This window comes from Corapipo altera, unplaced genomic scaffold (assembly GCF_003945725.1).
Source record: "Corapipo altera isolate COAL_440 unplaced genomic scaffold, ASM394572v1 64, whole genome shotgun sequence".
In the NCBI taxonomy this organism is placed as follows: domain Eukaryota; kingdom Metazoa; phylum Chordata; class Aves; order Passeriformes; family Pipridae; genus Corapipo; species Corapipo altera.
Genome location: NW_020884893.1, coordinates 4,211,870 through 4,283,958, shown reverse-complemented (window position 1 = coordinate 4,283,958; position 72,089 = coordinate 4,211,870). Strand labels below are relative to the sequence as shown.

The window sequence follows — 72,089 nt, the reverse complement described above, 5'->3', positions numbered from 1 at the left end:
CCCTTGGCTTTTGGAACATAAGCCAAGGCAGATAAACACACAACCATATGCTGAAGTGTGCCAAGAGCTCCTAAAGCAGGAGGGGAATTCTGCCATGGGATCTTTCTTCTCTAAATGACCTTCCTCAGAAATGCTGCAAAGGAGGAATGAAATGCTTACACTCCCCAGCAGCCCCAGCCTGGTGCTATCCTTGCTGTTTTCTGACACTTTGCATAGAGACAAGGGGAAAAAAAGCCAAGTAGGTTTCAATTTTTCCGGAAAGGAGAAGATTTTAAGACCATTTCGGCAGGCAAAGTGCTTTAGTTGCTCAGGAAAAGAAGAAAGCAGGATATTTTAAACCTCACACTTATATCCCCCTGCTACAGTAAGGAATATAAATATCTTCTTCTCAAAGGTTTTGGCAGAAGATATTGTTTTACTCCACTTAAATTTGTTTTTAAAAAATGAGCTCGATGTAAAGATGTTGAGTTTACCCTGGTGGAAAATGAAGTCTGCTTTTTATCCACATAAAAAGTCCAGCCACTCTGAAATAAGAGCTGACAAATCTCCCTTCGAGTCCTGTGCTCTGCTGTTCACTGCCTTTTGCTGCACCCACCATTACTATCCAAACTGGATTTTTTCTATTCCTCCCATTTTCTCAGACAGGTGCCTGATTTTTTAAATATGCTTATCCCCCCCCACTTCTTATAAAAAGCAAATTTTATACTTGAAAGAAAAACAAAAACCTGCAGAAGGCCTTTAACTGTATAGAAATAATTTATTCTGCAATCCTGAACTGGTTTCCCAAGAAAAAGTGTTCTGCTTTTACCTTATGGAATGTTCATATTGTGGACAAATCAAAAAGCAAATATTTAGTGCAAATAAGCCACCAGCCACATTTATTGAGCTGTGACCTGTGTAACTTGTGGAAGGACTTTATGGCTGGAAAACTGCAGCACAAAACATTGGTCTGATCAGGAGAGAGGTCTCAGGCCAGGGATTCACACCAGGATCTCTGGACACTCATTTCTTCAGTGTCATGGGATTCCTCATCCACAAAGTGTCCTGGTTTATGCTTGATATCTGGAATACTTGTGGGCTCCTGGATATCAATGCCTCTGCTGCTGTTTTTTTGAGGCATACCAGAGTTTTTCCTGTATTAAAAGTTAGTGCTCAGCAATTCCAAGGCAGTGCTTTGCAGGGTAAGGGTTTGTGGAGCCAGAAAATCAGGAGCTGTTCTGATCTGGAGGGATGTTCTGGACTAAATACTTCTCAAGTGCTTGCCTCCAACTGCAAGGAGTTGGCTTCAGTGACCCAGATGGCTTTTTCCACTTGATATTTTAATGTTAAATACCCAGAGCTTGAGCCCTCTGTTAATATCCTAAATTAAAATCCATATTAGCAAATCTTCCCACTGCTGGAGGATAAAATGGTCCCAAGCCTGGCTGTGGCTCCTCCACTACACTGTGGTTGAACTCAGGCTCCTCATTCCTGGGAGTTCAACTTCATACAGGACACGTGGCAAATCATATTTGAAATTGTTAATGGGGTTTTATGTTTGAGTTAAAAACTTAGAGCTTCTCCATCTATAAGTCATTTAGAGATCTTTCCTGCATCCACTATAAAACAAACAGCAGCAGAGAATGGCTGAGATGCAGTAGGACTTGAGAAAAACCTTTAAATGGTAAAAGGCAGAGAAGAGGGCATGGAAGGCATTTTCTGGAGCAAGTTCTCATCTCCAGCTCACACACAAGCACAGACAGGGCAATAATATTTAATACCATGGCTCAGACCTCAGTAATATGTCCAACAGCAATTCCTAAAAGAAGAAATGGCTTTTTTTGCATCAACAATAAAGCCAGCTCTCCTGGGCAATGGGAAATCAAATGTTTTCGTTTGTCTAAAATATGAGCTGTGAAAATAAACAGCAGTGCTACACAGAAAATGTCATTCCAATAAAAACCTGCACTTTCCTTCTGATGGGATATTAAACTTAGCACTGTCACTGTCTGATATCCCTTCCCTGCTCACATCACCCTACAGACACCACTTAGTTATATAGATTTTGTTCTATTATTCCTCACATGCAATATTAATCCATTCTTGGTTAGTAATTAATTACTGTTACATATTTCCACTGCTCCACAGTCTCCTCAGGGGAAAGACTCTACTACATATTTAAGGAGCAGATTAATGTGTACTTATGTAGATGGACCCTCTGGAATAATTTATACTTTGTGAGGATAATTTCTCAGTCAACCACATCTGAGTGGCTTTTTTTTCAGTGCAAAAATAACAATGTACACAGAGTTGGACATACTGATACTGAGAAATAAAACAGAAAAAACGTGGTATCCTTTGGGAGCTCCAGGAACAATCCTGCTTTCAGTAGTGAAGGTATTCAGTAATAAAATAGGGATGAATAAGATCCATTATTTCAATCTACTTTCCAAAAGGTAGAACAGCTTGTTTGCCTGCTTTAAGTAATATCATTCCCAAGTGTTTTCAGAGTGAGGGAGCCTGGAGATAAGGGACCTTCCTTTGCTCTCTCATTGCTGTAATCCTGAAGATATAATTACTTCAGACTTCTGGCCTGATTCAAAGCACTCTGAAATTAGTGCAAGCCTTTCCTCTGGCTTCAGATTAGGCTGCAAAAACAGCCTGAATCTCTGCAGTGTCTGCCTAAGGAGTGGAACTAATACAGTTTAAGGGTGCATAATTCCTATTCATGTCAGAAAGTAGAGAATTTCTATGAAGATCAACATCTCCTGATTGTCTGGCTAATCATTCCCACTTCAGAGGAAAGCAAAATAAATATTAATTTTTTTTTCTAGGAATGGATAAATTCAAATGTGACAGTTGAAGTGATAGAAGTTAATGGAGAAAGCAGCATTTCAGCTGTGAGGAATGATAAATAACCACTGAGGTCACACAGAGGCAGCAGAAGCAAACAGAGCTGCTGTACAGTATATTCAACCTCTAGGGAAGGCAGCTGAGCATTCCTCCCTTTCCTTAATTCCACAGCCTGTTTATTAATGTACCATGTAGATTCTTCTCATAGTTGCTCTTCAAACACTGAACCCAGAAAGGCACAGCACCCATTTCATTTTCCTGTTAATAGTTACCAAATCTTTGGCACTCCAAGAACTAGATAGTTTACCAAATATTCAGAATTAGCAAGTGCTTGCCCATAAAATTACCATCATTAAAAGGACAAGAGCATCTTTAATGTATATGATGGACACCAAAGATTGATCTTTCCACCTCTGTAAGTGCCAGATTTACACAAAATTTTAAACACCTTGCATAATTATTGGAATCAAATGCATTAATAGGTCCTGATGAGCAGATGGAGCTTTGGAATTTGCCAAAGCATTGATTTCATGTTCTATTCTCTAACTCTCAAAGTATTAATGCAGGATAAACCCATTTGAAAACACCTTCACATCGAGTGGCACCAGCAGTGTCAGCTTGTTCCTAAGGCTTCATGAGTTGGGATCCAAAGGTTAAGCCACAGGTTTTCTTCTATATTTTAATTACCAGTTGACAAACACCCTGCTCAAGTTCTGGCCTCTATTTCCTAAGATAATGTTGGTCATAATTTTCATAAGAATCGTCCTTCATTGATTCTTAATTTAAAAAATACTTTTTTTCCACCCTTCCAAATTAAAGAACATAAAACCCCAAGTCCTTTGGAGGATTGGTTGGTTTGGAGCTTTAATTTTTGCCTTCCTTATTTAAAAACTGAAACATTAACAAGTTGCTCAGTGAAACAAAAGGGGTTTTGTTTTCTTTCAAACATTTCACAAATAGTATTTTTCTGAAGACAACAGTTATTACTCTGTATTCACACAGGGAGGCAGTTTGCTGAAAAAGCTACTTCCATTTCTGCCTATACATTTGATGATTTAAAAAATCATTTACAGGCTAAACTCATGAGCAATTTACAGCTATTTATTTTCATAATCACCTTTAGTGCAAACAGCTCTTCTTCTTTCACTGTTTTAACCATCTCCTGTATATTTAGAAAGCAGTTATGCTCTTCTCAGCCCTCCTTTTGCCAAGGACATCTAACACCTGGTAACTCCAGAATTCCACCTCCATTTTCCTAGAAATTATAGGAGAATATTGTAACCCCTTTCTGCTTTTAGAATAAAAATACAAATCATTGCAGACTGGATAAAATATTTCAACATAACTTTGGTTGTGCAATCCAGAGTAGAACCTTACCTCAAAGAATTAGAAAATAGAGATGAGTGGAAACTGTATCAGAGATAAATCAGCTGTGCTATTCAATAAAGCATTTATTCACTTCACCAGTTATGTCAGGAAAGTTCAAAGTCTCCTTACCAGGAAAGGGGGGAATATTCTGGGCAAAGCATCCAACAACCAGAAATATCAGCCAGAAGTTTGAGGAATGAGTCAGGCTTTCCCAAAAGCCACCGAGAGATACAGTCAGCTCAGAGCTCTCCCAGGTAAGATTTGCATCTCATCCCCACTTTAAGGTCATGCTGCTGCTGGATGGTTCAGGCTTAATATGATCTACAAGCCAGGAAAATCACTCTTGGCCCTAAAGCTATAAATTCTACATTATAGAGGAGAAATTTGGTGCTGCTCATCTGTTCTTCTAGGAGTTGTCATTGTCTGTCAGCTACTCTCCTCCATACCATAAAATAAGTTAACTAGGATCTCCAGCAATCCCGAAAGAATAGTTTTTCTGTAGTTTTTCCAAAGGGAATTATGTATTTTGCTCAGCAATACCCCAGTTCTGGAACCTGGACTGCTAGGACAGATTAACTCTCCATATTTAGTGAATAAAAGTTTCAAAAAGCAAGTCTCTGCCTTCACTTCTTATATTGTGAAATATTCCAGCTCCAACATTGCCTTTCATTACAGCACTTCTATCCACTTTTAATATTTATTTCTAAGGCATGTACAAAGATACATTATTTTCATTCTGCCTATTAAGGAGTTTAAACATGATTGAAATAAAGCCACTGCACTTTGAAGATTTAAGGCTCCTAGAACCAAGTGTTTTGAAGTCTATTCAGCTCTTCTATTCAGGCTCTTAAATAGAATATGGAGAAAAAGGTCTCTATAGAAACAGGCAGCTCCCTTGGACTTATTGCTGGTCACTTTGCTTCACCCTTGACCCTTGAGATGAAAATATGTATGAAAAGTTATTTCTTCATTACTTTTGCATCTCACAGCCATGTATTAATAAAAATATAAGAGAGGCAGGTTTGCTTTTTACCCTCACATTGTTAAATGGAAGTCAGTCAGTAATTCAAAATAGGGCAGGTTGTCTGTGCCCTTAACCCTCTGCTGTGTCTGTAGGAGCAAGGCATGGTGACACCCAGCAACACAGAGGGCTAATCTAAATGTTAACAAGTCCCCATTAAAGAATGATGATCATTTTCAAAGTACAAACCATCCCTGACATGCTACCAGACATGACAGGAGACAAGATATTTTATTCATTTCAGGGCTTCATTATCAATTCCTCTTCAAAGCAGCAACTGGTGGAGCTCTGGGCACAGAACAACTGACTGGTGTGGGAATTAACTCAGCAAGTTAAAACTGGAGGTGTGTACAGCACATAAAACAACATGTATGTGCTTCTGATTATTAAACATGAGGAAAATTCTGTGTTCAGAAAGCCATTATACTGGAGTTCACTCTGTTTTGCAGCTGCCAACCTCGTACTCAGAAGGCTGAAGTGATTAAAAGGAAAGATGACATTTGCATAATCGAACCCTGCACAATTGGACACCTCATTAAGCAACTTCCAGCCTTGGAGTGGCCAGGAAAGCCACAGGTGTGGGAAGTACAAGACTTGAGCTTCATTAGGAGAGCAGCTTCTGGCAAAGGAACATTTTGGCCACCTCTGCAACATTAACATCTTCTTGATAAATTCTAGATCAAGAGTTACTCTGATGCACATTTGCAGCCACCCAAGATTTCTTGGTTGTTGTTCAGCCTCCTCCTTCTTCATGCCAAAAGAGGAGCTTCCCTTTTTCTCATGTCACTATAAACAGCCTACACCTATTTTTTTTTACCCCAGCTGTCTTTTATAGGAGTACTGTAAACAAAACTTTTCATCTGGAATCAATCCTAACATTCACAAATAATATTAGGAAAATTGTTCCGAAAGTGTTGAAACTTGAACTTTTGAAGAAAAAAAAAAGGAAGAAAACAGCTATACTTTTGTTCCACTGTTTCAAATGTATTAATAACCCCATTGCTTTAAACTTATCTGGTGATCTGGGGTCAAATCCCTATTGAGCTGCCCATGTATGATTTGATTTCTAGTAAAGAAGCTGCTATGGAGGGAAAAAGGATGTTGTACTTCTGTGAGTAGTTGCACAATTATAGGGCTTTTCTCCTTTTAAAGACCAGATTTGTTAACCAACTATTAATATGCTCCTTAATAACACAGAGACACTTCACAGAAAACTGGGAAGGCAGGAGCAATGAATATGACAATTCCCTAAAGGCAAACACCAGTTTCCTCAGAAACTGAAAGCTGCAGGAAATGGACCTAAACTGCAACAGGAAAATAAATGACAGGAGCCATCCCCTGAATATTCCCGGGAGGCCGTTTGGTCAGATGAATGGTTGCTACAGCACCAACTTCCCTGATATGAGTTCACTCCCAAAGACCCAAAATAGCTTCTTTTCTAAGTTAAAAAAATACAGGCAGATAAATTTTATATCAGCAGCACCACTGGAGACAGACCATTTCCAATCACACAATTGCCACCAATCTCTCTGTGAGAACTTTGCTTTTCGGTAGGAATTGACCCCAGCAGCAGGTTCTGGCTCACCTCCCAAAAATCACTGCTGGCTTATTCTTTAACTACAATAGTTAAAAATTTCAGATCCCTCAGAAAGGATTCCCTGCTGTGGTTAAAGCTATCAATGATATCGCAGCAAGAAACAGGGTAAGTTCAACAAAGGGCCACAAGGATGATGAAGGGACTGGAGCATTCCACATGTGAGAAAAGGCTGATGGAGCTGGGACTGCTTAACCTAGAGAAGAGAAGACTCAGGGGGATCCTATTAACGGGCAGAAATATCTGAAGGGAAGGTGCAAAGAGGAGAAACAGGCTGCTTTCAGTGGTGACCAGGGACAGGACTAGAGGCAATGAACACAAACTCAAACTGAGGAGGTTCCACCTGAACAAATATAATTTATTATGAAGGTGTCTGAGCACTGGGATAGGGGGTCCAGGATCTCCTTCCTTAGAAATAGTCAAAACCCACCGGGACACCATCCTGGGACACTGGAATTAGGTGGCTCTGCTTGAACAGAGGTTGGGACAAGACAACTGAGCTCCAGAGGTGCCTTCCAACCTCAGCCATTTTGTGAGGCAGACACCAGTTGAAATAAAGCTCTACCAGTCAAAACTTAACTCTACCAGTTGTCTGAAATCCCCTGGGACAACTACTCCCTTCTAGATTGCATCTGTAAGGAGCAATTATACTACAGAGTCATTAAGCTTGGAGAAGACTCATGTTCTCAGGGACAGGAAATTCCCAGTCAGCAAGAAGTGGAGTGTGAGAGAACATCTACAGACCTTCACATTCAAGCTGGTTGAAGTGGAGACAAAAAGCCAGTAACATCCCTATATTTCGGACTCATGTCTTGGGCTAAGTCTCCTGTGTAATACTGACATCTCCACTTGCCTTTGCTCCAAAGCCTCCTTCCTTTCCTAGAATAAACAACTCCTTATCAGAATAGGAAAACAGTGATGGGGTATTGGGCTAGTAAACTGAATTTTGATAGTCTGAGGATGACAAAAATGGCTTTGAGTAAGGTATTCCAGGCAGTGCAAAACCAGCCCTGGTGCAGTGCTAAATTGTGTCTTCCTGGCTATTTTCCAGGGCTAGCAGAAGATAAGATATTGGGCTCCTTCTCTGATCAGGTGTCTCATGTATGAGGAATTAGCTTGCTATATTAACATTTAATTACATTAAAACCCCAAAACTTAATGAAATGACTACATCTCATCACTATCTTTACAGAGCTAATTGAATCACAAAGTGAGTCATTTTCTCTTGGTTGCAGCAAAAAAGTTTAATAAAAAAGGGCAAACATTTTCAGCTTTATGGTGAAACATTGTAATCACCTGCCCTTTCCATGGTGCACATTTAGAGGAGAGCAGAAGTTGCACTGAAGTGGCAGCAATGGCTTCAGTGTGGAACTGGTTAAGAAGGACCAGATTACCCCAGGTTTAACAACTCAGGTACAGAGTTGTCCAAAACCCCTTTATGCTATTTGTAAAATTATGGAATCATTTACAGTGGGCTGGTTCACACAACATTTTGTCCAGGTGGGTAGAGGGATAATATCTGAAATTACTGTAACTTGAATGAGTTCAAGTGTCTCTGAATACTGAACACCTTCTGTCACCTCAAAAAAACAGATTAAGTCCATCAGAATCCATCAACACTTTGTCTTAATAATGTCCTAATAAACATCTGGAAAGTCCCCCTCAGCCTGCACTTCTCACTGCCTCCATGGAGCCCTGAATCAATACCTGTCACAGGAACCTTAACTGATGCCAATTCCTGCACCTTGAGTAGCACTTAGAGAGCAGATGTGATCAAAGGAAACTATTAGAGCAGCCACTGCTATTACGTGGTAGGTATTACAGCTCACACATTGCTTCAGTTTAACATTTTTGTGGCAAAGACATCAATAAATGAAATTAAATCCTTTAATTTCTATCACTGCCTTTCATGCCCATTCCTGATCACATTTTCCCAGTGTCACATCCTGCCATCTTCAGCAGCTTTGGCTCTCTCTCTTCTCATTTCCACAGCTTCAACCTGACATTCAGTTCATTTTCTTAATTTAGTCAAATTAAAATCCAACAGGACCACGCTGTCTCCTTCCAGCCATGTTCAACGTGACCAGACATCAGGTCCTGGCACTATCCTATTTGATAATGGGTTCTTTAGGAGGTCTGAAATCAAATGGAATACCCCAAGGAACATTTAGGAAATTCTAGCAAGCAGCCTGAGGATCACATTCTCCTTCCCTTTCCAATTTCTGGGGAGGATCAGACAAATCAGAAACACCTCACACAGGTAACTTTGCTTGTGCACCCCAACAGTTCTGTCAAACACAAGCAGGTAGGATTTGTATTTATGGCAACAAAACTCAATTGTGGAAAAATCAACACCCAGATCTGCATGTGCCACCTGTCTGTTGTGCAGACCATAACCAACTTGGGCTACATTCTCACTTATACATGGGTCAGGTCAAGCTGGTGCCACCCTGCTGAGTGAGAACACAGCTTGGGCTGTGCTCATTAGTCTCACTTTCACAAATGTCAGAGTCAAATTGGTTTTATTTAAATGAGAAACATGTGTCCACTCCACAGGCTCCATTTCTACTTCAAAGAACTCTTCATGAATGAGGCAGTGCCTTCATTTTTATCCACATACACTCCTTTTCCAGGGAACTGCTGGAGTTATCAAACTTGCCAGCCAGACTGCATCGTGGAGTTGTCATGGTAAATATTTTGCCTTTTAATAAACACTCAGCTATATTCTCTCTAATGCCTCAAAGCACACAGGCAATGTGAAAGTGTGATTTTCCAGTCTCTTGCCAAATTTCATGCTAAGATTCCCAAGAACTAATTTTTTAAGCAGGGCTAACCCATTATACCTCCCATAACAAACTGACTGCACTAATAAATAACATGCAGGCTGAGTAAGAAATGTGTTGGGTTTGCTATACAAACATTTTCATGAACTTGAAGACAGCTTTGCCAGAGTAACTTCTTTATGCACAGACACTTTTGCCCATGTAATGTCATTTACCATCAAAATCTAAAGGCATATATGACAAATGGAGTGTGTGTTTGTCCTCTCAGTGGATGGGAGCCTAATCAATCACTCAGATTTCACTGCAGATGAATTTTCCCTCTATGACACAAGTTCCTTCAAACTCTGGGGGGTTTTATTTCCCATACAATTGCCACATACATAATCTAAAATTCATAGCTTCTCCTTTTTACTTGGTTTTGACAATAATTTTCTTTAGTGCTACCCAACCACCCTAAACAAGAAGAATTAAGGAGGGTTCTCAGCATCTGTGTTCTGCTGCTGTCCCTAAAATAAGTCACTACTAAGATGTGTGGGAATGTTGTGTGCTTTCCTCACATTTATAGTAACATTAGTAGGACTCATAAAAATCTATTGTTTCCTCTTTGGTGCTTGATTTTTTAAACTTTTTTGCTATTTCTAATGCCTCTTTGCTGTCATGTAGCCACAAAGGACTTTTGAAACAGAGCAGTACACATTTTGCTCAGGGTTCATCAGCTCTCCATCTCAGCTTAACTTGGATACATCCATCTCCCAGCCTCTGCCTCCATAAAATTTCCCTGAAAAGCCTTAAAGTGCTATTTTTCTCACATTATTGTCTCACTCCCAAACCTGATGGGGACCTTGAAGCATAGAAAGAGCTGGAAATTAGAAAAAAGAGTCTTCACACGCTTAAGAAATAAAAACCTCTCAGGTTTACTTCATTTGAAGGCTGCAGGGTGGGTCTTTCTGTATTTCAGGCAACGTACACTATGAGGGGATTCAAGTTATGTTACTCTGGATTATTCAATTTATAACAATGAAGCATTTCAAGTACTCTAAGATTATTCTGTTACTGGGTGTATTTATACAGGCTGAGGTAACAGAAATGTCTGAGAGATGGGTAGAAGTTGGAGGAGAGGCTCAAATTTGTTTGATATTCTCTTCTAACGAAAAGCAAGAAGGAAGAACAATGTTTACTAAAAGCCTTTCTGAGCCACCAAAGGGAGTAGAGAGCACATATAAGCTTTTTAAACTGCAATGCACATACCTGAAGTTGGTACATCTCTGTAATGAACACTGAGAATCCAGTGCTGGGAAGACCCTAATTTCCAAGGAACTGTTCAAAATAACCCTCCCTAGCTCTTTTGAAGGCACCATCTCTCATATCACCATTTAGTCATTAACAAAAAGCATTTCTATCAACAATATCCCTTGGAAGAGTAAAACACCAAGGACATTTCAGGCTGTCACTGCCCTTGATCTGGGGAAACATTGCCCTCACTGAGATTTTAGTCTGACTCACCTAAAGTGGTTCAAATTGCACCCAATTGATTTCCTGGAGAGCAGCACATATTGGGCAATTAGGAAACTCAGGTGCATTGCAGGAAAGTGTCACAGTCAGAGTGGTCTGGGACCAAAAATTTACTCTCTTCTGCACTGGTGAGGGAAGAGCTACTTATTTGAAGTTAGTATTTCTCATTTAAAACTAACTGGCACCAGGACTAGAAGAACTGGATGTGAGCTGGATCCAAACAAGGAGCAACATATATGCAGTTTGCCTCTTGCTTTTCTCCTTCCTCAGGGAGGCCACAGGAAACTTGCACTTCTTTATTCAAACTACTGTGCTTTATCCAAACAACTCTTGCTTTTCCTTTCCCTGCCAACACAGCAGTTCATAGCCCCAGATGAGCCTCCCCCAGCTGTGGTTTATCCCTGTCTCCTGCTCATCCCAGCTCCACAGGACATGCCCAGCAGCTCCCTGAGGCCACACAAGGCTGCTGAGGATCTCTCCAAGCTCCTCAAACCCTTCCCATCGTGGTGTGCCCAGGCCATTTCTGCACAGAGCCTGTGTTTGGTCCTAACTCAGTGCCAGGGCAGAGCCTGCCCAGCTGTGCTGGTGCTGGTGACCAGGTTACCATCCCAAATCTCTGCACAGTAAGACTGCTCTTTATCCCCAGTGCAAAGAAGGACTATAATTTATACCTCCATAAACCAGCCCTGAGTTCCAGGCTTGCTCATAAACCCAGGTAGTGATGGTAGGTAAGTTTTTGGGCAAAATGCAGGGAAGAAATGATTTAAAAACCTACAGCAAAGATAAATCCTAATGCCTGATAGCTATAGGATGTGTGCCCAACCACTATTTCTATCTGTCAGCTGCAAATAAGTCCTTTCCTATTATTCAATATTCAGAAGCAAACCAAGATGGCTTTTGTAAAGCCATAATAATTTTTACCTATCGAGATATTTGTTTATGCTTGGAGTTTGGTCAGTTTGTTGTTGGGTTATTTAGGGTTGGAGAGGAGCTAGAGGAAGGTGAATGGTATGAAAGGTGACCTGCCTCTGGGAAAACACAATTTCAGTTTTTAGGGGAAACTATTGAAAAGGAAATACAGAAGATTCCTTTGAACTGCAGCAGACAGTAATGAAATCAAAACCTCAGAACAAGCGAATTAATAAGTAAGTCAGATTGCAGAATCCTGCACAGAAACAACAAACTGGAGTTTATTGTTTTGTTTCCAGACCAAGATCTACAGGAAATAAGTATATGGGGCCCGGGGCATTTACAGATAATGAACCTCCAGACTGAGGAAGGTACCCCCCAGGTATTTTGGGAATCATCTCACTGACAGAACAGAAATAACATATAAAAAAGCAAGGAAGAAATATTATCTGTAGAGACACAGATCAAGACTCAAACTGACTGTAAGTGGTGGCATCTTCCCACTCAGAGCACAGATTAAAACATTTGGAGTTTACTGAGGAACAGATTTCAGCTGATTTAGCCCTGACCTGGCTCTGAAGTTTTGTTCATAGAGAGCTACTGGTGAACTCACAATCTTGCAGACCTACCTGCCTATAAAAGTGGTACTGGTTCCTCCACCACAGGCCAGGTACCTGCCTTTCCATGTGCAACGAAACATCCTGATCCCTCAACCAGCTATTTGATCCTCCCAGGCACAGTTACCGGGTTCATAGAAGGGATTTCTTATTCTTCTGCAAATGGCATTTTCTTTACTGCAGAGAACCCATCTCTGCTGCCTGAAGGTAGTTCCTGGGTGCAGGAATGAGCCCCGGTCCCTGAGAGCAGCACAGAGTCCCTGCCACACAACCCACATCCCTCTGGTGGGGTTATTTCTCAGTGTAACTCATATTCCTGAGTCTAATATCCAGTTACAAAAGCAAAACTGAAAGAAAAACTTTGCCTGACCCCAACAAAATATCTTCCCATGATACATAATTACTCTTTCTTCGTTTTGGCACTTAGCATCCCATTAATTTTGAATTGAGCAAGAGAAAAAATAATATACCCTATATGTTTGTAATATGCATCTTCCAAGGAATAGAAAATGTACCATAATTCACCCCAACCGATCGCTAATAAAAAAAACTATGCTTTAACATTATCTGTATTAAATCCAAGAATGAAAAGCAACATCTTCAACTGCAATGAGCTTAAAGTCATTTCCCAAGAACAAACACCAGGTTCTTCATTATGAATTATTTTTCAGTCCTTTGTATAGCACTCCCAAGCTGATTATAGCACTGCATCACATATGTTGCCTTTGCATTGGAACAGGAGTTTTAGGTCCTCAAGTTCAGTAAATTGAGATCTCTGTTGACTCCAGCACACGGAGTCTTTTTGCTGAATCTTTACACTGCATCAATCTTGGGTGTTTTGATAAAAACCTCAGCTCCTCTTTATCAACTTACAATTATTTAATCAAGAAAGGCTCTTGAAATGCATTATCACACTTGGAAAAATAATACCAAGGCTGAAAGCAAGCGGAAAAGCAACAGATGGGTAACAGTTCCAGCAGGACAATTAAATTTCCGAACAACGAGCCATCAAGAGCACATCAGACTCCCCGCAGGTTTCTTTTTAAGCTTAGCAATGATGTGTTAAGTGTGCCTCCAATTTGTGAGGAATTCCACAGCGAACACGTTCCAGTGAGCCCTCGGTCACTGCAGCAAAGCTCAGAAGAGGAACAGCCCTGCTGTGCCAGAGATGCCCATGGATGCTCTAGGGGGGCAGGGAGCTTCCTCCCCCCAGGGATTTTTTGGGTGAGCAGCACCCAAACAGCAGGACTGTATCTCTATGTTAGAGGCACCAGCCTGTACAAATGGAACAGAGGGGAGAGGAAACTGGTTTCCTGTGCTGAACTATCACAGCCCATTGGAATTGTCAAGGGATAATCCCTTTTTTGGGCTGTATTCATCTTTGGGGGAGGATACTGCCCTCCCTTTGATTGTATCATCTCTCTGTATTGTAATCCAGCTGAAAAATAGTTAAGAAAGATCTGAACAACCAATACAACCTATTAATTTTTCATTTTTGTCCCCCTTCGGGATATGTTTGTGGAACTCTTGAATTCTTTCTATGCATGAAGCAGAGTATTCCCAGGATTTAATGTGCTGGCACAAAATACAGCATATCTGCTGCTCCAGGTTTATTTTCCCCTTAAATACTTCACAACCTCCTTTCTCCTCACAGACTCAGACACCTGGTATCAACCAGCACCACTGTTCCTGCCCTCCCAAACCATGAGGGGCTTCAAACCCACCTGCAGATCCCCCCACACGCCTGAGTGCTGGTCCTGGGTTCTCTGCAGGAGCTGGGAACACCCTGGGGCTGGAAATGGAGCTGGTTTTCTTTCCTAGGACTGTTCTCACATCCCATACAACTGTTTCTGTGTGTGTGTGTGACTACACGAGTGATTTCTAGTAGGGAAACATTACAAGAAGCAAACCCAGTAAAAAACAACTTGAGCTTTACATTGGAGTCAAACCATCAAATCTGAGTTGTAGCCAAGTTGTTGGGGGAATCTTTTTTAATAAACAGCAATATTGGAATGTTTAATTCGTTATTGTTTCTATCAAATTTGCTATATTATTCATTATTAGCACACTACATTCCTTGAACTAAAGGGTTTTAATTCTTACTGTGTCCTGGGAGTCTGCTTAGTCTCAAGCTCAAGGAGAAGACTGGCAAGCCCTTGGTTTGACACAGAGAAATAGAGAGTTTGTCCTTAAATATCATCTCCTTAAGGCAAGGTGCAGCATGCAGCACCATTAACAGCTGTTGAAGATTCTCTGTCCCGTTTCCCCAGAAATTTCCATCTTTTCTATGCTAAGTCTTTTTCTAGTGGCTCAGAGGATAAATGAATTTAGCATGGTAGCACCTTCATCTTCCTGGTGCACGGGATAATCTCCAGGATCTCTTACAGGGCAGAGCACAGCAATGAGCTCAGAATGAAAAATCTTCTGTTCAGACCTTGGCCTTCCTGCAGACTTCTGGTGCAAAGTCAGATAAATTCAGAAATATTTCCATATCTGAGCTAAAGTTTAATTAATTCAACTCTACTTTTTTTTTTTTTTTAAATAGAGTTTACCTCCATCCAGGAGCAGCACAAGTGGAACAGCTCTGCAGAGGATGATGGGGTGGGAGCCCAAAGGGACAACACAGGAGCATCTTCACCAGCACAGTGGGACCTACAGGTTCAGCAGAGACACAAAGTGAGGAGCAGATCCAGGAGCAACCTGGAAGGGCTTCAGCAAATAGGATCCAGAGCAGACAAGGCTGAGCAAAGAGCTGCCCACAACAGGCAAAACAACCTTGTGCATAGACCAGGGTGTGCCCTAAATATGGCTCTGGGGCCAGTGGGGGGGGGGGGGGGGGGGGGGGCTGGGCTGTCTGTGGAAGTTTTGACCTTTAATTTGAGAAAAAAAAGAAAACAAATTTTGAAAGAAAGCTCTTTTTTTATTTTTTTTTTTTTTTTATGATGAAGTGGAGCATTTCAATATCCTCAAGTATTTACTCTCTTTATTGTCTTTCAAATAATTTCTTTTTCATACTGGATAGTTCTCTTAAAAATATATCCATTTCCACAAAATGTCCTGACAACACTCATTTTACAAGGCTGTAGAAAGCTTTCCTTTTAGAAAAAGAAAACAGTCACTCCATTAATCAAAATAACTCATTTCTTAGTCCCATCTCTCTGCCACTGCTAAGAGATGCCATAAATACCCAGCACATTTCTTAGGACAGCCAGGACAGTTTTGTTACCTGGCAAGTCTCCAGAAGTCATCCTCCCCAACCCACCTCACTAAGACCACCAGGTTTTTTTCATTAGGGTTGAACAGGAGCAGGAGGCACTTCCTGGGAGCAACAGTTTCAAAATGTCATGGGAAGCTGAAGCTGGACTTGTTAGAAACAAATCACGAGTTCTCAAGACGCTTCACCAAACCAGGTGTGCACCAGGAGGACAAGTGACCATCCTCCCCAGACCTTTCCCACACAGAAAGGAGCAGGATACCCTGAAACCAAGGCTGCAAATTCGGAGGAAGAAAGACTAAAATCCTCCTCATGGGAATGACAAAGATCCCTTTAATGAACAGGCTCTGCCTGGGCTCCATCCCTGCCGCAGCCCTCGGGGTCACACGTGGTTCTTGTGCAAGGATGGAAGAGTCAGCACCTTCCCTGAGATGATACAGTAAATTTAACCATCTGCTACCTTTTGTAGCAAGGCCGAGGTTTCACTCAGAGTTCTCCAGGTGCCAGGAAGGAGGGAAGCAGGATGTTGCTACCTGAACATGGCACCTGCACCATAATGGGGATTTAAATTTGGAAGGACTCATTCTGCAACCAGTATACATCAATATTGGGGGAAACATCATTTGAGAAGTGTTGGTATCACATCCTGACTTATTTACTCCCTGTGGGAAGGCTTCTACTGACATTTATAATGCATATGTACAACACACATCTATATTTGTTGTGTTCCAGCCATCTACCTGTAATCAGGCTCCAGCCCCAGCACTGCCACCAGCAAGGCCAGTTCTTTGCATCGTCCTTCCATTTTACATTTAAACCCTCAGTTTCACAGTTTTTAACAGTTGTCTCACATTAGTTACAAATCATCTGCTTTTATTTTTCTGTTCCAGCATGTTGGGGATTTTTAATTTTCATTTCCCATTTACAGTCAAAACCTTAACATCAATTTTAAACACAGCTCCATCCTGCTACCAGGAATAATTGAAGTAGCTGATGATTTCAGGTACTCAGCAATTTACTGACTCAAGAGCACAGTATCTCAGCACACCTTCTGCTTGGATCTCATGGTTTCACTGCAGAGCACAGAGAGTTGGGAGTGTTTGATCCAGCCAGCATATGTGTTATTAAATTACTGGCATTCTGCAGATTTCCATGGGGTAGCCATTGCTTATATTGCTTATCATTCCTTTGGCTAAATTGCTTCATTCCATGTTTGCCCATGTACAAAAACAAAGTGCATCCTATGTTTGCAGCAGAGCCCAGTGGCATTTAATTCAAATACGTTCCATTTCCTGTGTGGTATTTACAAACTCTTATTCCATTTCTTTCCTCTGAGTCCCCCTCAGCTCCCTCAGTCATTCCTCCCAGGACTTACAAATCTCTTTATTTAAAATAATGAACAAAAATGGAAACCCCAGATAGCTGCAGTTTCATTTGGGAAAGAAAATACAGTGAATTCCTGTCTGCCCTGAATCAGGTGGGGATGATTAAAGACTCCCATCAGGAATGGCACAAATACTTATAGAACCAGAGCTGGTTTATATGGTTTATATACAGCCCTGCCTGGGCTGAAAGCTCAGAATTTCCTTTGGGTGCCTCCCTGATGGAATGAATCCTATCTGCAATCTATACTGTGAGGGGAGGAAATGGATATTTAAGTTATCAGTGTGTTGCTGTGGACTTTTATACTTCCTAAAATAATAGAAGGAGCTCCATGTTCTTGTTTCAGCAGCTTTCAGTGCCTGTGCCAGGGCAATAAAGCCAATTCTCTGTAATTTAGACCCTGCCACCACCACCTGCATTACAGTGTTGGTCTGTCTGCGGAAGTTTTGATCTTTGAGACAAAAATAAATTTAAAAAAATGGGAAAAAAGCCCCTTTTTATGATGAAGTGGAGTATTTCAATATCACCAAACATTCAATGTCTTTATAATCTTTAAAATAATTTGGGGCTTTTTTCTATACATTTTCACACTTGATAGTTCCAGAGTTCTCACAGGACCAGGAAATTAGGAGTGGGCCTGGGCAAGTCTGGGTGTTTATCTGTGACAGACCTGTACAAGGTCACCACTGAGCAGGAGGCCTCTGGCAGAAAATCCCATCGCCAGGAGGCTGCACTGAGTTTTTAAATGATTAATCTCTGCAAAATGTAGGAGTGCTGGGGAAGGGGGATAAAATACACCCATTAAATCGCAGCCTTTCAAAATATGATGTCACAAGAAGTCACATCCTATTACAGGAATCGGAAGATAAATGATTGCTGTGGGCTGCTGGAAGAAGCCAGGACGATATAAAGCTTTCCACCCTGGGTGTAAATTGTAAAAGATGACTTCTTGTGTTGCCTTGCTTCTGCCAGAGAAAAAAATTCTTTGCTAACAAGGAGAAATAACAAGCAGAAGACAAATATCACAAAGATAGAGATAGCAACTAAGGCTTTCCACCAGAGAACATCAGTCATTTCCAAGAGCAAGAGTGTTTGGAGTTGGTTCTGTGCCACACAGTCTGTGGGGCTTTGCTTTAATCCAAGTGAATCATCCAAAGCTGGGGTAAAGGTTTATATTTCAGGGTCTGATTTCAAACACAACAGAGATAAGAAACTGTTGTTTAAGAAAGGGAAAATTTTGGCTCTGAGATAAAATTAATGAAGGCTCCTGTTCACAGTGTTCAGTGTTGCTCAAGCAGTTCCAGGAAGGGGAGGACAAGGCCAAGGTTTCACTCAAGGTTCTCCAGGTGCCAGGAAGGAGGGAAGCAGGATATTGCTGCCTGAGCATGGCACCTGCACCAGCAGCTTGGGAAATGGATGTTTTTTGACCTTGTGAACTTCTGCACACCTCAGTATAAAAGATGTGTCGGGTAGAACCGATGTATTGTGACAGAGCTCTTTTCCTTCTTCCACATCCCACTAAAAGATGCACTGCAGAAATTACACATTTCTGTCATGTCTGTGCTGCTCCTGCTTTCCATGATTTATCCTGCTCAGAGAAGAGTGGCAGCTGTAATTCTGCCCTCCTGGCAGCCACTGACAAGGACAATGGAAGCACTCTGGGCTCTAAAGAAAATAGTTATTTAATTAAGGCAACAGAAAAACATCCTTACTTGCAGCAGCCAGATGGGTTCCAGCATCGTATTTCTCTTCATTCCTTAAATCATCCTCTGGAGAGGTTGTGAGGAAGGTTGAACACAAGTTTTATACACCACATAAATAGCAGGGAGCAGCTTCCCAGGGGTCTGTGTCCTGCAGGTGAATTATTGACAGGAGCTTCCCAGAACCTACCTTTGCCTACATGGGTCTCTTGGGTGTCCAGCAAAATGTAATTCATGTCTCAGTCCTTCCCTCTGCAGAAAACCTCTGCTCCTCTTGAAGTTTGTGGAAGCTGATCTCTGAATCCATGGCCATGGTGTGAACTCAAGTGCAGATCACAGTCAGTATGTTTGAACAGAGCTGTCCTGGAAAATCTTTTATTTTGATATAAAAAGAGTGCTGAGATCTGTTTAAACTCTGTCTTCCAAGCTGGGAGTCAATCACATGAGTCTTTAGAAGCTGGTTCCCAGAGCCTTTGCTGCATAATCCAATGTGAGGCTTTGCTGGAGGCATTTATTAATGGCTTTCAAATGAACTTTCAGCAAACAGCACCTTGGGAGCACCCCTTTAGCCTGGACTTCAGAAACATTTTGAAATTAAATATAAGGAATCAGACAGCCAGAAAAATAGACCATATTAATACTAATAAAACACCTAATATACAACAGACTGCAAGGCCATCAAAATTCCAGTCACAGCTGGGAGAGCAGAATGCAAACTTTGAAGACAACAAGGGAGAAAAAGCAACTAAGAGCAATTTTGAAGAGAATCTGATGTGACTGTAGGAGCATCAGCTGGTTCTGCCTTGGTTGTTTTTAACTCTACTCTGTTGTGACCCCCTGAACAGCAGAAATAGAATATCATGAAAGACAAGGCATATAAATCAGCAATCAACTCTGCCTTCTTCATCACTACCAGCCAAATGAAATGAAGATCTGGAGTGCTCCCCTGAGCTACTTCTACATCACTTAAACTGCGTTTTAATCTGCTGTATTTATAATGTAAGAACTTCAATAGGTTCTTAGAAATTCAGTGTAATTTGTAAAACAAAGTCATTATGAAAACAGCACTCTCCAAAGAGTTAAGGTCCCAGCTTACTACAGTGACAAAAGTGTCTGATTCCATGGAATTCTGAATCTCTGAGTCAGTACCAACACATCAAATACTTTTTGCTTCACTTGGTGGGCACCAACACATTGCTTTGTGCTCTAAAATTTCTTTTAATATATGCATCTATCACTGTGTTCTGTAGAAAATATATAGAAAAACTGGAAAGGCTGATGAAAATTACAGTATTTCAGGTGGGAATACCTGTCCTGATGCCTTTGTGTATTGTTTATCTCATTATTCACTTCAGATACCTCCGTGGCTGTTCATTACTGATTGATCACCAACAGACAGCTATAAACAGCATTTCAGCAGGACCCTGCCAGGTACCAATAAGACCCAGTTCAGTTGGTGCCAGTAGACCAAGTGGTGGGGAAGTGGTGGATTTCAGTGTCAAAAATCATAATTCTTTAGTAAAACCGATTTCAACCCTTGAAAACATCGACTGAATTAGGACATAACACCTGGATCTATGTAAACTCATCCATGTAAACTAATTTTTTAGGTACCAGTTCTAAGGAACAGGCCCATGTTGACAGGTGTATTGTACTTACTAACAGGTCAGTGGGATAGATAAACATGAGACTGAAGAGAAAATCTGTTCTCACAGGCTGGTTCAACCTGTGCACCTGGTTCTGCTGCAAATGAGGACACACTTCAAAAGAGACCACTGAGCAAACAAAGAAATAAAACGAAAGCAATCAGAGTGTATCAAACCTTCCCAGATAATTAAACTCTAATTAAGCATTCTGTTCTCACTTTGAACCATAGATCACACAATTTAAGCAATTTTCCTCCAGGATTTGACAGTCATGTGTGGCAAAGGAAAAGCAACTTCCAATCGATTTTGTTTCACTCTGTAAGTAAACTGATTAATACATGTGATAAACAAATGCTAGAAATAACAGATCTTTCACAAACAAAGATAAATGGAATTCTTATTTTATATGTGCTGCTCCAGGTGGACCCTGGCCTTGGATTGATCCTTTCTGGCTCGCTGCAAAAGGTCAGCAAAGGTCTGCCACATGAACATTTTTCTTGCAAATATTTGCTACCTTTCTGGAGTAGAGAAAAGGATAGACTGTGCTGGAGACCCACCACGGATTCCAGGAGGGAAAATTACTCAAGGCCTCTCAAGGTTTGGTTTGATACTGGAGATGCCTTTGGTGAAACTCCAAATGCCTCAAGAAGAAAGGGAAGAAAACAGTAAGAATGTGCAGTTAGCCTGGGTCAAGACAGGTCACCTAATATATTTCTCATAAAGCATCTGTGCCTGGGTCCTGCACCAAACCACCCTTCCTTCCCAAACCTGGGAATGTCTTGGAGGGACCACCCATGAGTGTGAACCACCCTCTGATGGGTGACTTCGGATCAAACAGAGGTTTTGTCTCGAGAATTTCCATGGACAGTCTGTATCCAAAGAGGAATCAGGTACTCCAGTGGCTTTCCAACCCCACATCAGTGACCTGGTTCTCTCTTGGGAAGGATCAGGCTCTGCTGGGATCCTTTCCACTTGTGGTGGGAGCTGCAGGGTCTGGACAGGAGAGCGGACAAGCGATAAGGGAGCCTGGACAGTCACTGCAGCTCCTCTCACAGGGCAGGGCTGGGTCACATCCTCCTTTTTGGGGGCTGCCATGGCTCCAAGGTGTGGTGGCACCTGGAGAGACCACAGATTTGTTTTTCCAATCCATTTCTTCATTTGGCTTAAGGAAGGACATGATTTTGCCGGGGCTTTCCATGGACATCCCTCCATCAGAGCCACTCTTGCCCCTCCTTGCTGTCTGTATCCAGGGGCATTCCAGTGTCCCAATACATGGAGTTGCTGTAAGTCTACACCCACTACAATTAAAAGGCCCATGAAAGTCTGGCCTGGTCTTCATTTTGAGACAAATACATGAAGAAAAGGGTAGGTTACTCATGAGTAACCCTGGGGACTTCAGAGCAGAGCTCCTGAGCAGCTTCAGCTGTGACAGGTCCCTCCAACACCTTATCTTTCACAGCTGGCAGAGGAGCTATAAATCTAATTTTGCCACCTTTTTCCTTCCTACACTGCAGAACAGCATTTATGTATTTCATTTATGAATGTAGGTACACTTTCATTTTACTGAATGTGCCAAAACCAGATATCACACCTCATTAATGCTGTCTGGCTTTCAGCTGAGTCATTCCACCTTATGGAGAAATAAGTATTTATGCAACTATTTACTTCAGTTTTATGGACAGTATATTCCAAAAGGGTGCACTGCCTTCAGCACTACAGGTTTTCTATATAATTTGTCCTCTCATTATGTAAAATAATCTTGATTCAGTCAAAAAGATACAATAAATTATATTAGCAAGTGAATTTCTCTTAGTCATTTTTTAACAGCTTTTACCCAGTGGTCTCAAAGTACAGACAATATCTGATTAGAAGCTATAATTTGATAAAGGTATGATTTCATATACTACACAAAGAGTGTGTCCACCTCTGTGCTGGAGATACCACACTTGGGAAGTTCACAGCAGAATATAAAAGTATAGGACAGAAGGTTAGGGAAAGTCAGCCTGGAAATCTGAGAGACAAAATTCAGGCAGTTGCCAGGGTTTAACTGTGGCTGGGGTGTAATTCCACACATAAGAAAAAAAACAAACTAAGAGCATCTTAACGAGCACAGGTAATTAGAGTCTCGTTTTTATGTGTCCTTTAAAAGATAATTTGTCCAGTAGGACCAGAGGTCTTCTCCACACTGTTTTATGTGGTCTTTATCCCATTGTTTCTGAAAATGGCAGCACTGTTACTACACGACTATCCTGGGAACTCCTGCCTGCAAATGTGCCATTCTCATTGATAGGATGTGGAAAATCAAGTGTCACAGGATCCCAGAATGGTTTGGGTTGGAAAGGACCTTAAAGATCATCTTATTCCAACCCCTGCCATGGGCAGGGACACCTTCCACTAGCCCAGGCTGCCCCACCCAACCTGGCCTTGGACACTTTCAGGGATGGGGCAGCCACAGCTTCTCTGGGCAAACAGTGCTGTAGGAAACCCAGCTTGGACTGGAAACAGAGCCTGAGCCAAACAATGGGCCCATGTAGACATTGCCAGTTCCCTCACCTGAGCATATAAAACCCTTTTTTTTGCCAGAGATAACTTTTGGAATAACCCACAAGTTTTCCCTGTTCCCAGTGATACAAAAGCGAGGGAAGGCACCACAACACAGATAAAAACCAGTGTGAGATATTTTGAGGTTATCAGGTCTAACCCCAGTTTCAGAGGGTCGGGAGCACCGAGCAGATACAGGTAAAGGAGCAGCTGCTATTCCCATCCCCAGGCCAAGGCTGGCATTCCCATTCCCAGGCCAAGGCTGGCATCCCGTGGCAGGGACTGGCATCGCGCCGCTCCAGCGGCTCCGGGAGCCAAACACACTCCCAGCTATTCATGTTAATCCTTTCTATATTTTCCCACCTTCTGTGGCTAGAAAGCCAGGAATTCATTTCATCATAGAGACTATAACTTTTTTTTTTTTTTTTTGGATGGCTTGGAGCAAATCAACACCTCACTGCTTTTATCTCTCAGGTTTCCAGAGCGTTTAAAAAAGGGATGGCTGGGAAAACACTCCTAAACAAACCCAACCAGGCTGATTGTCTCAGCACCTAATTCCATGGGTTTGGCTTGTCAGGAGGTAGAACAATCCATAGGCTAAATACTACAGAGAAAGCCCCTAAATAAAGTTTTTCCTGGCAAGTTTATTTGCTGGCATTTGTAAATCCATGGAGGAAGTGTCAAGCAACGAATACAGCCCAGCCTGGGTTCTAATTAGAGCCTTCTATTTGAAAACAGCCTTTCTTTAAACACTACGGGACCACTGGTAGTGATGGAATATTCCCTAAAAATAAGAAAATGGTTCATTAGCCTTCATGGAAAGAGAAGATCAATCTGCCCTTGTGAAAGTTAATGAATACACAGAAATATCACATCCTGACCCCTGATCCCAATGCCTGAGGCAACAGGATTATTATGCACTCACTGGAATTGCTCAGCAACAGGACTCAGATACAACTCTGATTGAATTAATTCTATCTGTGTGATTACTTAAATTAATGGCATTCTGGCTGCAAGTCACAAATTTCAAGAGATGTTCATCTGCTTAAATATTAATGATGCTTTTCTGCTGTAAGGTGTGAGAAGGGAAAGGAAAACTAAACACTAACAATTTTAGGAATAAGCATGAACAGCACTACAAACATGAAAAATAAAAACTGTTTCACTCAGACAAATGCTGAAACAACCCACCCAAATCACTGCCCTCCCTCAAGGAGGCAAAAACTGTGTTGTTGTTAGATCTCAGTCCAGCGAAAAATGGAAGATCTCCTTTATTAAAGAAAAAAAGATTTAAAAAAGTTTTGAACTGTGATGAAAATACCTTGAGGTCTTGACTGACTTTTGGCAAGTCCTTGTACGATTCCATGGGAATATAAAATGGCAACAGAGAGGATGTGCCCTCTGCTATTCCTCGCAGCAGCACCATAATTTACAGCAGTTCCATCCCCCTCAGTGCTATTTTAGATAACGACATTTACATTCTGTTACCTGTAATAAAAACAACTACGAAAAAGAAACGTAATTTGAAGTTTTGATATTAGATTTTTTTTTTCCCCATAACGCACTTGATTGCAAAATTAGCCTTCTGGGATCATTATCCAGAGTTCTGCTGGACCCTCTCCCCACTGTGCTATTACCACTTTGCTGGTTCATTCCTGCTCAAAAGACAGAATAACTTTTCTTAGCCTGGATTTGAAAGTGGGGTAAGCAGCTCCACACTTTCTATCTGATCCTTTCTTCTCTTTACCCCTAAAACATATCCTTCCATCTCCACTATTATGAGCTGCAGGTTGGCCACTGGTCTTTTGTGGGATGAAAGGGAGCAGGGGTCTGGCATTTCTGTTGGATCTTGTGCCTGAGGAGCAGCACAGTGCTACCAAGAGCTGTGTGAATGGGAGAGGTTACCCAGAGCTCGTTGGGATGACTCTGCACAACACTTCCGTACCTTTGAAAAAGTTATCTGGGAAGCTCTGTGGATGTTCAAGGAAGAACAAGATTGAAGGATATAAAAGGCCGTACTGGAATTAGGTGGAGCAAATGAAACCAAGCTGCAAAATTGTTATTGTCCTTTTCACACACAGCACAAGCTCAAAAAACCCTTTGTGAAGGTCTGTTAACGTGGAGGGGCTGCCTGCAGGGCAGACACCGAGGAAAATTAGCCCTCAAGGATTTGTCACACACTGATCCTTGAATCCCTGGTAACCCTGAAGCCCCCAGCCCTACAAATGGGTTTGCAGCACACTTTCTGAAGTGCATCTCTTCAGACAGAGCACAGTTCAGTTACCTGAGGGATTTCCACTCAGTCCAGCATCTCTCTTCACTGGTGTATCAGGTACCACAGTGAATCAACTGGCACAAACAGCATCATCATCACTTATCCACAATCTGCTGTGCAGTCTGAACACTCTGGCTCCAAACAGGGGAAGCCCTTTCCTTTGCCCTAAATCCATTTACTACAGGAGTAGCAAACTCTCCAAACTCTCTCACTTCCTTCAGCCACTGACCTTCCTAACTGAGCCAGCAATGACACAAAGAGAAATTAAATCTATTAGTATCAAAAATTAAAACAAAGCAGCTTCTTGATATCGTGTCATACACAAAGTAATTCAAAGCAAAGTTACTTTTAGGCTGTTTTTCCATCTTTCACCGACAGTTTCACTCGAAAGAATAATATCAGAGCTAGCTGATTTAATGACCCTTCATTTAAAGGACAAGGTTGGAGTGGTTTTTTTTGTCCTCTTTGTAATTGAACTGTTCAAGCACAGATAGTCCTGCTATATCAATCACTGCATGACTGAAAGGTGAATAAAAGCATTTACTGAACTGTCATATCCATGATAAAACAGCAGATGCTGCCAGCTCCAAAGGGAACATATTAGCAGAAGTAAGCCTGAAAGATAAAGGCCTATTAGTCACAACATGTCTTTCAATCACTTATTTATGTTAGCAGTTCAGCTTGGAAATAAAGTGAACATAGTGCTTATTTATAATAAATTAAGCTTAACTCTTCACTATGGTGTTCCTTAAACAATAATGGCACATTGATTTTTTTCCTTCAGAAACACATTTACCTTCACCACACTCAGGGTTTGCTTCCCTGAGAGCCTCCCTCACCTCTAGTAGAAACCCAACATCTTACCTTTCTTCCAGTGTTTTACTCCACAATTGATAATATGTTTATTAAACTGGTAGATCCTAAGCCTAAAGCCAGATCTTGCTGGAGTGACTGGTTACTTCAGGACGCTGTAACAAACAGAAAGGCTGAATTGGCTTGGAAACATCTGCTTCTTCCCTATTCCTGGAGAGGAATTCTGTTTAGTAGAGGAAGGTAAAGACATGAGAGAGCACACAGGGCACTTCAGGAGCTGGAGTATCCCATGGTGTCAGCTGTGACCAGGCACAGCTCCGAGCACACCCTGACTCCAGCCAAGACCTCGCCAGCCTAAAGCAGAGCAGAATTATATCAGCCTTGAAAGCCAAACCCTTTTACCTTCCCTTATGACACTTAGTTGTTTAGCAGCAAGACAGCCTTGCTGCGTCATGTTCCACTTGCAAACTGCTACAGCCCCTACATCCCTTCCAAAGAGCTGCTCTCTTGTTCCCCTTCCCATCAGGTATTTGGGTAGTCAGTTAAGCCTTGCTTAGAACCACTTGTCGCTATTGAATTTCTTTGAATTTACCCAGTTAATTCTGTATTCTAATCTTGCGGTCCTGTGTCTTTCCTTCCTATGTTATAGATCTGCAGTTTTAATAAGCACACTGCCCACTGCTCCATCCCACATTAACCCCAGCTGGGAGCAGACACTGGTTACCCTAATCCAGCAGGAACACTGACATCACCTCTGAGCACAGCTCACTGTGGAAGAAGAGTTTGGAAATCTACTTTCAGTCATCATGTGGGTCACGATCAACACCACGTCCTCCCAGTCTGCTCTAAAACTTCATATTCCTATTAAAAACCAAGATATTTGTTATTTTCACTCCAAGACCATTACCTCTGTCCTCTGAGAAAATTAGCCTGTGCCAACTCATTCTCCATAAACATGAACAAATGAGGCTCATTCTCTACAAACCTACTCTAGCCACTGCGTTCTTTTACTTCTCTTCTGGGATATCTGCTGAAAAATGAGCTGCTGACATACATGCCTGGATAAATGCAATTACCATTAGGTTTTTCGGTATCCAATATTTTAACAATTAAAAATATGCAGAGCCCATACTCCCCCTTAGTTCTTAAGCTTGTTAGGTGAGCAGGAATGAGGGGGTTAGAGATGATCAGTCTGATCTAACCTGATCAGTCCTTCTTACCCAGAGCTTGTTAACGAGCTGATTTACCTACACCTCACTCATTCACTAGCATTTAGGATAATCACAATTTTCTGTCCACAGCTGTTCTCCAATTCTGACCATTTGGCACAGCAACAGCAGTCAAATGTGCTATTTATGAAAGTCTGTTTGCTGTTAAATTGAGATGAAGCTACAAAAGCAGTGTCTAACGTGGATGCTGTCACAAAACAGAAAAAATCATCTTTCTGCCACAAAACGTTTTCAGCATTGTGAGATTCCTGATGAATCTCCTCTGCTTCCCCAGAACTCCCAACAAGTGGTTGTATGGCTTTGGATATCAAGGAAACCACTGTCCTTCCTTCTAGTGCCCTAATGCCTCCACAAGAGCTGTTTGTGATACTGCCAGTGATGACAAAAAGCACTGCACCACAAATTCAGTGGGACTTTTTTATTTTAAACGTTTACAGAGATGGAAATAAATACAGGAAAGAGAAGATAGAGAGGGTACTTTTAAAAGAAATCAATCAAGTCTTCATCAGGCTTCAAACAGAAAAAATTGTATCCGAGAGCTACTTAAAACTGGCCACCATTCCAAAGGGCAAGGATTAGGTTAACAATAATGTAAATAACTAAAGATAAGCATTGCCACAAACAAGGGTGACACAGCAGTGAACACACAGCTGTAAGAGACAAAATGGGACCACACTACCACAGGAGAGTCTCATATATTTACAACATACCTATCATACAAAATCATTTGGAAGTATTTAGGGAGTGGTTTCTTCTCTGTCCAACTGTAAGATATAAAAGATACACCAGAGGGTTTGTTGGGTTTGTTCCTCTCCCCAGTAATAGTTTCCGCTTTTGTCAAAGTTTAGAAAATCCTTGGTATTGCAAGAACCTTTCATCCATCCTGGACTTCTCCATGTTTCCATCCTTATCATCATCATCACTGTCATCCACCGGGGTAGTTGGTCAGGAGACAAGAGTTTGTGAAGTTCTTTACAGTCTTTTATCGATGGTCTGACCTGTAGGTTGGAAAAGTGTCCGTGCGATGAAGCTTCACTGGGCTGGAAACATCTTCACCAAGTCAGATGTGAAAAAACAGAAGAACCCTCAGTAAGACACAGGCACCTCAGTCAGTGTTTTGCACAGGACTATGTGAACTTCACAGAATTTTAATTAAACCTATGCCTGCTTCATCTGCTGCTCCATCTCAGAAACATCTGCACTCAGATTTTCTTTACCATTTCCTTCAGAACAGAAATTTGTTCAAAGCAAATTAAGTTTTTTAAAGCTCCGAATTTGCATTTTAAATGAAAAATGCACTTTAGCTCCCAATATTAGCAGCAGATCTTTCCTGTACCTTAGAAAAGAGGACAAGAACCAATTCAGAAATCACTATCCCAGGTTGCTCAGAGCCCCATCCAACCTGGCCTTGGACACTTCCAGGGATGGGGCGGCCACAGCTTCTCTGGGCAACCTGTGCCAGGGCCTCCCCACCCTCACAGGGAACAATTGCCTCCCAATATCCCATCTAACCCTTCTCTCTGCCAGTGTGAAGCCATTCCCCCTTGTCCTGTCACTCCAGGTCTCCATCTTTCTTGTAGCTCCTTCAGGCACTCGAAGGCCACAATCAGGTCACCCCAGAGCCAGGCTGAACAATCCCAATTCCCTCAGCCTTTCCCCATGGCAGAGCTGCTCCATCCCTCTGATCAACTTGGTGGCCCAGAATTTGGGAACCTGATCTAATTAGATATCACCGAAGAAGGAGCCCTGACTGCTGAGTAACATGAGGCCTTTAGTGTCTCTCCTAATTCCAACATTAGCTGCCTGACTTATTCCACAAAGACTTTGACCCCCTTCTCATGACAACAGACTCTCCTAAGGATCCTTTTCTCCCAGTTTAGCAAGCAAAGCTATTTTTCTAAATATAAACCCAGTGGTTTGTGCCCATGCAGTCTATTTGTCTTCTGTCAACTCTGAATTACTGTTTTAATAAAGGGCTCCACAGTAAGGCACAGCAAGCCCAGTGCACTGCCTGTGTCACAGGGCTGGAGCAGCCCTGTCCCCCTGTGCTACAGGCTGCCACCAGCAGCTCATCTTCCCATGCCCTAATTTATTGAACAAATCTGAACAGCCACGTAAATGCTGCTTTTTTATTCATCCCTCCTCTGGTTAACTGAGGCTTTCCACGTGCTGCCTGCCCCCTCTAGTGTTGGAAAAAAGGAACAAGGAAAAATATCGCCTTTTAGGGGTTTTTTGTTTGTTTGTTGTTTTGGTTTTGGGGGGGGTTTTTTAGTTTTTTTTCCTGAAAGCCAAAGTACCAGACTAGAATATGGCTACATGTGTCAGGGCTGTAATTTTTAATCACAGATGGTGACATTCCATGTCGTGGATGTGTTAAACTCCACTGGATTTATTTAAAAAAATATAGTAAGTATCTATCACTCATTATTCCTTGAGAAATTCCTGGAATATGAGAGAAGGGGAAAAAAGAAACTGAAAAAAGGACACGACTCTAAATGTTTTCCAAACCAGGAGGTTCAAAACTGTGATTTCGGAATGCTTGATGCTGGTAAATGTTGTCTCCATGTTAGTACCAGAAAGCCCTGCCAGCTCCTGAGGTTTTCTGCTAAGCACAGGTCAACCTGTGGGGATTTTTGCAACAGGAATGGTCCTGGGTGCAGCACACACCAGCCCTGAAAGTCAGGGATGACAGAGAAATAACTCATATCTGATGGCCAAGCTGGGCTTCACTTTCTAATGGCCCAGTGGTGAAGAGAAACTGCTTCAGTTCATCAATCCACCATGAGAAGTTGTGGCTGCCCCATCCCTGGAAGTGTCCAAGGCCAGGATGGATGGGGCTTGGAGCAACCTGGGCTAGCGGAAGGTGTCCCTGCCCATGGCAGGGGGTGGAATGAGATTATCTTTAAGGTCCCATCCAATCCAGGCCATTTCATGATCCTAAGACTGTTATCATCCAAATGTTTAATCCAGCTCAGCCTCTATTCCATCCATTATAGAAGCAAGTTCTGGTAGGTTCTGGCTCCCTCTACTCAACACTCCAGGCTGCTGCATTCTATTAAGTGTTTAGCCTGTTTTCTGCTGGCTTTTCCAACACCCTGATCCTGACCCACAACTCACTGATACCAACTGCTGCACCAAAACAAACTCAGCCAATCCATGGAGCTGACAGTGGAAGAGTGTGTTTGAAATACAAATGGGGTTTTCGTTGGAGTTTTTAATTCTGAAAACACACAGAACCACACAATGCTGACTTTGGTCTGAGCACCAGCAGCTCCTATTCCAGGTGCCTCTGGGGAAATCAGCACAAAGCATCAGTTACACACATGAGGTGCTGTGGTTTCCACTCTCAGGAGACTGAAGTTCAGATTCTAAACACTCTCTGAAACACCTGGAGGGCAGAGATGCTTCCCTGACAGCCTTCCTGCCTGCAGGAGCAGTGGGGTCCCTCCCACCCCATCCAGGCACTCAGGAACCACTAGATGTCCCTTGGTGACAGCAGAGGGACCACTGGGAGCATCCCTCCCTCTCTGCAGACCCAGGAGGTGCTCAGGCATGAGGGGACTGAACTGTGCTGCCCCTTAGACTGGCAGCAAGGAGGGGATTTGGAGAAGACACCTGCCCACCCCTGGGCCACACTGCAGTGCACAGTGGCAGCACTGCAGCTGCTCAAAAAACAGTTTTCTAGAATTACTTAACATGGCCATTTCCTTTTAGTTTCCCTATTCCAGCTGTTTTTGAGAATATGGTTGTTTTGCTTGAATGTTAGCAAGTACACAAAATGAACAATGAAGGCTGCCATCACTCTTAGCATGAGGCAGCCACCCAAAGGGGAGGGGAGCCAAATGGGTTTAAGTCTGACAAAAAATCAGGTGCATCTAAGGGTTTGGTAGCAGAAAGGATTAGACACATTTGGTAACTGGCCATCCTGTAGAAATGGTCAGAAAACTTGTCAAATGAAGGATCCCACTCCAATGGGAAGTAAGAAGAGGAGAACCTCCTGATGACAACCCCTGTGCCAAATTATCCATCCCAACAAGGTTCTCTGAGTTCTCTGTATATGTAAAACTCTCACATCAGCCTGGCTGTTGGTATTTCTCTGTTTGAGAGGAAAATGGGAGCACTTGCAGGGGGACAAGGTAGGGGACACAATGTGACTTCCCACAGCACTGAGCCTCGTGCCTCAGCTCAGAGCAGCATCACAGAGCCCCTGAGCACAACCCCTTCGGTTTATACCCCCCTGTCTGCCCTGTCCTGTCCTGCCCAGGATTCAGCAGAGCCTTCCTGACCTCAAGCTGAGGCAATGTGCCTTCTCTCCCTCAGCCCGACGGCAGCGGCTCAGCCTGGATGTCACCCTGCAGTGGGATGGACAGACAGGGCAGTGCCCCAGCAGTGCCAGGAGCTGTGCCCTGACCCCCCCTTACCTTGCAGGCCGTAGAGCTGCCCCGTGCTGTGCTGCCGGGTGATGTGGTGCCAGTAGGCGCTGCGGGGCAGGGGCACCATGGCACTGAGGGACACGGCGCGCTCGCTCAGCTTCAGCTGCAGCTGCAAAGGGACACGAAGGACATGGTCTGAAACAGCAGCACCTCTGCCTGCAAGAAGTTCTAACAAAACAACCAGCACAGCCTCTCACTCCTGCCCTCCTTCTGCCCCCTGTACAGCAGCAAGGACTAACTGGTTAGTCTCCACAGCAGAAAGGACTAACTAGTTAGTCTCCACAGCAGCAAGGACTAACTGGTTAGTCTCTAACACACCATGGGTTAGGAGGCCACGCTGCTGTTTCACACCACAGCTCACCTTGGTGCTCCCCTGGTCCTGGGCAAGCCCTGCTTCCCCCGAGGGGAGTCCTAACCCAAGCAGCTGAAAGAGAAACTGGGGATCAGCAGAAGGCAGGGCAGTGCTGGTGTGTTCCCCCTTTGGCAGCACAGCCAGCAGAGGGTCTTCCCAGCTACACAAGCAAATTCCCAAAGCTAAATACAGCCCCAGTACACTCAAAACCTGATTGGATATGTCCCATGTGTGAGGACAGGTTGTTCTCGTTCGTTTTGAGGTATTTTCTATTCATCTCCCCTCTCCTACAGCTGAGGACCTTGCCAGCTGGATGGCACAGGAGTCCAACAGGAGATAGATAACTGCATCCTTCCCCAAGATTCCTCAAATGAACAGCACATCCAAGTGTGCTCAGGAAAGCACATGGGCTGCAGTGCATTGCTGGGAGCCCCATCCCACACATCCCCCTGCATACAGGGCCTTCAGCTACATTTTCTTATGTAATCACAGCCCCTTGTTATTTATACTGGATTTAACACAAAAATATATGAGAACTGACTACCTCCAGGCATTCTTACATGAATTCAATAAGATATATGTGCAAGCTGATAAAAATATTTGGATTTTATCATAAGCTTCAGAATAAGCCTGGGATAAGCTCAGTTAAAGCCTGGTGCAAATAAAGCCAAGGTTGTGGGTTCAATCCCTGTGTGAGCCATTCACGTAAGAGTTGGACTTGATGATCCTTGTGGGCCCCTTCCAACTCAGAAAATCTGTGAACTCTCTGAAAATACAGGTAAAGTTCTCCTCTCAAAGCTCAGGGAAACACCATTCAAACATACCAAGGCTCAACTAGACTTTTCTAATTTATGAAGACAGTTTTTTACAAAAGAGTAAGTTTCACATCTTAGTTTCACAAAACCAGAGGTGACAGAACCTTTTACAAGAAAATTAGTACATTTTGGAACAAAAGCAAACAGGCAAAGCAAGCACAGAAAAGGGGTGAGGGCTGGGTATATCCAAAGAGACCAATTTCCAAGTTATTCAGAGGTGCCTTCTACCTTCAACCTCCTCTCTGTGCAGTGGACATCTGTGATGTGAAGGTAAAACTAAACCAAATCAAGCCCAGCTCTAGTCCTGCTCTGAAAACACCCACCTCCACATCAGCTGGATGTGAGTCACTGCACCAGGACCCACCTACACCATGTTCATCACAGCTCCTTTGCAGTGTCGCCACACACACACCTTGGCACCATGGAAACAACCAACCAGGGATCTTGTACAGGGAATACCAATCAGGGATGATGGCATTTCTCAGCTCCAGGTATCTCTTGTGGAGGTTTCATTTACTGGTGAGTTGGACAGCAAGCTAAGGCAGTTCAAGCAATAGTTCAGCTGTCAGCAGGAGTATAAAAATCAACAGGCTGGCTTGGGAGACAAAAAATCATAGACACAGCCAGAGAAAGACTAAATAATGACACAGAAAAGGGCCTGAACTCAATCAGCAGGGGAAGAAGTTAAAAAGTCCAGAGCTGAAGATAAGAATTAGTGTGTTCCGTGCTGAATACACAGTGTCTCATCAAACCGCCTCGGCCTGCGAGCACCGGCGGCTTTAATGGTGATTGATTCCATTCCCACAATTAACCTACTGCATCTCTGTGGCAACACAACGAGGAGGGATAAGTTGCTAACGCCCTGGCTCTGTGCCACAGGAGCACCCAGAGCTGGGAGCAGGTCCCACAGCCAGCATTGACATGCTGGAGCACGTCTGGGCACAGGCAGGAGCCAGGCGGGACGTGCGGCTCCACACATCATTAACACAGCTAATAAACTGATAACCAGAGGGCACCAAATCTCCACCCTCACCCATTTCTGCTCAGAGGAGGAGGAGAACGAAGCTGAGCAAGGGATCAGGATCCCCAGAGAGACTCAAACACAGCACCCTGCACATAAAACAGGCAGCAAGTGATGCTCGGTCACGCTTAAACCCACATGGCAAAGATGGGAGGAGCTGTGAGGGACAACCAAAAGCCACCCCACAGCTCTGGATGTTGCAACAGACCCATGGAGGAAGGGGATGGAGCAGCTCTCAGCCACTGTCAGGAGCAGCTGGGGAGCTGCTGCCCCACCTCTTGACTTCTTGTCACCTGGATGGTGACACCAGCTCTGGACCAAACACAGGGTGTTGGGTCTCAGAAGTCCTGGGGCTTGCAGAGGAAAGATTAAGTATTTTCTTTCTTGGATCCCACCTTAACAAATGAGTAAAATTGCATTATAAATTACAAAAATTAAGAAAAAGTACTGGAAAAAAAACCAAACCAACAACCACAAAATCAGAAAAAAAACCCAAACAAACAAAAAACCCCAAAAGTAAACAAAATAAAAAAAAGTAATAAAAAGCCCCTGCACACCAGTGTTCTCTCAGGTTAGCTGTAAACATGGCTCCAAAAGGAAAGAAAAGAAAGATGATTTAAGATTTGTTATGTTTGGTTGGTTTCCTCAGGCTGGACAACCTAATTTTCAAAGGTTTTGCAGGACAACTAGCACTTGAGGCAAACCTTCCTCTTGAAACCTCCCCCTCAGAGAAGATTGCACTCGCTGTGGTTTTGGGGGGGATTTTCTTCCCAGCAAATCAATCAAAATCAATTTGAACAATAATTGTTTAAGAAACATTTTCAACTTCATTATAGGAAAACTACAGACTGGTCAAGTAATAGAAACAACTTCAGGCATTAAGGGGCATCAACAGATTGCTGCTGTTTTGGCTACTCTCTCTGTCTTGCACTAATGGTAAATATTCTAGAAGTTAACTCTGAGTTAATTCTGAATCTCTGTGGAAGTGGCCAGAGCTAACAGAGGCTCCAGCCTGGACAGGGACACATCAGGTGGAACAAGTGCAAAGTGCCCACTTCAAGAGAGAAGAAGAGTCAGGGAAGGCTGCAGGAAACTGGCTGATAATCCATTTCCATGAAGCACTGAGCTTTAGCTGCCAAGACTGGGAGCTTCACAGTTATTATTTCTTAGTGAGGTGTCAGGTTGTAATGTCTTTTTTAAAGCAACCTGAAGAGAGAGCAGTGAAGTCACAGCACTTGCTCCCATCAGTTTTCATGGTAACCAAATCGTCACAAAAATATAACCCGAAGAAGTATTTTCTTTCCATTGTCTGGCAAGGCAAAAGTGAAAGGAAAGAAACACTTGGATGGGATGGGTTACCAAATGACCAGAATGGCTTCATGCATCACTAAGCAAAGCCAGCTCGTTCTTGCCTTTAAAAGAGAAAAGGGAGAGAGCTGTGGATACATCCAGAAGGAAAACAAGTGACCCCCAGCTGTGGAAGTGTCCCAGGCTGGTGAGCACGTGCTCAGACCTGGGCACGAAGCAGCAGCAGCACGTGTGAGGGTGAGGTTCCATCCCAGGAACTGCTTTGCACCCACTTCCCATCTCGGGAGCCAGAGCCAGCTCCAGTCACGCTCTGAAGCACGTACTGGATGTGCAGGAGTGACTGCCAGGGAGGTGACAGACACATCAGAGCCCACGTTCTCAGCAGAACTTGGCAGCTTTATTTCACTCTGTCAGCATGGGATATTCAACTCTCTTTTTTTCCTTTTTCTTGCACAGGCTGCAGGAACCCTCAGGTAACTTAGTAAAACCTTCCCCTCAGCCTTGGATAATCACTCCAGTGATATGGCAGTGGTCAGGATTCCAGGAGCAAATAGAAGACATTCAGTATAGACTTCATTTCTCACCACTACATCTCCTACTTTCTTCTTTTACTTACCCTTTCTGTAAATAACAACTCAAGCTTCACTAATACAAAGAATCCACACAGAGTAAGTAAGTCTTGGAGACAGAAACAATACAGAAAGCTGAAGATTAAGTGCAAGCCTCTGAAATAAACTCCTCATTGAGGTGTTCAAAAGCAGAAGAAAAATACAAGGGAAATCAATCAATTTGAACAAAGAGGTACTTTACAAATATTTTGTAATCAGCAAAATAAGCCATAGGAGTTCTATGCTGATATAACAGCCCTCTGCCTAAATTTTTAAATCTGAATCCCAGATTTAGAATCTTGAACCCGAGAGAAGCCATCAAGCCTTAGTGAGTATTTTGGAACCAGGCAACATTCCTATGGCAGGCTTGGGGAACTCATATTCAGGGGCACATGGACTCCTCTGAAACAATTGTATTCTGCTACTAAATTACATGACTTTCAGTTCATCATGAATATGTTGTTATTCCATACTTAGGAATCTAGGATCTATAAAATTAGATTTAGGGATTGTGGTCATTCATTGAAAAAGCTTTGAGAGATTGTGCAGCTGCTGCCTATTGAAATCTACAGCAGCTCTGCATCTGTGCAGTCTGTTGGCATTTGTAAGATGGAAACTTTACAGTGCAGCATCAGACATCATCTATTAAAGATGCTATTTCATAAATGCAAAGCCAACAAACATGAAATTGCCTTTAAAACTATTCACTGTTGCTTCAGAACTGATCCCTTCTGCTTGAAAATGAAGTGCTCTCAACAGGTTACTCGATCACTTCTGATCCTGGTGGATACAAATGTTAGTTAGTTACACTGACCTAGCCTTGGTTAATTTTAATCTGCTTAATTGAGCAGATTGAGCACTAATATCATCAACCAATCTGTCTCAGTTTTGGATATTTTTGAACTAGAACTCTTTTCGTTAATTAGAACTAAAAGGTTCTTGGTTTTAAACAAAAGCCAAACCCAGTAAAGACTGTGGAAGAACAAAAAGACACCAAGTACTTAAGACAGTCTGTTCCCTTCTCCATCCCCTCAACATCCACTCTCATCTTTACTAAAATCTTCACAGTAATAATGGCATCTTCTGTTTCATCCCAGCTGGTTCATCCAGTTAATACCGGGATAATTCATTACTACAACTTATCCCTGAAACTGAGACAGTAGAATTACTGAAAGGATTAGACATGGATAACAGCAGTGCTTATGTTTACAGCAAAGGAAAGAAGAAAGACTTGTTGCAGATTACTACTGCTTGGAATAGAGATGTTGTTTATAGCCAAGTTCTTCCACATTTGTCCATTCTGTGGATTCTGTATATTCCAGAAAACCTCTTATCTTCAGGATACTAATTTTGCTGCCAGAGTCACCCTGTGAGTCCTGGAGTGCAGAGACCAATTGAGAAATGAGATAAACAAAACACTCCTTCTCACTCTACAGGCTTCATAAGCAAACAAAAAATTAAATTAGAAGTTAATAAGACCCTGAAACACATTAGGTGCAAGTGCCACAAAACTGCCTTCCTTAGACATAAAGCTTTTGGAGATCCTTCACTATTTTTTTTGTTAGCTTTGCACCTTCCACTTCTATATTTCCTACCAGCCATGCATGTCATAAACTAAGTTTTAGATACAAAAAGCACTTGTGGAAAACAGATATTCACTGAGAGATCAGGCAAACACCTAGTCCTCCCCCATGGTTTAATGTGAACCATGTGACTCCTCCCAAATCTTCAGAGTGTAGACACCAATTAGCAAATGGAAAACTGAGCACGAGCCACAACATTTTGCAAATAGACTGATGAGAAATGTTTGCAACCAAACTCATGATGCTGATTCATCAAAGGAAACTAATGAGAATGTGCATTTATCTCTGTATCAATTCACACTTATTGACAGCTTTGCAAGCATGAAGATCGAGGACTGTAAGATTCCCTCTTGTTTTGATTCTTGAAAAGGAATTGCAGTTATACATATTACCCTAAAGTTTATGATCAAGTAGAATTTAGTAAGAGTAATAATCAGAATCTTTAAACCAAAACTTAAAATCCCACTGAAGACACATATTGGTGGTTGGATATTCCAGCCTGGAATACCAGGCCTAACAAGCAGCCGTACCATGGAATTTTTCACACTCTGCAGCAAACGCTCGTGTTGTTCTGCTATGGCCAAAGCAGCTGAGTGAACCTTCTGATAGATTGCTTCCCCATCCCTGGTCTGAAAGATGAACAGTCCTTCTCCTGTGTCACACATCCTGCCAAAGCAAGAGCAGAAGGGATCCAGGTGTGAGATGGAAGTTTACAGGTCACCACAAACAAGCAAAACTTTCCTGTGCTGCTCTAGAAGTGTTGCTGCACAGGCAGTGAGAAACAACAATGGTTGAAATAGGGAACAAAGTTATTTGAAAGTCTTTGCCCCTGGCTCTTAGCAGCCCTGGTCTCATTGTTTCAGGTCATATCTGTGTTGTCCCAGCCAGGGACTCAGCTCAGCACTGCAGATCTATCACAAGCTCTGGAGAGTTCACACACCAGACACAGATTTTTTATATTTAGTCTCCATCTAGAATCTGTGCCAGGTAAGATTAATTTGTCTTTCTCCTTCAGACTTTTAACACTGCCAGTAATGAGTTTTGCACAGCTTTATCTTCCACTTGAAACAATAAATACAAATCCTCTGTGTCCCAATTGGATTGTCCTGATGCATTATCAGCTAAATGAAAATGTATTCCTTCCCCTCCCCAAGAGGGCTAAATCCTACATAATATGGAGGATGGAAATCCAAATGCCTTTTCTCTGCCCAGATAAGTTAATTGTACGATCTGTTTCTCTTTTACTATTGTAATTTTTTAATGTGCTGATCTAAAATAAAGCATCCATATCCCCTGAGAATTATTTGATAGTTGAGTTCAATAACCCCAGTGCTCCAGCTCCAGCCAAAGTCTTCAGCTCATTACAACAGAGCTTCAGGAGCAATACAGAACACCTCTAAACCAAGGAATTGCATTCACATTTCTTATAAATCCATTTGTTGAAAAACAAACAAACAAACAAATAAACAAAAACCAGTGAAAAACAGGAGTCCCTTCTCCTTTAGTTTGCTTTTGGGAAACAACTTGGCACTCACTGCCCTCAAGACCAAACTCCACTTCTCCTGGTACAGACCCCATAACTCTCTGCCCAAAGGTCCACAGTGTACAAATTCTGGAATGATGTTCACCTCTTCTTCCCAGATCTGTCCATCCAGTTCTCTGGCTCATATACTGCTTTATTTAAGTACAACTCTATACAGTAACATCCAACACTGTTCCCCTCTACCCTGCCATCCCCTGGGATACCTCAGCTCTCCCATACCCACCCTCAGGCACATTTATTTGGCAGCTGCTTCCATCCAACTGGGATTAAGATGGTTTTTGTTTGATTTTATATTTGTTTCAGTATTTTTTTACTTTTTTAGGAGCGGGTCCAGACTGGCCTCTGGCTGAAGGTCAACACCTTTCAGAAGTGGTCCAAAGCACCACCCAGCAGCATCAGGAAATAAAAACAATATATAATAATAAAATAAACCCAGACCTACCTCCCTGCTTCAAAGGTGAACCACGAGGGGTCCCTCCCGTAGCGTCGGAGGGCACTTAATGGCCAAGAGACGAGTTTAACTCTGGGATTCTGGATGTCCCAAAGACAGATATTCTCAAATGTTATCTGCAAGGTACATTCCCCATGCACATCTAAATTAGGGGATGGCATCAAATACACATTGAATCTCTCTGGGAGAAAAACAAAAGGTTAGTCTAAAATCCCTGCCCGTTACATGTGCAAGTCATTCAAGGAATTTCCTATTTTCCAGCTCTAATACATGATCTTATTTCCACTTAGAACAACTAATTCAGAAACAAAGACTCAGTTCCTTCCAGTACTCAATGAACTCCAGGCTTGGGGCGGTCAGAATGCTGCCCTCAAACATTTGTGCTTTCAGAGCCTGAAGAGAACTGCACCAGCACAATCCTGATATTTGCAAACAACTACTAAAATTGTGTGCAATAATAAATACATTGCTTGTGCAGGTAATTAGTTTATTTGCATAGGAAAGTGAAGTAGCCATGGGCTCAGGTTTTGCATGTAATTACTATTATTTATTATTTGCTTTACAATGCTGCCAAAGTGCCTCCATCACTGACATCATACAAGAAAACACACAACAAAAGACAGTTCCCATCTCCAAGAGCAACTAACTTGTCTGAGAAAGAAAAGTGCTGCTCCAAAATAATTCTAGTTACCTTAATTATTATCTCTGGCAGCAATTAAAAACAGTAGTCAAAAATAACCCCTCAAACAAACAAAACCAACCCCCACAAAACTGGAAGGAGGGCTTGGAAAAGCAATTTGTTCCTATTTATTTCTAATATCCACATGTACAGTTCAAAACTTTAAAATAATGCCATTAAAAGGTGAAAAGGTCAACATTTATGTACCTACCACTCTGCTCCCTCTCTACTCCAGATGCCAACAAGTCAGGCTCTCCAAGGCTAATGTCATTAATCCGTGTTCCAAGACACTCCATCTGTAGCACCTTGCACCACTCATCTGCCTCAAGTTCTGTATAAATGCCCAAAAATCTGTGTGTAGGTATATAATAATTTATAATTCCACAATTAATGCTCTTATGTTTTCTAATGTGTGTTACCATTTCACCCACCTGACTCACAAGCAAAGGTTTTGGAGGTGTCATCACTGAAATAAATCCCCACAGCATGTTTCTTTGTGCTTTTTGGCATCCTTAATATATTCTTCACATTGTTGAGCTCCGTGACCTGAAAAAGCACAATTTGGAATTTTAATGAGGAGCTTGAAAAGAGATATATCCATTATTGACTGGGCAAGGAGAGGAGAGAATTATATCATGATGGAAAGGAGAGAGAAAAGGTGAGACAGCATGAACAGGTCTGCGATTGCTCTTAAAGAAAGGCAGCCTTGGTAGGAATCACCTCAGACATTCCCCCTGAAGACTCTGGAATATGAAGCAGCCACGTCCTGCAGCCTCTCCTGTCTGCACATGAGCTTCGGTGTGACACCATCCCAGCAGAATTTTAGCCAAGAGGTGGAATCAAAGCTCCCTCCAGTCTGAGAAATATTGACATGAAGGGCATGAGAAAGACCAACCTGATGCAGCAGAAGCAGAGAGAGGTGAAGATGAAAATCTAAAGGATTCACCCATTTGGAGGAGCAAGTTCTGGTACAGCTTTCATCGTAGAGGACAAAGCTGTAGAATGGTGAAAGCTGCTCTCTAAATTATTGTTTGATGGAAAGTTGAGGATTTGTTAGAATGGCCCATTTAAAACAAAAAAAAAAATTATCAGTTTTAGTTATTAGAAAGTGGTTTAGATTTAAAGATTCGGACTTGTAAACAAAGATTTCTGTTGCCAAATACTGTTTGGAAAAACAGCTTTCATACCTCAAATAAATAAACATGGATCTGTTACCTTGTATACAGCTTTGGTAAATACACACCAGGTGGCTTTATATTTGTAACACACACTTTCCACCCTCCCAACCCACAAACAATCCTCTTCAATTTGACTGAGGAGGAATTCCTCATCATTTAAAATAATTTTAATGTAAAGGCTAACACCCAACAAGGGAATCAGGAAGTTTCATTTAAATAGTCATTATCAGAAAATATTTCACTGATTCTTTTACACAGTAAGGGTTGAGGAGAGAGAGAAAGGGGGATAATTCAGCAGAGCAGTGCAACCCAACAACTTCACTCCTTTGGTTTGTTGGTTCTGTGGACTAGTTTCATATCCAGCTGTAACTCTAAACAAAGAAACCACGGTAATTGTCTTATAAATAAGACACAGGAATTATAAAGAGTTATCAGTGCTGAAGGTTTCGGCAACAAAAAACCCTCCTCTAGAGCATCCTGGGGTCAACCAGCATTTCATCCTAAGGCACTTTCTTCTTGGAGTCAATTTATATGCTCAGCCCCTTCGAGCAGCAGAGAACTGACAGCCAAAAATCACACTTCCAAGCAAGACCCCTGAAAAAGGTGTTCTTACTGGGAATGGAAGGAACAAAGAGCAACTCACGGGCAACACTTCTCCAAAATAAAAATAAATGACAGATCCAATGGCAGGAAACTCATTTTATGGGCAGAAGCAGAAGGACATAATGGAAGGAACAGCCCATGGGGAACACACCAAACCTTCTGCAGAGCTGCCAAATTTAGAGCTCAGGTTTTTATAGCCTCCAGGTTGAAGATTTTGAGAAGTGTCAAAACGGAGACTTCCTAATTGCGCTTAATTTTGCAAGAGGATTTTTTGCTCTTCCAGGAAATCCTGTGATGGGAGCACATCCCCCAGTGCTAACCAGACACCGACAAACTCCTTTCTAAATATGATAAATCTGTCATAACCTATTCCCACCGTTCTCAGTACATGACAGGTCAAGCACAAATTGCCAGCTGCCAAGCTCCAATATATTTTTCTCAGGTGCCAAGAAAGGATTCAAATGCAAGAGGAAATAAAGAATCAGACTTTTTCATTCAGGACAGCAACTACTTTGACATTTAGAGTGAGCACACTTACATTTCCTGCAAGGGAATGTGCTAATGAAGCTTTGTAACCTCGACTACCAAAGTCAGCAGAATGTAGTCTTACATTTTAGAAATGAATCATTTTTCTACCTTGGATTTTTGCTAATGGAAAGCTCCATTCTGAAAATTAGGCAAATCACTCTCCTACTGCTGGATATCCCACTGTCTCCAGCATGATGAATCCTGTGGATGCTGACAGGGCTCAGTGTGATCAGGAAAGGTTTGCACTGGTCAGAAAACAGGGAATTGCCTCTCTGTGCTGGCTCAGGAGCCAAAAGCACTTTCAGCAGTGTCAGAGGCACCAAGTGAACCCCATCAGCCCCGGGCTGGGAGATATCCCACATTCCCAGTGAGGGAAGTGGGATAATGAAGGGACTTAGGACAGAGCTTTAAAAACACATTAAATAAAATAATTCACAAAGAGTCTCCTGCACAGGGGTGGGAAAGGAAAATAACCCACCCAAACAGCATCACTGCTGCCCCTTGTGTGCAGCCTGAGTCAGGCTCCTCCAGGCCACATGGGAGCACGTTCATCTCTCTGGGAGTGAGAGAAGGACAAGATTAAAGCATTTGCTTTGTCTGCCCTGCACTACAGACACTCCTGATCTCTGTTTCTCTTACTGTGACTCCAGCCTCATACCTTTTCCCTTCACCACTCCCAGAATCGCTAAGATCACAACCCCCAAGCTGACATGTTTTATTCTCCCTAGGGCTGTGAGTTGCAATTCCTGCCCTATCTCCCTCCATGAGCCCTGGCACAGAGCATCCACCACCCATTTTCTCTCATTTCTGTACCACTGGAGACATTCTGGACTTTCCAGTCTCTGCACTCCAACCTCCAGCTCACCCCTGCCCACCCAGAGGCTCCCAGCCTTGCACACTGTACGTGTCACATCCACCTTGCAGCTCTCCCAGGACTGGGTCAGCTCTAAATCCAGCCATGGGGAATGAGATTTGCTCTTGCCATACCTCAGATACTAAGATCTCCCTCCAGGAGAGCAAAAGCCCTGGCTTACAGCCTGGTCAAAGGAAAGGGCACATGATTTCACCCTCTGGGTGACGTCTGAAATCAACAATATTATGTCATTAATGCCATCAATCACCAAATCCTTTGCAATTCATGCTTTAGCTGTGAACTGGGGGAGAAAAAGAAAGGGTATTTATATTTGGAGAAATCTAGCTACACTATTTGGCAGGTCCTGAGTTATTTTGTGCTGCACTGACTGCCTGAGAGCTCTTGTATAATGGCATTTCACATGCAAAGTCTTCACATGCATCTCAAGGCTTCCCAGTGGTTTCTGTTGAGCTGCACAGGATGCCATCAAAGCATCTCCCTTTGGAGGGTGACAGCCAGGCAGTCCCTGTTCTGACCCCTGACCCAGGTCCAAATGTCTGCAGCAAAATGCACATACTCTGGGCTCTTCCCAGAGAGTTCCAGACTAAGGCTTCCTTCAGCACCAGGCACAGATGGACAAAATGTGGCACTCTGGGGCTCTCTCTGAGACCAGTGGCACAAGTGGTAACCTGCACAAGAGTCCCTTGAACCCAGCTTTCATACCTTCTGTCCTGGGCACAACCTTGTGGCACCTGATTTTTATGTCTGGCAAAACAACATTCAATAAGCACCTGCCCTCTCTTCCTTTGGGGGCTGAAGTTGCCTTCACCTCTCAGAAGCCCAGAGATGCTCTCCACTTTGCTAATGGCTCTTCTGACAAGATCCAGCTTTAGCCAAGAAGCAATTCCTGAAGGAAGGCTCCAGGTCACACCTGCGCCCCTGAGGGAGATGTCATCTAAAGATCACGATATTTGACCTGCTGTGTCACTCAAAAGGGGCTCCAAAACACCCTTGTTATCCCAGATGACTAAACAGCCTCCCTGTTGCTCACCCTTGAGCAACAGATGGTTCCAATTGTCTGGCACATTCGCACCCAATTCACACCGAGGAAGTGACAGGCTGCAAACACCCCCTCACCAGCTCTTGGAAAGGAGTCAGGAGCAGGCATCAAACACCTGCAAATATCTCAGGCTCCAGTTTTCTTCTTTTTTTTTTTTTTTTTTTTTTTTTTTCCATTTTTAAATAACTCTCCTCCTGCCAGGCTCTTGCAAAAGAAGTGTTTTCATGATTAGTTCAATTCATGGTAGGTTTTATTTATATGAGATTAGCAAATAATGTATATTTATCAACATAATTCTAAAATTCTAAACCACAAATATCAGATCTAAGACAGTGTTAACAGAGAAATCACAAGAAGAATGTTTTCTAAGGGGTTAAAGACCTCCCTTTGCATACTTGCCCCCTCCTCTTTACTCTCAAGCCTCCTTTACATTAGGATGACAATCCACATAATTGAAATACATTTCATTAGATTAAAAACTGAAATGCTTGCAGAGATGTGTGGTAAGAGAGTTCTGAACCAGGAACAGGGATTCATCATTCTCTTCCCAGCTGACAGAACAACCAGACAGAGCTTCACCCTGACAGATGCACTCAGACAAAATTCTTCCATCTCTCCCATTCCCTTCAAAAACATGCCAAACACATAGTTTACTAAAAACAATCTTTAGCATTCAAGCTATTGTTTGAATTAGTGCATAATTCTCAAATATGGGGAGCCTTTCAGAACACAACACAAGAGAGTATATTTATTGCCTACGCACCTGTCATACTACTGGTTCTCACGTACCCTGGGTTTTAATCTTAATTAAGGACTCTGGTTCTGTCTTGGCTTACTGAAAATTGCCCCCATGATGAGTATACATCTAACATTTCCCAGGACACCCCAGGGGAACATTTAATGCAAAATACTACTGCTCAGTTCTGCTTTTAAGATTTGCCTGCACATATCTAACTTACTAATATGAATACCATACTAAAATTTTATCTTGAATCACAGAATGGTTTGTGGAAGTGATCTTAAAGATCATCTCATTCCACCCCCTGCCACAGGCAGAGACATGTTCCACTATCCCAGGTTGCTCCAAGCCCCATCCAACCGGGGCAGCCACAGCTTCTCTGGGCACCCTGTGCCAGGGCCTCACCACCCTCACACCAAGAATTCCTTCCCAATATCCCATCTAACCCTACTCTCTGTCAGTTTGAAGCCATTCCCCCTTGTCCTGTCACTCCAGGCCCTTGGAAATAGTCCCTCTCCATCTTTCCTGTAGCTCCCTCAGGCACTGGAAGGCCACCATTAGGTCACCCCAGAGACTTCTCCTCTCCAGGTTGATCAATCCCAACTCTCTCAGCCTTTCCTCCAGCAGAGCTGCTCCATCCCTCGGATCATCTTGGTGCCTCCTCTGCACTCACTCCAAGAGCTCCACATCCTCTCCCAGAGCTGGAGGCAACTCTGCAGGAGGGGTCTCACCTGAGCAAGGCAGAGGGGCTCAATCACCTCCCTTGATCTGCTGGCTTTAATATATTTATTAAAACATATATATGTGTGTGTGTATTTGTGTGTATATATATATATATATAAAATGTACAGCCATACCTATATCTCCATTTCTTCAGTGGGAAAAACCATCAGCTGCGAGTTCTCCCTTGCTCACACACAGAACTGCACACACTGCCCAGAACCCCAACACTGGCTTGGAAATGAAAGAAAACTCCAAGAAATCAATGCCAGGAACAACCACCAGATTTAGAGATTCAGTTTTTCCACCACCCTCAGAGGCTGCTCCTTCCCTCACAGGCACAAGGTTTGTCCTTCCAGATGGAAGGACATGAACCTGCCCCACAGCCTTGCTATGAACCTCATGGCATTAGAGTGAAGACACCAAAATATCCTGACAAGTTACTTTAATTCTTTTAAAGCCTTGAACTTGACACTTCATTCATAGCTAAGCTGTGGTATTCATTAAAAGAAATGTTTAACAGCCAGTTATTAGCAGAGTGGTCATACTTTAAACACTTCATTTGCTACTGATACAGTTTTGCCTGGAAAACAGTTACAAATTACAGAATTCAATTTTCCAAATGGATTATTCCATAACTAGACAGAAAGACTGGTTAAATTACTTCTGCTGTTTCAAGGCAAGATTAATACAATCGGATTAAAACTTAGATCCCCTCAAGGAACTGGTGTATTCCTGTCAGCACTACGCAATTAGTTGGTTTGTATTGGAATATTAAGGATTCTTCTGGCACATTGCAAAGTCAAAAAAGTAACCTGGAGACATTAGAATTTCTTCCTTCCTCCAGTATTGTTAAAGCATGTGGCAATTTGTGGTTGCTTATTTACATTTAACAAGTGAAAACTAGACAGTTACCTGAAAGGAAACTCTCTGCATAGATTTTGTAGCCTGGGTTCTAATTATTTTCTCTCCCTTGTGGGACCCAATGAATTAAGTGGGCAATTTGCTTTGTGTATGCAAATTCCCAGTTCTCCTCATAAGTTACAGATGACTGTTCTCAGACAACCGGTATTTTAGGACACGGCAATCTTTCCACTTTAAAAAAAAAAACCAGAACAAAATTAGAAAGTATTTAAAGGTCAATATTACACCAAAAAAAAAAAAAAAAGGTACTTTTTTTCTGTTTCATCTGTTTCATCCTCACCAGTGGTGAGGATGTCCAAGTTCAGGCCCTGGTGCAGGGCTGCAGACAAGGATACAACCATCATGCATTCAAATGCAAACCAATTGGACTCTCCAAAATACCACTGAGACAACTCAGAAACACTTCTGGGGATCCAGAATTCAGATGGATAAAGGTGAGACCTTGATGGATCGAGATGCCAAGGAGCTGCTGGATGATCTCAGCCCAGTGACTGGTATCACCACAGTGCCACCAGCCCCAGTGCTCCAGTCAACCTCCTTCCACTGATAAATCAAAGCAACATTTGCACTTTAATCCATCATAGAAAAAAAAAAATAGTAACAGAATGAAACACTTCAGTGAAGGAGGCAGGTGCTACTGAAAAATTAGCTCCATTCATCATTTTCCTTTTTCTACCCTTTACAGTTTTATGATGGATTAAACCTCTCTCGAGATCGATGGGGGGAGCAGGGGCTCCTCAGTTTTCCAGATTTGATGCTGCTTTCAACAGCATTTGAGAACCACTTCAGAACCCAGGTAGGAAGTTAATGACCATTATTTCTGAAACACTGGTAATCTGTAGGTGAGGTTTTCCTCCTACAGCATCATCTTTCAGAACTGAACCACGTTCACCCTCAGATTCGTTAGCACAAGTTTATGGCACAGCGACACTTGACACGTTAACAGGACTGGCTGGGCTTCTCATTTGCAGGATTAACTTCATTGTCACAGACAGTGACAGCAGTCTCTGTCCAGGAGTGACAGAATGAGAGTTGTCACAGCAAAGCCTCTCCACACCATGGAGCTGTTACCACAACAGCTGCTCTTGCTGACAAAACATGTATCAAAAGAGCAGTGACTACCCCAGACCTGTGCATGATGCCTTGATACCATCAAAAGCAGGTGACAAGCAGTGATAGTTGAAGGCTCTGCCATATTCAGCTATTTGTTGGAGGTTTTATTAATAATTAACTATGGTTTTTATTAGGATCAGTTCATCCACAGAGGGTACAGAGCAGCACTGACATGTTCTCTGTTTTCAGCAGCTCATATTTAACACTGCTAGAAGCTGTATCATTCACCACCTTAGAATTTCACACGTTTACAAGGCTTATTTAAAAAAGAAACTCATTTTTATCCACCTGTGCTCTTTGTAAGTGAATACATTTTGCCCAGAAAATGCTGTTTTAATATTCATTAGTTCCCTTTCAGCGAGGTTTGTTAAAAATAAACGGGGACCTGTCGGCTTGGAGAGCTGATGATTTTACAACTAGAAAGCAGCCTTTCCATCACAGGGAACAAATGGAGACACTGCAGAGCCCCAGAGTCACTGCAGAAGGGACACCCCACTGCCCCAGGCAATCTCATCTCAACCTCCCCACAGTATTGAGGCATCATTCCAGTGTGGCCAAGAGGGGCAATAAACATGGAGAACAAATGCCAATGGCAACAGTCTCAGGGCAGAAATCGCTGTCCAGCCTCTCAGCAAGCACATCCACAGCATCCAGGTCACCTGGATGCTGGGAAGAGAGATCCCTCTGGATTACACAGAAGGATTACAGGTTCCCCTGGCAGAAACCTCAGCAATTACCTGTAATTTGGGTCTGCGTACCTGGGCCCTGAAGCAGAGAGAGGTTCAGGGGAAGGGGTGATTGGAGTTGGCAGCTCAGCCAGACACCAAAAAAACATCAAAGTTCAGATTGATCATCTGAGGTATATCCAGCTTTAGACTCAGACCCCAGTTGCCTCACATGAGCCCTTTAAGAAGATTTAGGATATAATCTACCAGTTCCCCCTGCTGGAACCAGCGCTGTCAGGAACACTCGCTCCATGCTGTGCTTTACTCCTCCAAAAGGTAAACATTTCTCTGCCCACTTCCCCTCGAGACATTTGGGTTCAGATCGTCTTCCTGCCTGAAATATCCCCTAGATTTTGGTGAGTCACTGCCACAGGTTGCCCAGAGAAGCTGTGGCTGCCCCATCCCTGGAAGTGTCCAAGGCCAGGTTGGATGGGGCTTGGAGCAACCTGGGCTAGTGGAAGGTGTCCCTGCCCATGGCAGAACTGGATGATCTGTGTATTTGGGCTTAATTACATGCTGCTATGTTTTGGTCTGTGTTTGGCACAGCCACTTGGGAGAATCTGTTCTTTTCCTGCCAAGTTATGAGGATACAAGCACTGATAAACGAGAACTTAGTCCTTGAAGGAAGCATTTTGTATGAACTGTAATTAATTAGTACCTCACTGTTGGCTGATGGCCTTTCAAGGGCATTTGAAGGAGAAAGTGAAGAGGAGGGTGATGAAGTAAGTCCCCAGACTCATTCAGGAAAGACCCCCTGAATGTGGGCATGTGGGCATGGGGACATTCCAGGGTACCCACATGTGTGCAGAAGAGATGCCACCTGCATAACAGGGGGAAGGACCGAAGGCCTCTGGCTGGGCAGTGCTGGCCACACCTGCCCAGGTAGATGTCACCAATTAATTGTATAAAAAGCAGACGGTTGGTGCTGGGAGTGGGACTCGAGCTTCACACGAAGAACAACGCTGCCTTTTGCAGGGACAGCTGCTATCGTGTGAGCCTGAGGATACCCCGAGGGGAATTCTAGGCACTGGGAGTTGGTAAGACAACCTCGTAAGTACAACACCTGAGTTTATTTCCCTCCTTTTCTCTCTCTCGGGTTCCTGTTTACTTGGCCACTTCTCTGTAATAATTTTTTTGTGTTAAGCTTTGATCAGTGCACTGGTTTCAGTTTTGCCATCATTCCCCACTACAATCTGTAAGGTGCCTTCCAACCCAAACCATTCTATGATTCTATGACTGACAAAATTCCTACAAAAACCAGACACAATATGTGCATAAGATGTCTTACTGCTCTCACAGTGTTTCTCAAGACTTCAGCCAAGATTAGGGTTTGCTTTAATGTCTATAACTATTAATATCCCAGCTGTGATTACACACTGTTACAGCTTTCAGAGGAAGAAACCATGATCTGTGCAGCCACTAAGGCAAAGAGTCGATTCCCAGTGACTGACTGTGGAGTTTGACCATTGTTTACTCCTGTCAAATAAGCTACTTGAGAAACCCAGAAACTAAATTCACAGAGGAAGCAATAGTCTCCAATTAAATAACTATTAAATATAGACTAAGCTTGACTTATAACTGAAAATCCCTCTAAGTCAATGAGACTTTCCATGGTGCTTTAGTCTGCAGATCCAGGCTGCTGATGGGTTATATACATGCAAATATGTGCTAACCTATAGAATTCCTTGAAAGAAGAGAAGAAAGTTCAGCCTCTTTTAGATTCCTCTTGGATTTCATGTCCATTACCCAGTGTGAACTCCAAGTCAGTGTGTGCTGCTAAAATATTGCATTAATACAATGGAAGAAACAGAGATTTGCAGCAATAATTGACAGAGTCATACTAATATAAATGCTGGAAATTCTCTCACACACTGTGCAGCCCTCACACACATCAAGTGGAAAATCACCATTCATTACTTCTGAAAGTTGCTTAATGTAAATGTGAATGAACTATTTCTGGGCCTGACTTATTAGAAATAGCCACAGGTTTTATGACCAATCAATTACACATTCCATGTAGACAGACAAGTCTGAATTCAGATTCACTATTCTCTCAAGATTTCCTCTTAAATGTATGTCAAAGTGAAGTACAGATCACCCTCAAGCTGAGTTTGCACATAATTCTTAATCTTCCAATATATTAAACTTTTGCCAGCAATGATTATAAATTAGAGGCTTTTTTATTTCCATCTCCATGCCCAGGAGAGTTACACATGTAAATTCTCAGGTGAATATGAAATATGAAAGGTGCACAAAATTCTAGAGAAGTGACTGGAGGGAAAACCTTCATTCTTTTAACACCAATTAATTTATGAAAGGCTTTCACACCACTATTACAAGAAAAATGTGCATGTTGTCTTTCATGTCTGTAGCTGGTACTATCTTCCAACAGATGCAAAATCCCAGTAAAATGGGAACCTTAAAGTGCCCAGCTTTTTGAATTCACATGTTCCTTTGGATGACTGTTACTGTAAACATCAAAAGCAGCAGCCATTGCAAAGTATTTCAGATCTGGGTTTAAAGGCCTGAGGAAAAGACAGTTGCTTTAAAAATACAGGTATTTTCCACTTAGCAAGATTTTTGTGCAAAGTAGAAAATAGAATACTTACTCTGCCTCTAGTTCACTGAGTGAAGGAACATACAAATGGGTTTAGGACCTTGAGAGTAAAAACAGTTCCAATTTTCAGCCCAATTAATGTATGTAAACTTGGGGGTTTATTATTGATATTACATCGAATAAACTAAGAAACAACCTTGTGTCTTACCTTGTGGTAGCATCTGAAGTAAGCAGCTCGTTCATCTGAGAACTTCTCCAGCCTCTTTGGCCCTTTGCTTGAAGCTTTTTTGAATACTAACCAGCATCTCTGGTAAATCTGGAAACACAAGAGAGTACACTTGGCATCTGCAATGGCTTGAATATCACCAGTATTCATACAGAAGCTAAACTCATAAATCAGCTGTTGCTCTGGAGCTACAAATAATAACTCAGTAGCTTAGAGCAAACATAAAACTAAGCTAATGGGGAGTTACATCCTATTTCTTTGGAATTATAATACAACTAGAAATTCTTAGGAAGATGCTTGGAAGGAAGAGCTGTAATTGTGCTTGCAAATGAATGCAAGGCTTTCTAGGAAACAGTGGCACACTTTTCCATGTGGGTTTGCTCCTGCTTCCTGTCTTGCATGCCTAAGGGAGATGTGAGGAAAGCTTGAGCAGACAGGTAGGAATGGACCTTCCATCATACAGGCATGAGAGGTGACACTGTAAGTGTGTGTTCTCTGTATAAGGGGAACTGAGGATACAAAAGGGAGAAGGAACTGAATTACTGGTAATGAAGAAGCAGATCGTTTATCTGCAGAACCAAGGACCATTCTGACACCTGGAATTTTGCTTCCAGGGTCTGGCTGAATTTATATTCAAGTCATTTGGGGCAGACTCTGTGCAGAGTGGTTGAAAAAACACCTTTCCATCTACAGTATTAAGTCACTTCATCTCTCCAACTTCTGTCACCATTTCTTGCAATCTTCCCACCCATTCTTTAACTGTGGTGCACTTTCTACCATCCTCTTACATTCAAACCATGGCTCTCAGCTCTGCTAACATGCTGCCTGTATAGAAGGAAAGAATTATAAGCCTTGCCAACTGTTCACAGCCCACACTTAATCAGTAATTCCAAAGTAACACCTGGTAAGTTAGAAATAAATCAAAACTGCCACCAAAAATCAGTGTGATTTCAGAGAAAAAAATCAGACCAGCCATTATCAAATAGTTCACAGTACAAATCCACTGCAGTGATAAGTGATGAAGACCCATCAACACATCTCACTGCCCCACCTAAGCCAGCACCTAATCCAGCACAGACAAGGCAGCTCATCCTCTGAACCCCTGATGGATTCTAATCAACGTATTCAGCACAATTATGTTCACAAAAAGTAGCTATAACTTCATTGCTGCACCCAAAAAGCTGACTAGCTGTGGTTCTCTCACCAGTTTTTAGTTGTTTTTCCCAGCTGTATCATTCTCCCCCAGCTTTTCCATCCTGCCTCACACGTGGGCACTCACACTCCTGGCCCACTTGGCTGCACCAACATTTAACATATGGACAGGCTGTTCCCATGCCAGGCACCAGCTGAACCCATCAAGCTTTTCTTCCAGTTTTCCAGCTTATTGGCCACTCAACCTGTTCTGTTTCATGCAAGGGTCTGAATGGAATTGTTCAAAAATGACTAGACACTGACCACAATGACAGCTTACACCAAAAGCACAATTTAGAAATGCACCTACTTCTCCTGAAAGAGTCTTTCTGCATTTGCCTTCAGAAGATTTTGTTCCCCACAGCTGAGGAAAAAAAAAAAGCAAAACAAAGTACCCTCAAAAAAAACCCTGGCACATGTAAGTACTTCCAAGGATGCAAAAGCCAAATCAGTCCACAACAGAAACAGCAGTCTTCAAGTTTTGGTTCCAATCCCACGCTGCAACAATTCTCTAAGAAAAGAGTCCCAGGGTTGAAATATTATGTCAGAGCCTGAGGAAAACATCATCACAACCCAAGTAACTAAACCAATAAAGAACAAATGGCATTTGTGATGCCAATGAGCAAACTGGAGGAAAGGCAGGTCAGGGAGGTCCCTCCCCTGAGCTTTCTCCTCCCTCTGTAGGAGCTGGTCAGCTCTCTCCTCTTAGGAAATCTCTGGGCAGAGAGATCCCACCACAACAGCAGTTTAAAGTAGAACAAAGTGTTTTGATTTGAGATCATTAATGATTTTTTGTCTGAACACACAGTTAGGAATCCCATTGATGTTTGTGATGTGATGTTAACTCCTCTCTGCTGAGCTTCTATAAACAAACTTAAAAGAATATAAACCCCCTCACTGGAAACCCACTTAGCACCCTCAAAAATGAAGCAGTGGAGCCCTCAAGAATGGGTACTATTAGCACAGTCCCATTTCTGTGCTCCCACAGGTGAACAGCCAGCACCATCTCAACAGAGCCTAAACTACACAATGCTTTAAAGCTCCAGAAATAAAACAGTGAAAAAGGAGATTGGACTAAATGGCCTTTAATGGTCCCTTCCAATCCAAACCAATCCATGATTCTGTGAATAACCAATCTGGCAGCATCTACCCAGAAGCCCTGAAAGCCCTCCAGTCAATGCACAGGAGAAATGATGCTGTACCCAAGACAGGGAGCTCATCACGACCCTGTTATGAGCTACAAAACAGAGCCAATAATTAAGTCCTTGATGCCACCACGGTCTAGCACGTGCATGAGACTTGTCAGTGTTTCCTCAAGTTGAAGACAGCACGTGAACTGTTTATGTTGCTAATGCTGTTTTGACAGCAGCAACAAGAACCAGCCCCAAATGCTCTTGGGTGCCTTTTCCATCATGAATGCAGAGCTCACTTATCCCTCAAATCAACACTTTCACTACTACTCCATGAATAGGAATTAGTTGAAAGTACTGCTGTAATTGCCTCCACTGCAACCACTCGGGCTGACAGTGATTAGATAATTCAAACAGCAACTCAGGATCTGATGTGCTGAGAGAGAACAGTAATAGCTGTCATTTACATAACACCTAAAACTTACCAAGTGTTCCCCTTGAGATCTTCTGAAAAAGTCTAACTCGGGATTTGGGTATCAAAAATTAGCATCTACTCCCTGTGGTCTCTCCTGAAAATTCCAGATTCTTACAGAGCAGGTGACAAAGCAAAACTTGAGGGAAATAATGTGACTGTTTATGAAGTGCAATACCCCAAATCCAGGGAGGTGACCCAATATCCATGTCCGAGGTCAGGCCAAGACAGTTCTATTTTTGGCTCTGAAGATCATCTGCTATAAATCATTATCACAACTGAAGTCAAAGGAGTGACTTCAAAGGAATGATGCAATCTGAGTATCTGGATTCCTGCCCTTCATTCCCAGGTTCCTTCTGGTGCTGGAAAGGAGCAGCAAAGGAGCTACTGACCTCAGCTGGAACTGGTCAGCATGGAATCATGGAATGGTTTGGGTTGGAAAGGGCCTTAAAGATCATCCAGTTCCACCCCCACCATGGGCAGGGACACCTCCCACTAGACCAGGTTGATCAGAGCTCTGTCCAGCCTGGCTTTGGACACTTCCAGGGGTGGCATCTGGCTGAGTACAGTGGAAAATCTTCTTCTGGCGTTCTGGGCTTCATGGTTCAGTTGGGGTTTGAGAATATTCTCATGCAAAGAGGGAAACTGAAACCAGAGTCTTGCTGTCCTATGTGATGACCCAAACCCTGGAGTGTCCTGGAAACTGGGGTGGGAGGGAGACCTGTCAGTCCTCACCACCTCCCATCTGAGCAAGATCACCAAGAGCTGGATTTCTGAGTGCCTAAAATGTCCTTCTTTATACATGAAGCACAAATTATTCCGGCCAAGAAACAAAACATTTGAATTTAGAGACTAAAATCTGCATTTCAGCCCAAAGCAAGTTTACCCCACCCCTCAGTAGTTTTGTTCAGGAACGAATCTAAAAAAGTATCTTGAAATAGCCGAATATTTAGAAATTGGATGGGGGGAGGCTATTTTTCAGATTTTGAGGCAGGGGGTTTAAAACTGGCTGTTTTTAAAAACTAAGATATGTGGCTTCCACCACATAAGGGCAAAGCAAACCTATTTTAATTCAGAACCAAACAACCCCTTTTATTTGTTTTTTAAGAGGGATCTAGAGGTCAGAAACAGCAGCACAAAGTCTCATCTGGCAAATTTCTCCTCTGTGAACAAGTGAACCTTCAGGGAAAGCTGCCCTGCTTTATTCCTGTGTTGTGTTTTTCTGCACTTTGCCCTAAAACAAAGAATTCCAATGAGCTGCATTTACAGGGACACTGAACTTGCTGTCAAATAAAAACAAACTTTGCTTTTTTAAAAGCAGTCACTGCAAGTTCTCTCATGCAGCTTGGGATGCCTTCCAGAAACATTGGGCTATTGCCAGGAACCTTTTTGTGACTCTGATGAGTTCTAGAAACAGATAATCCAGTAAAGGCACAGCACAACAGCTTAAGAAATTTCTCAGTCTCTTCTGACTTGGGGGTTTTTTGTAGTAAAAGAATACTCCACTTTACCCAAGGCTGGTAGGAAGCTCACACACTGAAGGACATCAGTTGCACATGCAAAATAATATTTGAGTGTTTTGTTGGACTTTCAGGGAGTCTCCAGTGGGCTGGAGCTCCAGGTACAAGGTCCTTCCAACAGGGAGTTGTTCACACAGGCAACCAGCCAACATATGCCAAAGGTTTGGGTCTTAATTCTTCTATTTTAAAAATGCCTTAATATCTCACTTCTGAGTCAAAAGTTAAAAGAGCCCTGAAATAGAACTTTCAATTCAAAGGAAATCTGTGAGGAGACTGGATCTGGAATTTTGCTTTGCTTCTAGAAAAATGAAAGAGTGCCAACAAAGGCAGATTGCAGCTCATATATTTAATTATATCCCCCCCCTCAGACACATCTGAAGCAGCAGATCTCCATCAGGGAGCTGTTTCCTCACAAAAAGCTGGAGTACTGCTTTCTAGTAAAGAGGTCTAGGCATCAACAGGTACGATGCTGAATGGGACTGGGTGGCCCTAGGGAAGACCCCACAATCTTTCCATGAGTTCACAAACTAGAGCTACTTAATCTGAATCTATTTCTTTCATAAGATTGTGACTTGCCTCTGTTTTTCCAGCCCAGTTTTGCTCCATACCCACTTCATCCCCATACTGACAGAGTTCAGCTGTATTTCATTCTGAAAAAACTACAATGTAAGTCTAAAACTGAAACTATTACAAGTAGACAGATCACTAGAAAGAATCACATCCCAACCTTGTACTGAGCTGTGTTCAGCAGGACTTACACAATGCATGTAGACTGGATCACTGGCTTTGTAAAATCAGCAGCAAAGTTGTCCAAGTGTTGTCTGTAAAGATATCTCTGCACTTGGCAACAAGACAATTTCCCTTTCCCTGAATACCCATTTAATGTGTGTTATGAGTAAGCAATATTGCATTATTCATTGTGATCAGTTTATAATGACTACATAAATCAAGGTTGGTTTACATCAAGCTGTTCTCTTCTCCAGGGCACTAAAGAAAATCATCTAGATTTCTCCTTCCCACAAGAAACACATTTGTGGAGAGATAAAGCTCACTCCTTCCCCTCATTCAGTCTTCACAAACAATATTTTCCACTAGGAAGTCATCCACAGCTGCTAATAGGGAATGAGGCTGTAATCTTGTCTCTCTGATTACATTCAGAATGTTCACAATGCACAATATTGCTCAGTATTGCAAAGTTTTCTCATCAAGTTATAAAATCCAACTTTGGGACCGGTCAGAACTTGCTATAAGCCCAGAGCACAAAAAAAAAAATGCCTGGCAGATTTTTATGAATCTATACACCTTTCACTCTTGTTAATGCAGGTCAAAACAGATGCCTGCTGCTCTCAAATATGAGGCATTTTAATCAGCCTTTCTTCTTCAAAAACTCTTCCCTCCCACCTGGAATTGCATCAACCAGAAGTGGGATTTTTGTTAAAGCTTAAGGCTTAGAACTCAAAGCCATTCCACCAACCTTGGTTTAAAACACCAAACAGCTGGATGGGAGCCTACAGATGCATTCCCACTTGGCACACTGCTTAGAAGGCAACTTTGTTCTAAACCTTCACTTATTTATTTTTTTTTTTAGTCCTTCATGATTACATGAGATTCACTCCACAGGCAAGATTTACTGCCAAAATATCCTCAAGAGAGGGAAGTCTGTGTGCTGTGATCTGAGGTACATTGTCCAAGCCATGCAGGGTGCTGAGGAGCAGCATCTCAGCACAGTGAGCAGAACAGCTCACCCAGGATTATCTGACAGCTCAGTAATGGAGCCTGGGCTTGATTTCGTGTCCATGCTGTGCCCTGTGACAAGGGACAGTGACAGGGAAACACAAGCAGCATTGTACAGGTTTTGCTTGTAACTGGTACACATTAGTCACTGGTTCAGACAAAAGGGGGAAAAACGCTCAACAAAACTGCTGCTGGCACCTCAGGCAGACTTGAGGATGGAAAAGAAAGACAAGAAGGAATTTGCTCATATATTCCAGCCTGCTGGAGGATTATTCACTAAAAAAATTAATTTTAAAGGGAGCTTATGAGAGCCCTTTGGAGTGAATCAGTGCAACTGTCAATACTGCAGTTTAGAAGCAATGCACCCCTTCAAATTGCTGATGCACTCGGCAGCTGGAGGGTTGGAGTTCAGAGACATCTTAATTACGGATCCTGGCCAGGTGATGAATCACTTTACCAGTGAAATCTCTCTGATATACAATCTTTTTTCAATTGCTTTGGAAGGACTCTATGGTTCAGTCCAGACAGGGCAGAGGAGACAACTGCAAACAGCCCTGCAGGGACTTCCAGGGGTAGGGAACGGGCTCCAGGAACACGGGACACCCAGGAGGTTGGTACCTGGAACTGGGCACTGAGAGCTGCTAAAGAAATATGTCTATAGGACAACAGGGCTTGGATTTAGACCTGGTTTATCCTCCAAGTATCACGAGTGTTCTGCACAGGAATATTTCTTTCCCTCCTCTGCTCAGTGCCTTGAATCTGCACTGGCAGATCCTCCTCACATGCAACTCACTTGTTGATAAACTAATGTGTAAATAAATGACACTGTGTAATAAACTAGACAAGAGATGAAAAGGATAAGCAGTTGTGCTGTTTGATGTGGGCAATACAGAACCTGACTCCATTTTTCAGTTTCTCTAATGACTGTCTAGAATTTCAGGACCTAAAAGACATTAAAAGTGAGACTTCAACCTCCATCTGCTCTCTCTGCAAAAATGATGAGTTGGATGCAGTATCATTAGAGAAAGCATTAGCTGAAGTATCCTTCCACTTCCAGGCCCTTTTTTATGGACCTATAGCCTTTAAAGTATAGGACTGCCAGTTTGTTGGGTTTTTTTAAAATCCTACACAGAAAAGGTTATAATTCTGAGCTCTGTAAGGCCATTAGAGAAGAGCCGTTCCAAAAGAAGAGCCAAGAAGCATTTACAGCAGAAACCTTCTCTTGCCAGCGACAGCTTAAAAAAAAAGCCAGGCTGGAGCTAAGTATCTGATTTGGTTCCTTGAACATCTGCTAAGCTTTATATGGGCACAGTTAATTCTAGGCATGAAACTGGATAGGAGAAAATCAGCCTAGGACTGTAACTAGGAAGAAAAAAACAGTAAAGGCTCCACTGCAGGCTAAAGGCTGGCTCTGTGCAGCCAGCTCATGCTGGCAGCAGCTGGATGTGCAGCTGGATGTGTCCTGCTGGGTCAGGCCATCAGTACAAATCCTGGGAATTAACACCATTAATATCCTGTCCGAATTAGGGAACTGCAGAACAACTTACAATGACCACGATGAATTATGGTTTGGGATTCTTCTTTTTTTTTGTCACTAACATCTGACTTGGTTACTTTAATTACACGGGCTATAGGGGGAAAATGGCATTGATGCAGCTCATTAACACTTCCAGAGCTCACTAATTAGCCCATCAGATGGAAGAGGCTGCAGAGCACGCACGGTAACCCTGGGTAACAGCAGCTCACAGCTCTGACAAGGACACAGCTCACCTGCTAAAGCCATGGCAGTGGGATGTCTCCTCAGAAGGCACAGATGGGACTTGGAGACGAACTGTACTTGCTCACAAACTCCCAGCAACAGGCTTTCACTGCACTCCAGAGCATACACTCATTTGTGGGAGCTGCATTCCAGACTTGGACTTGTATTTCAGAGTGGGACTTGTAACTTTACACATAAGCAGACCAAAAAAAGGCAGAAAATGCACATGAATTAAGCCTCTATCTCGGCAGAGTAATTCCTTCAGCAGTAAGCTGCCAACATCCAAAGCCAGACATAGGAAAAGGGCTTTAGTTTCCCCATCCTTGAACAGTTCAGCTGTACCTGCTGCCATTTGCCCACCTGCAAAATTGGGTTAATGATGCCTGTTATGTGCTGCTTGGAGAGCCAAGGGTGACAAATGCCCTGCAAGCCCCTCCCTGACCGACAGATGGGGAGAACTGCCCAGTTCTGGCCTGCTGTCATTCTTTGCTCACCAATTAATTCACCTGTAAGCTTCAGAAAGCAGCACAGGTTTTTCTGTAACAAACAGAGTATCTGCCATCCCTCCAGACACCTCAAGTCTCGAGGTATTGTCTCAGCACAAGGTAAACTTATCTCATTCCTTCCACACTTCCCTTTCAATCCTGACATCAAAGCCATGCAGTCACAGGTCATTCCCCCAGCTGCTCGGGAGCTTGGATCAGCTTTAAAATCAAAGTCAATCTGCATGAAAGAGCAAATAATGCTCCCGTGTGAGTCACTTCGAGCTGGACTTCACCAAAACACAGGGCTTTGTTAAGAGTGACAGATTTACAGCCCATTAAATCATGGTAACAAGCACTTCAGCGCTGCCTTACAGGACTGCAACGAATGATTGAAGTCATTTGCCTAAACTGCTCACCGGGCTGATCCTGCGGCCAAAGCTGCTCCGGGGACAAGTTCCAGGCAGTCAAAATGTATTTCCTTTTACAAGCACTTCAGTGCTCCGGCTGCCAGCAGGTCAGGGAGGGCATCCTGACCCTCCGCTCAGCCCTGTGAGCCACATCTGGAGTGCTGTGTCCAGTCCTGGGCTCCTCAGGGTGAGAGACGTGGAGCTCTTGGATTCATCACCAAAGATGATGAAGAGACTGGAGCATCTCTGTGACAAAAGAAGGCTGAGGGAGCTCGGGCTGTTCAGCCTCGAGGGGAGACACTGAGAGGGGACCCCATCCATGTGTGTCAGGGCCTGCAGGGAGGGGGCAGAACCCCCCCAGGCTCTGCTCAGGGGGCCCAGCAATGGGACACGAGGAACGGGCAGGAACTGATGCCCAGGAAGTTCCACCTGGACATGAGGAAGAATTTCTTCTCTGTGCAGTGACCGAGCGCTGAACAGAGACCAGAGAGGGTGTGGAGTCTCCTCACTGGGGATGTTCCAGAACCATCTGGACACAATCCTGTGCCGTGTGCTCTGGGATGGCCCTGCTGGAGCAGGAGGTGGGACCAGGTGACCCCTGTGGGCCCTTCCAGCCTGACCCATCCTGGGATTCTGTATCCTGAATTCCTGCCGGCAGGTGCACAGAGGGATCTAAGAGCAGATCCCACAGGGCCTGGCATCAGCAGCTGGAGTCCATCCTGGGCATGAACTGATGATCCTGCAGGATCTGCCACAAGTTTTAAAGCTACCAACTAGATGAACATGTCACCAGTTTGCCCAATATTTTAAAACCAAAATTCAGTCAGTTCTCTAGGAAAGCTGCAGCTGAGGTTGGGGGGGGGGAGGGGGTTGTTTATTTATTGTTGGGGTTTTTTCGTTTTGTTTTGAGTTTGGGAGGGACAGAATAATATTGATTTTTAAAACCCACAGATTAAAACGAGGATTCCAGAGCCAATATTTCCCTGTAGACTTCAGCTTTCCACTGGCTCTTGCAGTCCTCTTGCATTTGCTCAGGCCAATCTCCACATTAGTTCAAACGGACAAACCCAACTCAAATTAATTTCTCATGTCCCAGCTGTGCAGCACGAATTAAAGAAAGAGTTCAAGAGTTCACTCACATTTAGGCAGACACCATCCTCAAAAAAGCTACATTAAAAGTGCCTATAAAAGCACAGTCTTAATTTGCACTACTTCATTTAACAGAGAATAGCCACTTATATTTGACCATAAGCACCGTGCCAAGAGTCTGCCACTCAATGGGATGCATTAATTCAGAACAATCAGTTAACATCCATCCTCACCGTGTGGAGACATTAGTGAGAGCATTAAGAGGACATTTTCCTTTGCCAACCACAGGGCATTGATAGTTCCCCAGACAAACACTACTTGGCAAGTAAAGGGGCAATTTAACCTCCTACATTATCTTTACTGGGGAAAAATACCACTGATTTTGACCTATTGATCCTCTGAATTGAAACAAGTTACATTACTTTCAGTAAAGGAAAGAAAAGCGCTACTCATTCCAATAGCTCAAACTTCCACTGGTATTTCTGACAGTACTTGATGAAGTCAGACAAAAAGATAATAGAAACAGTCCATCATTTTCCATGGTATACCTAAAACTACACAAACATCAAATTAAGATGTCAGTCTCAAATTAAGATGTCAGTCTCAGGAGCAGACCTTGCATCTGTTGCTTTCTTTCAAGTGTTTCCACAAACACTGCAAAATGTTAATTTATCACTGATGCAACTTCAGGGCAATGGCCACATGCACCAGCAGGAGAATTACCTTCACACTGTGAAATGAATTGATGATGAAAAGCCATCCAAATCACCAAAGACTAAATTTCACCTGTTTATAACTGGGTTTTCTTCTTCTTTCACTGCCTTTACAATCATTCCTGACATACCCTTCTCTGTGTGGAGCTGGTGCAGTTACCCCCAGGAACCAGAGACTTTCATCTACCAAAGGAACAGCAAAGAGGGAAGAGGAGAACTGGGACCCACAACTGACAGATCAGGGAAGTGTTTGAGACAAAAGCAGAAGAAAAAAGGGTGTTCTGATCAGGTTTGCATTCAACTTCTTAAAATAAAACATCTTTAGAACAAGATAGCAAGTGGATAAGAACCACTTGTTTACTAGTCATTGTTTTGCTTCACAAACTAAGCCCATCTTCCAAAGAAGAATGTGGAAGGTAATTTATCAGAAAACACATGCTGGAAAGCACTAGAAAAGCTGCTCCTGCTCCTTAAATGGGCCAGCATCAAACCAGGAATTTCATACTCCAAATCACAATCTGCATGATCTCTTCCAGAAAAAGAGGAATAGTTCTTAGGTTTTTAGATTTTGGTGGGTTTTTTGGAACCAAATTAGGACCCTCGCTTCTCCATCCTATTTCCACAAGGCAAAAATCAGGATACCTTAGGAGAAAACCAAAATGTAATTGCACCATTTGAGTGCCAAACCTCCTTGTAACTCATCCAGAACAGTGCTGAGCACCCTGGTCCTGCAACGTGCCCAAATGACAAGCACTGCTCACCTTTCTCCAACCCAACCTCTTTGCTTCAATTCCTGAGGTAACCCCATAGATATCCCTGTTGTCTTGGACTCAAATCCCATTAACAGAGGGGATCCAAAGGGGACTTGCCCACAGACCCTGTGGCAGTAACCAGATGGAGCTGCATTAGGCTTGAATAACATTTACTGCTTATTCTTCCCCTTGTCAGCTCAAGGATAAAGCTCAAACTTTCTAAGCAATGTTCTGGATCCTTTCCCTGCTGCCTCTGACAAGTTCCAAGCAGTAAGAAATCTTAATATCTGTGAATATGTTCTAACACCTTATTTAACAGTTTGCTAAAACTATGAATTTCCAGTGGGTTTAATATCTTGCAGGTTCAAGTTGGTGCACGAGAAATCTGTTCAGTTTTTCCCTGTCTCGAGGCTTCCAGATTGAAAGGAGCTGCATAGGTGTTAATAAAACACCAGAGTTTTATTAATAAAGCTGCTTCAAATTGAGATACAGGCAGACAAGTTTTCCTTCTCCTCACCCCCTCCCCCAGCCTTACATCATTCTTCTTTCCAGTTTTCACAGCTCATGCTCCAAAATCCTCATATTAACTTCCTGGCACGCTTATTCAAGCACCAATCTCTCCAACCATATGGTTCTAGTCCTGCAGATTGTCTCTCCCCCACTTTACCTCTCCTCCCACAGGGTTTCACAGCAACAGTGCTATGCAGAACTTGTAAAAAGTATATGTCATTTGGAACGTTCCACACCAATCTTCTCAATGAAGTTTCCACAGAAGTCAGTTTAATTAAAACCAGGAATAGAAAACCATGAAAGCTTCATCTCTTTTCAGCTATTGACAATTGAAAGTTTCTGCTGAAGTGGACAAGTCCTAAACTTTACACAGAAGTTTTTCCAAACTTCTAAGCATGAAGCAGAGGTTTTTCCCATCTAGTCCTAAAACAAATATATGCAATAAGATTAAATTATATGCTTCCTGAGGAACAGTCCATAGCACAAAACTCTTGGATTTTCCCACTTCAATCTTACGTATGGCCACTGTCCAACATGTAACTTCTCAACCCATACTCAAATACATAAAGATTAACATCCTCCTCATTTCAGGTGGAAGTTTAATATTGCCAGTAAAGCATCAATCAAAGAAAGAAGCAGGCAGTCTAGAAACCTAAGAAATGTTTTTTTCCCTGAGTTTTTTAATTAATCCAGAAGTATTTGAGCACTGCTCACGTTACTCCACTGAAATATTTCCTAGGAACATGCAATGGGCTACAAAGCTGTGGCAGTATCAGCTCCCTCCTGTCACAAGCTGAAGACTAAAGCCTTACAAAGTCCTACCAGGGATTGGCCAGAGTGCCCTATTTCTGTGTTGGAGGACACCTCTAAGACCACATTCCTTCCCTCTGATGTGATTAAGACATTTTGGGCCAGTCAGACCCATCGAGCAAAGAAACTGGACACGCACAGATCCAGTTTCTGTCCTCACGAAGGTTCATCCTAAAGAGGGAACAATTCCACTGATGCAGTTCCAGCAGCCACATCTTTCACCAGAGACCCAATCACTTAATTTTGACTTCCCAAAATTCACTAGGCTCAGGACTTACCTGAATTTGGTTCAGGTGGTTCAGATCAGTGTTAAACTGTGTCCAGAACACAGGCACCCACACAAACTGTATCTACTGTATGTTAAAGTGATCCTTGTACTACTGAGGTCAACACCACAAATGCAATTGCTCCCAGAAGCACAACTGCTGATTTCTCTCCTTCCATCCACCTGGAGATTGATTGGAGAGCTGCAAAAAACCAACTGATGCTGCCCCAGCAGTGAGGGCACTGAGGAAAGGCTGGATCCCTGTCCCACAGGGCCCCAGCACAGCAGGAAAGGGCCCTGCAGGAGCAGTTGGAAGGAGGAGGGTCTGAGCTGAGCTCAGCTTATCTTCAGCTCTCCAGACTGCCCTGTTGCCAGATGTCTGGGCAGAAGTTTGTCCACCTTTAGCAAAGGTGGTGAAAGCCATCATTTAAAACTTTCTTCTACATATTTGATCCCAGGAAATCTGTCCCCATCAGAGGATTATGACAGAATCCCTCCCAGGCAGGACTACAGGGATACACCAGAGGCTGGACAACCTGGTGTGTGCCATGACTGACACCCTGGAGGACGATGGCTGATCTCCATGTCCTCAGGAAACACCCATGGACAAACATTAGCCATGGCAGGACTGAACTCTTGGGCTTCAGCTGCTCAAACCACACTAACCCTCACGTGGGGTGCTCAGATCCCTTTTTCCTGGATCCAGCCCAAATTCCCGAGGAGGATCCTCTCTAACAGACAGATGAGGCTGATCATTCCTTGCATAACAAGGAGGTGCCTCCAGCAGATGGGGTTCCAGCCAACCCCAGCACAGGCTGTGGATTTAATTAGAAGTGTTGTTAAACAGATAGGGCTGTGAGAACAGCTCTGTGCCTCATCCCCCAAGTGCAAAGTGGAAGGTGCCCTATGGGACAGGATTCTGCAAAAATCTATTACAGCACTTCCTTCTCCAGACAGAGGTACAAGAAGCCGATTGCTAGGTATTAAAAAAAAAAAAAATCTCACTTTACCCCTCTGTCCTTCCTTATTCTCTGACAAACAGATCAAGGAGTCTCTGCAGACCCACGTTTTTAGGAACAGACATTTAGCTCTTTGCACAGCTCCATAAAAGTCAATGGATCCTCCCAAATGAGTCGTTTTAATAGCCTGCAATAACTTGATAGTAATGCAAACTTGTGGAGCACATTCCCAGAACTCCATGTGCAGGAAATACCTTCATAAAATCATGGCAGTAATGTAATAAATCAGGCTGCCTGTTAATAATGTCCAATTTTGAGAGTTCTGCACATTAGTCTTAGTGGTCAGATTGTTTCTCTGTGTTATAAACATCCAGTGTGTCTAGTTAGTGACAGTATATGTTTTAGAGAGATAAATATTTTGTAAGGCTTTTCTAACCAACAACAAATTGCCAGGACTGTTTGTTTTAAGCACTTCTGTCAGGCAGCAGCACTAATCTATGTATATTGATGCAGCAGCACATGTCCTGGACTTTTCTAATTTTAATAACTCTGCTTTCTGTAAAGGGAGAAACTTTTGTCCTCTTCCAGAATACAGGCCACCTTAATTTTCAAATTACTTCAGCATTTCCTATTCTGCTTTTATAGACCTGTGAGGCTTGGGAAGGCTCCTGCTACATCTGTGAGAGCCAAAGTTGTTTTACAGCCCCAATTCTTGCAATTCCACCATGAAATGAAGAGAAAGACAAGCTGAAGAAACATGTTAAAAATAGCCAGGGAGCAGAAATAGTTTCAGTGTTAAAGAGAAGGGCAGAAAGCATCACAACTGTTGCACTTGTTTTGTTTTATAATGAAATAAATATACAAACAACTGCATATTCAAATTTTTAACCGTAATTCATTCCTTATTTCAACTTGGGTTTATATGGGATCATGGCACAGACCTCTTATATGAAAAGTCTTCCAGAATATATCAAAAGCCTTCCAGAATAAAGATATTTTAAGAGTTATTAGCAAGACAGATAAACATTGCTTCAGCACTGAGAAGTTTGTGACAAGAGGGAAGAGCACAAGAGCACAAACTACTGTAGATGGCTCCACAACTATTTTTAAACCTCAAAAATTTAAAAGATGCTGCCCATCCTTGCAGTAGGATTTCTTCTGGCAGATTGTTCAGTAACTCAGTGCACACACAGAGCTTTGAGCCACCTTGTACCACGTCAGCTCAAACATCACAGCACACAGAACAGAGATCACATTCTGATAAACTGGTTATACTGATGAGTTTAATGGGGATGCTCTCTGAGAAATGGGGATACAATGGAAATACTTGCACACAAGGTTGGGAGAAAAAATACTGTCCCATTGGTCTCCTCTTAAGGAATGCTCAGAAAGGTGCTCTCTCCCACCTGGAAAGCAGCAACACGTAAGTCACCACAGCCAAACTCCATAAAGACACCTATTTTCCAAGTGAGCCAGAGAGAACGTTTCTGGCAGCCAATATTTTCTGGTCAGCTGAGAATTGTGCAGAGCCAAACCAGACTCTACAAGGCTTGGCATAGCTGTGAACATGAACAAGTCCTTAGCAGAGACATCTCTGCTGGCCACCAGCCCATCTCAGCTGGTTCTGAGGCCCTTCTGTTTGATCAGCACTATTTTGCTCTCAGCTGCAGACACAGCTCAGGGCAGTTGCTGCTCCTCCAGGAGATTGTTTCCCTCTGACACCAACAGAACCTCACACTTAATGCAACGAGACACTCGGGGTGTGCTGCTGGCATTCCAGAAACTCGGAGCTGACAGCCAAGCCCATGGCATCTTGCTCCAGCAGTGCCCCATACATCAAGAGGCAGGGATAGGACAAATGCCTGCAAACTCCACAGGGTCTTCCAAGGGGAATGGCACCATCTTCAAATGCCCTGCACACAGAACAGCCAGCACCCTCCTGGTGCCACAGCACCATCCCAGCAGTGCTGCCTGCATCCCGAGGAACAGGCTTTGGGAATGTCACCTGCCGTCCCTTGGAGCCTCCAGCACTTCCTCCTGCCCACACCTCAACAGCAGCAGCAGAGGGTCCCCTCAGAGCAGTTCCTGTGCTCCACAGTCTTGCTCCAGTTGACAGGTGGCTTCCAGCAAAGCTGGGTTTAGGTGTGGACACAGGAAGTAAAACTAAACCTTAACAACAGGGAGTTCAGTAAAAGTGTGGGACTGGAACCAGCACAGACCAGTGGGACCCTCCCAGTCCATGAGGGAGGTGGGCTGCTGGCATCTCAATGAAGACTATCAAGTGCAGTGTTATAAAGAGCATCTATTTCACAGATTTGTTCCTCTTTTGATTTTAATTGTTATTTGTACACTTTGTTGAGCCAGTCAACCTAAAATGAAAGCTCAAGCATGTTAACAAGCAGTGCACATCCACCCACCCTAAAAATGGAAAAACAAGAACTACTTTTTTCCTTAAGGAAACATCTCCATAACTTACTCCCTCTCAGAAAGGTCACATCTGTACCACAGAGAGAGACATGATTTGAAAATCATAAGCTAAAAAAAAAAGCCTTTTTAGATCCAGAAGCCACAAAACAAAGCCCCTGCTTCATATATAGATACAAAGCACTTAATCAGCTGAGATGTGACTGCAAAAGCACAAGTGTCTTCTTTCCCAAAACACAGGTCCAGTGGCTGCTGGTCACTGACAGAAGCACTTCTCACAAAGCAAAGCTGATTTTTTCTGTTTTAAAGAACTCTGGAAGGTTGTGCTTTTCCACTGTCAGCAGTTTTCCAGCACACAACCTCCTCTGTGTCACTGCTAATGACATAACACACAGAGACCATTGGCTGAGGGAATTATTTTTCTCCCTATAAGGATGGAAAGAATCAGAAAGAGTGAGCTTTCTCCCGAATATATTTGGCTCTGCAGAAGACACATGTGATACAAATGTTGCTATGGAAACTATTCTATTAAATAATATTAAATTAAATTTACATATTTAAAGTGCGCAGAAAGAGTTCAGGTACAAAACTAATTAGCCTAATTTCAATCTTGAAATTACAAAGTAGGGCCTGCCAGAATTGTCATGTTTCTTTTAAAAGCACTTTGGATTTGAACAAGCTGCTTCTCAGCACCCCTTCCTTTCCAAATGAAGCACCTGCACCCCAGTTATTCAGAAAAGTCGTTTTCTTGAGATAATTTCCAGACACAAGCTCTGCTCCCAGTTCCCTTGGTGATGGAATTACATAGTATTACAGAGACTAACCCAGAGCTGGATTCAGTCTGAACAGACAATGCACTGATTACAGCTCTGCCACCACAAAATGGGAATGTATTTTAACAACTCCCACTTACACCTCACCACACATGGTGTACTGAAATCCTTCTCAATTAAACACGAGTCCTGCATGAGGCTGGAGGAGATTATTCTTCCTAATGTTTTCACAGAATGGGGAAGTTTTTTGAAAGTTAGTATTTTAACGTCTGAACTATTTTTCTTGGGTTAATCACAACTCCCCATTTCTAACTGGGCACTGTAAATCAGGGCACTGAGCTTTTAAGCAGCTCACAGAAAATGCTACAGGAAAAAATCTGCACCCACATTTCAACCCTCTGTTTTTGAGTCATGGGCCAACACCCCAGGCTGGAAACTACCAGGAGAGAAAAGCATTATCCAACGATTTATTTCCAAAGAAATGCAGCAGGATTTGAACAGGTCACCTCTCCCTCATAGCACAGGCAGCCGGGACCAGATCTAAAGCAGTGACAGCAGCAACCACCTGCCCTCCTAAGGTCCTCCACAGCACAGGAAAGCTGTCAGGGCACAACACCCAGAGCCAAGGGCTCTTCATTTTAACATATCCACAGTCAAAGGAACTCTCTGGGATTTCTCTCAGATTCCTTCACAAAACCACTTTTCATCACGCCTTTTGCACTTTCCAGCCACTGATAATGACACAGACCTTTGGAATTAGAAGGAATGAGATGAAATAAAGAAATTGTCTTTTCAAAGGAAACATTTAACATTTGTTCCATTTCCATGCACTCTCTGTCATTATCCGTTTCTCCCCTGTTTTTGTGTTCAGCTGTCACACGCACATATACTGAGAGGGCATTGAACCACCTCCACCCTCAGAGTGGTCTGAAAAGCCTTAGAAAAGGAAAGGCACAGACATTAACAGAATTTACAACTATCTCTGAGTTTGATACACCTTATTCACATGTCCACTGAATTTCTCTGTTACAATATGGAAAGATGTATCATAGTTTAATCTTACTCATCGTTTATGCTGGAGCAAATTGAACACTGATATTTATCCATTAATGAAAAGGTAATCATGATACACTAATTCTGCCAAATTTACTACAAGTCCTCTCCTAATGACTTGTCCTCCATCTGCCACAGAATCACACAGTTCCTACAGAATGAACTGTGCCTGCAAGTCCACCTGTGAGAAAAATCAGCCTGATGGGACACTTTTAAATGCTTTCCTGTTTCAAAAAAAGCCGGGGAGACACAAGTTAGCAAAACTGTAGAGAAGTCACTGACCGTGGATACAGCAAGAGAATATAACTGTAATTGCAATGAGCCAGCAAAAGCTTTCAGAGCATGACACACTTCTCCATAACAAACGCTGATGCAAAACTCGCACTATGGACAATTCAGAATTGCCAACCCATCAGTTCTCAGCAAACACAAGAAATTAATTCTTTTCCAGTTCTCAGAGGCAGATATACTAATTAAAAGATTTTTGGATACACAAAACCTCCCTCCAGGTGCATCCTCTTAAGCCCCTCTGGCTCCCGAAGGGAGACAGGAGGTGTGGAGCCAGTCCCATCACCTGAGCGGCTCCGGTAGCTCGCTCAGGGAGCAGCAGCTCATGGACCGGAGGAACAGAGCAGCATTTCAGAGCACACCCCATCCCAGATACAGTGGGGAACTGCCCTGCCACTGCCGACATACCCAGTACCTACAACCCAAACTAGGGAAACGCCGTGAAAAATCAAAGAACAACCTTAAAACAAGTTTAAAATTAAATACGGAGCTAAAGCGGGCTTTGTGGATTTCCATTTTGCGCAACTCGAACGAACTTAAAAGCCTTGAAGACATCGCAAGGTCTTCACCTGCCTCCCGCAAGATAAAGCCCTAATTTGCAGCAGGAGCAGCAGCACCTGAGCCGCTCTGAGCCCTCACCCCTGCCCAGAGCTGCCCTGCACCCTCAATCCCGGCGGCACAGCCCCCCCAGCCCCGTGTGCCCCCCGGGCACCCCCAGCCCCGCACGGCCCCCGCAGCCCGGGGCGCTCGGAGCGAAGGGAGCGCCGGGAGGCGGAGGCAGCGCAGCCCAGCCTTGCGGGCAGGCAGCATCCCCGACTCCCGACGGGAGAGACGGGGGGAAAAAAAATATATATCTACATATAAATAAACTACATTATATATTACGATACATTTAGGTGCCTTTATTCTCCGTCACCCACCTACCCCAATATTTTTGTTTCCTCTCTCCGCGCTGAGCTCAGTTTGCAAAAGGAGGACAAAGGAGTGGCAGGGGATAAAAAATAAATAAATAAAATAAAAGAACCACACGCAAAGCCCCGAGGCAGGTGGCGGCACTCACCCCGAGCCGCCGGCTCCGGATGCGGACGTAGCCCTGCTTCACGATGTCGTTGAAATTGGAGGCCATCCTTCCCCGGGACAGCGGCAGCCGCGCCGCTCAGCCCCTCAGCCCGCCCGCATGGCGAGAGCAGCCGCCGGAGCCGCGCCCCGCACCGCCCCCCGAGCACCGCACCGCCTCCCGGAGAGCTTCGCACCGCCCCGCACCGCCCCCGGAGTGACCCGCACCGGTCCGCACCCCTTCCTAGAGAGCCCCGCACCGTCCCTGGAGCGACCCGCTCCACCCTGCCCCGCGCGCCCCCCCGCGCGCCCCGCCCCGCGGCGCCCCCCGCCCCGCTCCGCCCCGCACCGCTCCACCCCGCACCACCCCCGGAGCGACCGCACCGCTTCACACCGCTCAGCGGAGTGCCCCGCACCGCCCCTGGAGCGCCCCGCACTGCTCCACCCCGGAGCGCTCCGCTCCGCCCCGCCCGTCCCCTCGGAGCGCATCGCACCGCACCAGCGCTGAGTGCAACCGCATCCACCCCGCATCCACCCCGCATCCACCCCGCATCCACCCTGCATCCACCCCGCACCGCCCGGGAGCGCCCCGGGCTGCGGGAAGCACTGTGGCAGCGCCCACCCGCCCTCCTGCACCCGCACCCCACCACCCAGGGATGTCCCCTCCAGCTGCAGGTGGCTCAGCACAGAATAACCCGACCTGCCCCACCGTGACTCAGACCCCTGGTTTTCCCCAGGAAAGCGGGTTTCCCAGAAAGTCTTTCAGATGCTTGAAATTCTGCCAAGACTCTCCAGAATCCACTCCTGAAGACGGGCAACCTGAGCTGCTGCCTCGTGGCCGTGCCTCGTGCCATGGGAATGTCACACCAGCCTGTTTTCTAGGCAATGTGCAGTTGCAGTGAGGGCTGACTTTGCCTGGCACTGGGCCCTGGGGTTGCCTTCAGCAGCTCCCAAGTTCTCCTTTTCCAGGAACGTGCAAATATTGCCAAGTACACCAGCAATCCAGCAGAGAGGAGCTCTGGTGACTCTACATGGGCTACCTGTTAGTGGCATGCTATAAATACTGTGTCCTGGAAAGAGGGACTGCTCGTCTCTTCATAACATCTTTTAATAGCATCACAAATATAGGCCCTCCGAGGAGGTCAGCTAGATGGATGACTTTGACTTTGGGAATTATCCTGCCATGGAAATTAGAAACAGGGCAGTGAGGAGGAAAGCAGAGCAGAAAAGCACCATGGAGCAC

General features: G+C 43.4%; 1 protein-coding gene across 3 annotated transcripts; it reads right to left on the bottom strand.

Annotated features, from left to right (window-relative positions):
* Positions 1 to 28,116: 28,116 nt before the first annotated feature.
* Positions 28,117 to 70,977, bottom strand: DOK5 (docking protein 5). Of its 3 annotated transcripts, none has more exons than XM_027646192.1 (9): positions 70,851 to 70,977; positions 51,439 to 51,546; positions 40,662 to 40,776; positions 40,442 to 40,561; positions 39,543 to 39,732; positions 38,088 to 38,223; positions 32,232 to 32,294; positions 31,859 to 31,979; positions 28,117 to 28,487 (listed from the first exon to the last, which is right to left on the bottom strand). In XM_027646192.1, exons 1-9 carry the CDS (start codon positions 70,914 to 70,916, stop codon positions 28,420 to 28,422), a joined length of 987 nt encoding a protein of 328 aa, XP_027501993.1. In that variant the 5' UTR covers positions 70,917 to 70,977; the 3' UTR covers positions 28,117 to 28,419. The 3 variants fall into 3 exon arrangements, with proteins under 3 accessions (XP_027501993.1, XP_027501994.1, XP_027501996.1); XM_027646193.1 differs by having other exon boundaries at positions 39,543 to 39,693; XM_027646195.1 differs by lacking the exon at positions 32,232 to 32,294.
* Between the last annotated feature and the right edge of the window lie 1,112 nt (positions 70,978 to 72,089).

What these genes read in the sequence shown, in the direction of transcription:
- DOK5 (XM_027646192.1), bottom strand. Translation starts at nt 70,916, where the DNA reads ATGGCCTCCAATTTCAACGACATCGTGAAGCAGGGCTACGTCCGCATC. An exon ending in AGAGTGTGAAAAATTCCATG is followed by an intron (nt 32,295 to 38,087) that starts GTACGGCTGCTT and finishes TTTCTCTTTCAG; the next exon opens with CTGCTTGGGTTAGGACTCCC. An exon ending in GCAGCTCTACGGCCTGCAAG is followed by an intron (nt 28,488 to 31,858) that starts GTAAGGGGGGGT and finishes GACTTGGTGAAG; the next exon opens with ATGTTTCCAGCCCAGTGAAG.